At 42.9% G+C, this 70,962-nt stretch overlaps 3 protein-coding genes across 9 annotated transcripts; 1 reads left to right on the top strand and 2 right to left on the bottom strand.

Moving 5' to 3' along the window:
* Nucleotides 1-18,799: 18,799 nt before the first annotated feature.
* Nucleotides 18,800-24,946, bottom strand: LOC101166645 (glucosaminyl (N-acetyl) transferase 4). The gene is made up of 2 exons (XM_004074635.5): nucleotides 24,484-24,946; nucleotides 18,800-22,534 (listed from the first exon to the last, which is right to left on the bottom strand). The coding sequence occupies exon 2, from the start codon at nucleotides 22,531-22,533 to the stop codon at nucleotides 21,229-21,231; it is 1,305 nt and encodes a 434-aa protein (XP_004074683.1). The 5' UTR covers nucleotide 22,534; nucleotides 24,484-24,946; the 3' UTR covers nucleotides 18,800-21,228.
* A 9,661-nt stretch (nucleotides 24,947-34,607) lies between these two features.
* On the top strand, nucleotides 34,608-46,699 carry LOC101166888 (3-hydroxy-3-methylglutaryl-coenzyme A reductase). Of its 4 annotated transcripts, none has more exons than XM_023960401.2 (21): nucleotides 34,608-34,765; nucleotides 35,038-35,149; nucleotides 35,433-35,642; nucleotides 35,717-35,828; nucleotides 36,931-37,018; nucleotides 37,609-37,693; nucleotides 38,021-38,126; nucleotides 39,643-39,749; nucleotides 39,826-39,945; nucleotides 40,029-40,153; nucleotides 40,233-40,489; nucleotides 43,022-43,128; nucleotides 43,206-43,400; nucleotides 43,475-43,633; nucleotides 43,718-43,875; nucleotides 43,946-44,051; nucleotides 44,124-44,294; nucleotides 44,366-44,506; nucleotides 44,665-44,823; nucleotides 46,102-46,250; nucleotides 46,320-46,699. In XM_023960401.2, the coding sequence occupies exons 3-21, from the start codon at nucleotides 35,478-35,480 to the stop codon at nucleotides 46,369-46,371; spliced, it is 2,562 nt and encodes an 853-aa protein (XP_023816169.1). In that variant the 5' UTR covers nucleotides 34,608-34,765; nucleotides 35,038-35,149; nucleotides 35,433-35,477; the 3' UTR covers nucleotides 46,372-46,699. The 4 variants fall into 4 exon arrangements, with proteins under 4 accessions (XP_023816169.1, XP_023816171.1, XP_023816172.1 ...); XM_023960402.2 differs by having other exon boundaries at nucleotides 34,697-34,838; XM_023960403.2 differs by lacking the exon at nucleotides 35,038-35,149 and having other exon boundaries at nucleotides 34,629-34,765.
* Nucleotides 46,697-66,527, bottom strand: LOC101174116 (ceramide transfer protein). 4 transcript variants are annotated; one of them, XM_011481451.4, is made up of 18 exons: nucleotides 65,825-66,527; nucleotides 64,599-64,733; nucleotides 54,837-54,953; nucleotides 54,695-54,760; nucleotides 52,279-52,386; nucleotides 52,045-52,183; nucleotides 51,000-51,083; nucleotides 50,762-50,919; nucleotides 50,598-50,690; nucleotides 50,418-50,504; nucleotides 50,248-50,340; nucleotides 50,069-50,125; nucleotides 48,521-48,616; nucleotides 48,308-48,440; nucleotides 48,166-48,236; nucleotides 47,962-48,090; nucleotides 47,449-47,578; nucleotides 46,697-47,374 (listed from the first exon to the last, which is right to left on the bottom strand). In XM_011481451.4, exons 1-18 carry the CDS (start codon nucleotides 65,933-65,935, stop codon nucleotides 47,247-47,249), a joined length of 1,935 nt encoding a protein of 644 aa, XP_011479753.1. In that variant the 5' UTR covers nucleotides 65,936-66,527; the 3' UTR covers nucleotides 46,697-47,246. The 4 variants fall into 4 exon arrangements, with proteins under 4 accessions (XP_011479753.1, XP_011479754.1, XP_011479755.1 ...); XM_011481452.4 differs by lacking the exon at nucleotides 50,069-50,125; XM_011481453.4 differs by lacking the exon at nucleotides 54,695-54,760.
* Between the last annotated feature and the right edge of the window lie 4,435 nt (nucleotides 66,528-70,962).

Below are 70,962 nucleotides of genomic sequence, written 5' to 3'. Positions count from 1 at the left end.
CTACAGCAGTGTTCTGAAAACCAAACAAACCGAACCAGTTCCACCCGGGTCATTAACAGCTGAAAGAGATGACCAGGTTGGGGAGGGAGTCCCCGGCTACCCAACCCCCAGCTGAGGATAAAGGACTCTTAACGACCCGAAACCATGTAGGCTAAGTAGACGAGACCATCCATGAGCACATATAAACCAGCTCTTTTACCAGCTATTTCAGAATCGACAAAGCCTTTTGGAAAAGAGGTGAAACGTCTTCTGTCTTTAAAAACTAAGTTCTGATGACAACCTTTAAACCTACTACTAAAATCCTCACGCTGCAAAAGCTAAAAATTATAGGCCTCTTTCAGTGGCACAATTGGTGGCTGACCAAATACTTTTTTTTGCCCATTGAACGCCTGTAGGATGTCCAAACACGCTAAACTCTGATTGTCTCATTTTTAATAGTCAGCCTGCATGCAAGGAGCGCACACTTCACATAAACAGCCCTAACGGGCACCTTGGGCAGTGCGCATGATTCGGGAGAGTTGAAAAATGAAAAATCTGTACCACAAGTTTAAATCTCAACTAATAAACATTTATGTGTAGTATAAGTGTTCACTACAACCTGTTGCCCACAGCATGCCCGTAATAAAAATGTGCATGATGAACATTTTGGCTCTACAGATTCACTGAGCAATCTACGACCATAACATTTTCTGCGCGGCCCATTCAGATTTGCCTATTTTTGACCAGCAGACAGCCTATGGCCACCTGTAAGGGCAATTCTGACTAAGGGATTACCTGTTGTGGTGGTAGATCTGCCACCTTTTCATGACAACGAATAATAATAATAATTGATACTTTATTTATCCCACAACGGGGAACTTCTTCTTCGCATTTGACCCATCCCCCTGGGGGAGCGGTGAGCTGCAGCCCAACTGCACTCGGGAAGCAGTAGCATTAAGGGTCTTGGGTGATGTTAATTGCTCACCATTGATATGGTAATTGCCCCAGTACCTAAGTGGTAGCCTCTCACCTTTCCAACTGAGCTACCCAGCTGCATATCACAAGCTCCCTTGCTCTAAAGCCTCATAAAAACCCAGTCAGGCCTCGATTGGCCACCAGCTGAAATGTTCAACATGATCAGATAAACGGAAGTCAGGAGTCCGTCTTCCTGGCGTTGCAGTTCACTCTGAAGCCACAGTGTGACAGTACACCCCCTTCAGTGGAGCTCCACGGCTGCATCTGCCTCCTGTCAGCTCTCCTCTGGCTGACGTGTCCTCTCCAATCCATCGCCTACAGCAGCAGCAAACATTGACGACCTAAAGACGCAGAAACCGTGATAATCCTGCTCATCCTTCAGTTTACAGCATTACGCCAGCCTCTGTCTGAGATGGTTTAAACTGCTAATCCCGCTGAAAACTCTGGATCCTGGATCCTGCTGGTGTTCCTTCGACATGTACCACCCAAACACACCCCTCCCCCATGGCAACAGCGTTTTGCCAGCGAGCTCCTGGAGCTGGACAATGCGCCGCTGTTGGGAGTTTGCCTTCAGGGCCTTCTGCCAGAAAGGCTTTTGGAAAGTTAGATGAGATGTTATATGATGCAACAGCCCTGCAGTGGAGTGCAGCGCTGAAGGTAAGAGACGGCTGAGGGTCCTGCTCACAAAAGCCCTCTGTGTTGCAGGTCGTTCGGTTTGAACGTCAAAAACTATGGTAATTCAGAGAAAACGGTTAAAACAACCCTAGGTAGTGAGAAAAAAAAAGGGAAGAAAAGGTGCCTGACATAAAACTCTGAAGGGAAATACTTTGCATGTTTTACCAGCTCAACATTTTTTGGAGTCAACCTGAGCAGAACAGGAATGCTGAGGGACAGGTCAGATCCACACCCTGAAACGAAGGAGACAAATGATCCGCCACCAGCACTTGATGCCAAGGGCACACTCACAAAACCTGTTTGTTCACCAAAAAAAAGGTGTTGGGCAGCATTACAGGAGCACACAACTGGTTTTTTTTACATGCTAAAACTTTAGGATTTTTTTTAAACTGATTTTGCGTTAAAACCAGCTGGAAGTATGATTTATTTTTCAGTAGAAGTGCGTTTTTTGGGGGGGAGTTGTTTTCTGCAAAGACAATGGTGTCAGGTGAAAAAGAAAGGTGACAGGCCTGAGCTGCAGGAACATTTCTGAGAAAGAAATGTAATCTGAGTGATGAACGACAGACAGACTGAAGGCTACGCTCAGCTTACTGGCTGTTGAATGTACATACTTTATGCTCTTGTTTTTAATCTAACTGCTGTTTAAAATGTGATCTGTTTGACCTACACTGAATCTGCAGTGCGGGAGTTTTTTCTGTGTGTGCCAGTTTGAGAAAGGGAGATTGCACCAACAGATGAACAATGAGCGTCTTTAAAATACAGTTGGAGATTAAAAAACAACAGCTCAATTAAAGAACTCTACACGGACCCTCCCATTTCTGCAGTGAAAAGATTAAACGGTGTTAAAAACTACTGACCCTGCATCCTTTAGATTTCTTTGTAACCATGGAAACCCCACTTCCTGAATAAAAAGAGTCGGGCAGACATCCTCAGAGCTGCCTTGGCAGATGGACTGTTTGTCTGTATTTTCGGCTCTCCTTGCAAGAAATCGTACAGGGCTCCTGCTTCTGTTTATTGATACTGTCTTGGGTTTTCAGAAATCAACTTGACACTGTCAGACCAGAACAAGTGGTTCAGTTAAAGATTTTCCCCATACCTGTTGGTCACACCTACCCTTGTTGGTGGATGCGGGGTACAGGTGAACAATGGTCAAACCTGTTTGGGGCTCGCTGTTGACTACATGAAATATCAAGGTTGTAAACTGCTCAGTAAATCCAAGAAACATTTTTTTCTTTTGTTCACATGAGAAGGGCGCAGTCCTTGCTTGTAGCCTGACAGAAATGAGGACTTTGTTAGACAGCGTCACCTGTATGCCAAAACATACATTACCCACATAAATTCCCAACACACTACAGGCACGACAATGGTATGTTCCATTTTCATGACGTCCTTTGAGTTGGTGAGCCTCAAGGGAACTGCGAGACACACCTGAGCTTCACCTAAAATGGAGCTGCTCCTCCCCATACCCCTATATAAGCCCGTGGACAACCCAAAAACCTGCAGCAGTTCAAAATAAATGATGGTTATTTGAAGGTGCCAGTGCACAAGCAGGGTTGTTTCAGCTGTAAGAGTGTGTTAGTATAATCTATCTGCTGTTTTTATTATGGTAACAAGGTAATTTTCCCTTTGTGGGATCAATAAAGTTCTATTCTATTTATTCTATTCTATTCATGGCTCTACACAACAAGAAAAAAAGCTGGTAACCACTATTTACCCATTAATATCAACAGAGCTTAACTGACTCAGTTTTACCCTAATAAAAGCCCCCAGAAGTGATCAACAGATCGCACTTAAGGGTTTTTCTTATGGCCCCCTGCCTTTGCCCCCAAACATATGGGATTGGCTCCAGCAACGCCTGTGACTGTGCACAGAACTAAGCAGGAATAAAAAATGGATGGATGGTTTTTGTTGTCATCCCCCCACGGAGCAAACAAAGGGGGTGGTGCAGAGGAAAACGAGAAGAAAGCGTAAGACGAAGCCTCCAGCAGAACCTCCATGGGCAAACATTTGCTTTGACTGTTTGGAGGCTAAGAGGACAGGGAAAAGACAAACACACAAACACTGGAACATCTGTTATAGGACAAAAGCTAGTAACTTATTTTGAACTCTCCTTCAAAATTGGTCAGCGAAATGTAAACTTTAAATAAGTGAACTATCCCGACAAGGATCGCAAAGCACTGGACTTCCCTCACTCTTCCTCTTGTTGCTTTTCCATGCTCTTGTAATTCCTGGCCATTGACCGAAGACATCGTTTATCGCATGGTTGTGTTTACAAGACAGGAAAGTCCGCTTGACAGCTGCCTGAATACAGTTCAAGCGCAAGGTTCAGGACTCAATCTGGACCAAATTAAGCAGACTCGGTCCAGACCAACAGACTTTTCTAGTCAGAATACACCCTAAGAAAATGTAGATCTAGCTAAAAAACAATTCAGATGGTTCCTTTCCCCCCTGAAAATACCTGTTTTTTAAGTGCTAAGTTCCAATGAACATTTCAGTTGTGGCATGTATAAGAAAAAGTCTCATAACCACTTATTTTATGTCAATTCCAGACAGAGAAGTCCCCTCTGTTTCAAAAGAGAGCTTTAAGTAAATCGTTGAGAAGCTATAAATAATTCAAGCATAGCGGCAGCTCCTCCGTCCTTCACGATCAGAGCACAAACAAAACCGCTTTCATACCAGAGGACACTGTGCAGCAGTTTCTGATCCAAAAACCAAACCTTTATCTGTGGTTAAACTCACTGCCAGAGTTTCCTCCATGACCGGCACAGGACAAAGTACTGTAGTCAGGGTAGAAACTTGACACATCAGAGACATGTACTTAGAGAGAGGCCACAGAGCGCCATTCGAGGCTTTTGGTATGAACTCTCTCTCCACTCTGCTACCCATCTGTTCAAAACCTCAAAAGCCGCTTTCTCCTGGAGGAACGAGCAACCTGACATGCACCACACTTTGGAAAAAAGGTTTGATCAAAGCTTGAAGATTAAAGCCTTGTTCACTAAAAGCTGGGAAGACATAGAGAAGTGGGCTGAAACCTTTAGGAAGAGGAGAATGGGTGTGGGGATGAAGAGTTGGCCAAAACCTATTTGGGCCAAATAAAACAAATAAATGTGAAGTGAAAGTATTTGGACTTTAGAATAGGCCACTTACAGAACTCTGCAAGAGTGAATGAGGAACTTAGTCTGGAACAACTGAGATTAAGAATTGATGGTTTACACAACCCTTTTCTGTAGACAGAGGTAATAAATAATGATAGCTGCTGTTGGGGTACTGACAGAATAGGAAATTGAAAGCTTCAGCGATCACACAGAAAGAGTCTTTTCTTTGGCTGGACAATGGCTCAAAATTCCAGCAGAAATGATGATACAGAAAACACTCGTGAAAAAAGACTCGTGTGTGTCTTTTTCCCAGTTTTAGAACAAAATGTTCAACAGGAAAGCTAAAATACTGAATGTAATTTAATGGTATGAACCAGGGGTCTCCAACCTTAAACGCTTAAAGAGCCATTCGGGTCAATTTCTCACTGACCAGAACTCAGTAGAAGCCACACGATCTAAAAAACGCTCCTCTGAGCCTCCCTTAGGGTTAGTGCCGGTGCAAAACCCATGCAGGGAAAGTCAAGCAGGTCCTAGCTTTAGCTTATGTGCTGAAAGACAAATGAAAGGAGCGCGTCATAGAAACCTTACAGTGACAGACAGCAGTTCTCACAAGCAGAATTATGATGTCATTAAATGCGGTTTATTAAACATTCGATCCATTTCCTCCAAGTCCCTCTTAGTCAACGAGTTAATTACTGATAACAATCTTAGTCTTTTAGCCTTAACAGAAACTTGGCTCCATCAGGATGACTATGTTAGATTGAATGAAGCAACCCCCCCCACTTATGCTAACTATCAGAAATCCAGGATTTCAGGGAAAGGAGGTGGTTTGGCAGTAATATCACAGTCTAGCTTACTTCTCAGCCCTAAAGTTAAAAATGCTTATAATTCATTTGAAAGCATCATATTGTCTTTAAGTCACCCAAACAGGAAAACTCCAAAACCTGTTTTACTCATAATTATTTATCGCCCCCCCGGCCCATATTCAGAATTTTTAACTGAGTTTTCCGACTTCCTATCGACTATTGTCTTAGATTCTGATCAAATTATAATATTAGGGGATTTTAATATTCATGTTGATGACCCCAGTGACTGCCTAGGAAAGGCTTTTGCAGCTTTATTAGATGATGTTGGTTTCACCCAAAGTGTGAATGAACCCACTCACTGTCATAAGCACACCCTGGACCTTGTTCTAACCCATGGGATAGAGATCAGCCAGCTGAGTGTCCTTCCTCTTAACCCCATCATTTCTGATCACTTTCTGATTACCTTCCAGCTTACACTGGAACATCCTTCTGCCCCAGTGAATAAGAAACAACTTAGAAGAATCTTAACTGACCGTTCTGTGTCTGAGTTTAAACACACAGTTCAGCCAGTACTTAGTGATATTCTGAGAAAATACTCTGAGACCAGCTCCCATAGTATCAGTCCTAGTATAAATGACCACTTTGTTAATGATGCCTTACAAGCCCTCAGGAGTACACTCGATGTTGTTGCCCCCTTGAAACCTAAGTTCGTCAGACAAAACCGAGTAGCACCGTGGTTTAACGCTGAAACTCGTTCTCTTAAACGAGAAACCCGTAAGTTGGAAAGAGAATGGCGCCGCTCCGGTTCAGAGCAGTCTCTGGATATCTGGAAACATAGCCTATTAAATTATAAAAAAGCTCTGCGTAGAGCTAGAAGCCAGTACTATTCAACCATAATATCAGAGAATGGAAACAATCCAAGATTTCTTTTTAGCACTATAGCTAAATTAACTCGCAGTCAGAGCTCAGTAGAACCACATGTTCCTGTTTCTCTCAGCTCTGATGATTTTCTTACATTTTTCGATAGTAAAATCTCAAATATTAGACATAAGTTAAATCAAGTTATTCCTACTATCAGCCCAGAACAGGCTGAAGCGGTAGAAATGGAGGCATCCATAGAAACCTCATCCATAGAAACCTCTGTAACATTAGACTGCTTCACTGCTGTGGATCAAGCGGAAATAACATCAATTATTACGTCCTCCAAATCCTCAACGTGTCTGTTAGACCCAATTCCCACTAGACTTTTTAAAGAAACTTTTCCCCTAATTAATGATCCCATATTAACAATGATAAATGCCTCTCTGGAAACGGGTTACGTGCCACAGTCTTTTAAATATGCAGTTGTTAAACCTCTTCTGAAAAAGCCCAGTTTGGATCCTAGCATCTTGGCCAACTATAGACCGATATCAAACCTGCCCTTTATTTCTAAAATCCTAGAAAGAGTTGTAGTTAAGCAGCTTTACTGCCACCTACAGGACAACAGCCACTTTGAAGACTTTCAGTCGGGGTTTAGACCTCACCACAGTACGGAAACTGCACTAGTTAGAGTCTCTAATGACTTGTTATTGGCCTCAGAAAAGGGACTACTTTCTATTCTGGTCCTGTTGGACCTCAGTGCTGCCTTTGACACTATCGACCACGGTATTTTACTCCATAGATTAGAGCAGGACATAGGGATCAGAGGATCTGCTCTCCATTGGTTTAAATCCTATCTGTCTGATAGGTATCAGTTCGTTAATGTAAATGGCCATTCCTCTCAGTGCACTCGAGTCAACTATGGAGTCCCACAGGGCTCAGTCTTGGGACCGATCCTGTTTACGCTTTATATGTTACCCCTAGGAAACATAATCAGGAAACACAGCATTAATTTTCATTGTTATGCCGACGATACGCAGTTGTATTTATCCATGAAGCCTGACCAGAATGACCAGATAGAGAAACTGAACGCCTGCATCAGTGACATCAAGACCTGGATGACAATTAATTACCTCCTCTTGAACCCAGAAAAAACTGAGGTCATTATACTTGGTCCTAAAAACCTCAGAGATGCTCTGTCTGCTCAGATAGTCTCCCTGGATGGTATAAGTATAGCCCCCAATTCCACAGTTAGAAACCTTGGGGTTTTACTTGACCAGGATTTATCATTTAAGGCTCATATATCTCAGGCGTGTAGAACTGCCTTTTTTCACCTGCGGAATATTGCTAAGATCAGAAATATACTTTCTAAGAGTGATGCTGAAAAACTCATCCATGCATTTGTTACGTCGAGGCTGGATTACTGTAACTCCTTGTTAGCAGCGTGTCCTAAGAGTTCCTTAAGAAGTCTCCAGCTTGTTCAGAACGCAGCTGCTAGATTGTTAGCTGGAACCAGCAGAAGAGATCACATCACTCCTGTGTTAGTTTCGCTCCATTGGCTCCCAGTTGATTCTAGAATTAAGTTCAAGATCCTCCTGTTAACCTATAAGGCCTTACATGGAATGGCCCCGTCCTATATTAAGGACCTCATAGTCCCTTACCAACCAATCAGAACACTTCGCTCGCAAAATGCAGGACTGCTTGTGGTTCCTAGAATTGGTAAAAGTACGGTTGGAGGTAGAGCGTTTAGCCACCAAGCCCCTGTCTTATGGAATAAACTCCCAGCTCATATAAGAGAGGCCGACTCAGTTTCTACATTCAAAGCTAGACTGAAAACATTCCTCTTTGGACAGGCTTATTGTCAGACTAGTTAGTATTCAGAGATTATTTAACTTAATGTTAGTTTGTTTAAATTAAACTTAATAATAACAATTTCTTTTAAAAGGCTGCTAGAAGTTGAAGCTGGGGTAACTATGGTACACTGGGGTTCTGTCCTCTTTCCTTTTTTACTTCTACCCTTCCTCTCCTCTATTCTTGATCATAATTTATCATTTAGTTCTCCATGCCTCTGTTTGGTGCAGTGCGATTCATGTATTGTCCCTCTTTTCCTCTCCCCTCCTGGGGAGTGGGAGTGCTTCCAGACTCCAGTTGGCTCATCCGTGCTCCAGTTCCTGACCGTTTACCTCGCCTTTGCTCCTGCTCCTACACCTGGCTGTGGATCCTGCCTCTGGCTCATCTCTGGCTCGTCTCTGCTCTGTACCTGACCGAGTACCTCGTCTCTGCTCCTGCTCCTACACCTGGCTGTGGTTCCTGTCTCCGGCTCGACTCGCGCCTTTGACTGTCCCGATAACCACGGCTGGATGAAGCTCGTCTGCTGGACTTTTATATATGTAGTTGTAGATTTAGATAAGTTAATTCTTCTCTAAGATTTCTGGTAAATCGCCTGTCCGTCCTGGGGGAGGATCCCTCCTTCATGTGGGCACCCCTGAGGTTTCTTCGTTTTTTCCGGAATCCGGTTTTTTTGGGAGTTTTTCCTTACCGCGAAGGGGGGTCTAAGGGCAGGGATGCCAGTATAGCTTAGTCAGTTTGTTAGTTCATTTTAGTATTTTTCTATTGAACTCTTTGTATTCGTGATCCTTTTGATTTCATGTTTTACTTCGAAGCCCATCGAGACGACTGTTGTTGTGATTTTGGGCTATACAAATAAAATTGAATTGAATTGAATTGAATTGAATTGAATTAAAAAGAAACACCTTTTTGTATTTATGTTTTTCTCACTATTATGATAAATATAAATGAAATATCATTTTTAAAGGGCCTTGCATGCTATTCTTTAGCCTTTTGTAGCAAACATTATCCATGTAAATCACGTGTCAAACTCAAGGCCCGCGGGCCAAATGTGACCCACCATGTTATTTTATGTGGCCTGCGAGAGAATTAAAGTTTTTAATTTCTTAAAATAAAATGTTTCTTTAGTTGATTACATATCATGTTGAAATTATTCAATGTTTGCAGGTCACGCGTAATACATGTTCTTTGCAGCTCAGTTTTATGTTATTTTTCTTTATTCACCTGGATAGTTTGATCCTTTATTAATGGAGTTATGTGGGTTTTGATAAGCGGACAAAATTAAGAAGGATTTATGCTAAAGAAACCAGTAAACATATGTTTTCTATGCATCTGTAATAGTCACTTTAAAGCATTATAATAAATAAATAATGAGTTTTTTAACATTAAGGAGTAGTTACATTTTTTTTTTCATTACATTTAGTTACATCTATAAGTTATGTTTGGCCCTTTGAGGCCATCACTATGCTGATGTGGCCCTCGGTGGAGTTTGACACCCCTGATGTAAATGGTCATTTATTACCTTTGGAACACAAAAGACGTTTTTTTTTTCATTAAATATGAGTTATTTTCGCACTTCGTTTTCCTACCCCGAAGTAAGACGACTTGATCTCTGAGGCTCCGCCTTCCTCCCCTTGTGGGTGTCGCCCATTTCTTGACATCAACCTGGAGCCTGCTTCGGCAGCGTTTCTGCGTTTCGTCAACAAAAACAGACAACGTCCAAACTTTTACAAAGATGGATTTGAATATTGTGCATAACATGGGACAGAGTTTTTACCAAACACCGCTAGCTCTGTGTAGAAAGTGTGTGTGTGTTAGCCTGGGGGCGGTGCTGGCAGCGCAGACTCTTCCTGGAAGGGGCTGTTCCTCACTTTGTGATGTCATCATGTGAGGACCCACTTGTTTTCGTGGATTGGGAGGGGCTGCTGCTCAGAGCGCAGGTTTTTAGAGGAATGCTCAGAAATTCATGAATGGCTCAAGATACGGCTTTGGGCTGTCTTTTCGTGAGCAATGAAAATTATAATGCGCTTAAAAGCTAAAAAAAAAAAGGTCTCGCATGGTATAGGCCCTTTGAGGCAAAAATAAAATATAAAACATAAAGAGAAAATTTCCTTTTTTCAAAGCACAAGCTGGTTTATAACTATCAACACAGGTTCAAATGACCACCTTTCAAAATAAAATATCCTCTGTGCCACATAGGATCATCTGTAGTAGTATGTAGTGTTATGTCAGAGGGGATTTTAGAAAAAAACATGGATTATTTCACCATTTGTGGTCCATATTAGCCAGAAATTCATAAATCTCACTAACAGAGCTAATTAAGTGAGCCTTACCATATTTTTCAGACCATAAGGTGCACTAAAAACCTTGAATTACAAATTTTCCAATTGTTTTTCTGTGGTACACTAGCTCAAAAATCGGTCTAAATGTTTTAGTGCAACTCATTTTTATCCCTCTTTGCTTTCAGTATCAATTTACAGTTTTTGAACTGTTTTCAATTTTGCAATCTGGTTTTTTATTTACTTTAAACTGATCCTGATTGGACCTCATGGGAGATTTACAGGCAAACATTTCTAAAAGATCCAAATGTGTCCAAAACTCCAAAAATTACACAAGCATAACTGGCCACGTTTTTAAAAAAAAAGTCCCATTGTTGCGAAAAACTACACTTCTACCTCATTTTTTGTTTAATTTCTTCATCATTCAAAGTGTCTTGGTTTGGGGGAGGAACCCACTTCTCACTGCCTCTCCACATGTTTCACAGGACTCTAGAACCTCTTTCTTCTCCAACTAAACAAAACAAAAGAAAAAATCTGTTTATTTTCTTATAATCGCTATGCTTTTTACACGTTTCCATATGTTTGCTCATCTGTTTGAAATCTCTGCTTGAATGAAAGACATGTCTTCAAATAAATCTTACTAGTAAGTTCCAGTTATAGTTCTTTTCCAAGTTTACTTGCAACATGGCTGTGCTATTAAACTTCATCCATTGACTGTATGTGAGAACTGGACTGAGTGGCCCCTCCTCCCCTGGAATTCCGACAGGAAGTTGGAATTCCAAACCAAACTAAAAAATGTGTTTACATGCTCTCCCGCTACCTTAAAGCCCCTCTCACCCCCAACCTAACATAAGGGGTGCGACAAAAACGAAGATGTACATGGATCTACTCATCTACGAGTGGATGCATCGGAATAGAGCCGAGCAGGGAGTTCATGGCCCACCTGGCATATTTTCTGTGTCACAAATATGCTCTTTTTCAAATGGCATTATTTTGTCTGCTCCTGATTCACAACACTCTGAATAGAGAAATAGTCAGAAATGCAATTTTGTGCTTAATTTTGTTTGTTTGTCCACCATCATGAGATGTCTCTGCATCAGTCTCTGAACCAGGGGTGTCCAAATCCAGGCCTCAAGGGCTGGCAACCTGCTGGTTTTCCAGAAACCCTGCCTCATCTGCTGCTGATTACCTGGATCAGGTGTGTTTAGCCAATAAGGAGCTTCAACGGCAGGTTGACTGAAAAACATATAGGACACCGGCCCTTGAGGCCTAGAATTGGACACCCCTGCTCTAAACCATCAACTCAGCTGGTCTCTATAGTCCTGTACACCGTTCCTTTCATTCTTGGTGACACTCTTGTCACGAATCACACTTGAAATCTACCCGTTTGATCCTCCTTGCCCACACTTCTTCACCCCTTTCCTACCCTCAGTCATCCACCTTGTTCTCCTTTGCTCCTGTAACCTCACTGTTCCTCTTGAGTTTTTCTCATTTCCACACAGATACTCTGTCCTGCTGTTGCTGACCTTCATTCCTCTCCTTCCCAGATTAAACCTCCACCTCTCAAGATGATCCTCCACCTGCTCTCTGCTCTCACTGCAGATCACAGTGTCATCTGCAAACGTCATGGTCCTCAGAGATTCCTGTCTAACCTCATGTCTCAGTCTGTTCATCACCACAGCAAACAAGAAGCTGATCCTTGGTGCAGTCCACCTTCACACACCTACAGAACATCTCACCCCCCCCTTCCAGCTCTCGCTCTTTAACATCTCCAACATTGATCTCCATCACCCCAGATTTCCTCATCCGAACCAGAGCACCTCTGTCTGGATCCTGTTACATACTTTAGATCTACAAAGACACAATTCAGCCCCTCTTCCCTTCTTTGTTCTTCTGTGGTTCTCTTCCTCAGCAAGAAAGGAAACTGTTTTTCACCATTGTTCACTTCTGACCTTAGTCTAGTTTCCACTACTGTTTTCCATAACTTCATTGTGACTCATCAGCTCTATGTCTCTGTAGTTTCCATAACTACACATCTACAACCTACTAAGCAGCAAAACATCTGTCTATTCTTCAAATATTTTCTCACTTTCCAAGATCTTGTTAAACAAACGCGTCAGGAATTATGTCGATCAAACTCTTCCGTACTTTAATAGATGAGTAACTCATAACACTGGACCAGTTTTTCTTTTTTGCCTTTTGCTTCTGACAGTCGGTAGAAGTTGCAACATCTTTTCATTACTGTGACACTAACCATAATTAATATAGTTAACAAATAAACACCTACTTGTTTTTTCTGTCCTTGTCAAGTTTCTGTCCCTCATCTACTGGATGAGCACCTTTGGGACGTGACATTCACTGTTTTCAAACAGTTCTAGTTGTTCCAGTCCAGTAAGGTTCAGATTGACGGTGAGATAGCAGCAAAACCACATCTTGCTGACACTAGAAAAAAACAATAGTAGGAAGGACTTGGGTTTATCCTTAAAAAAAAGCAAAGTAGAAAAAAAAAATTCTGCCCAAGCTTGTTGAAATATTTCAGGTCTAGAGATTAAAATGTATCAAAGCAGAAACTATGTGGGTTTTCTAGTGGCTGCACAACAATTTGGCGTGGTTGTTTTTCTGTCGGCTGGCTCACTAGATCAATGTGTGGAGTAACCAAGTATGGTCTTTGAAGCAAAAAAACACAATGAATACTGCCTTTCATCTAACCACGAGGGACAGAATCTGTTTCCTTATTTTGTATTTGCATGCCACTGAATGCTGACAAGCTGTTGCAGCCAAATGCCAAGAGGTTTCACGGCATATCAGCCTCATGTAGGCGATTATGTCATCTTCTTGCACGGTTTCCTGAATTACTGACTGTCGGGACGCCATCTGGATGGAAATGTCCTGACCATATCTGCTTTGCAGTTTTTCAATGTGTAGCTACTGTGATGAAACAGTTTCTTTCATGATCATTTTAGTCCCAGTCCGATCTTCGGATCTATCTTCAAAGCGTTCCCAGCTGTCTTTTAATTAGAGTTATGTCCTAAAAAACCTTTGCTGTTTTCTGGGACATAGTCACTGCAGAGCAGCAGGAGTTCAGCAGAAATTTGCCTCTGATTTATGGAGACTGTTGGGGTGAAGCAACCCGGCCCCCTTCCCATCACCCATAACTGAGCTATCTTTTTACACTCTCCTGCAAGCTTACAGTCCTTCATAATCTTAACCTAACATTACAGTTGCAACAAAAATGGCGATCAATATCAGAGCTGTCCAGCCGTCCAGTTCTAATCCAGATTCCAACTCAGAAAAGGAAAACAAAAACGTTCATGGATCTATTTGTCTGACAGTGGATGCATCAGAATAGAGCAGAGAAGAGCAACCTGTGGCCAGCATATTTTCTACGTAGCAAATACTATCTTTTTCATCTGCTCCTGATTCACCTTGATTTGAATAAACAAATACTGCATTTTATATTTATTTATTTTATCGTAATTTTCTTTTTGTGTGTTCCTGAGTCTCCGGAGCTACGTGCAGCTCTTTTATCTCTCTGTTAAGGCTCCTTGAAGAAAATTACTAACAACCTCAATTATTTAAGTCATTTATGTTTCCCTAACGTGGCAAAAAACTTAGCAAAATGATAGTAAAAGGTTTAATTTATGGTCACTTTGGTTTATTATCAGAATAAGCTTGAACTGCATAATTGAATCTTCTGCTGCAGAATATTGTTGTTTCTGTTCAGAACCAAAGTCCTTAAAGTGCAAAATTCCATAATAATTCTAATAGCAAGTAAATCTACTGCAGCAGGAGAATTTTATGCACAGGATGCATTTTATTTAAATAATGCATGTCTATGTTAACAACAAGGACTGAGCGATTATTGACCGGAAATAAATCCCACTTAAAAAAGGTGATGTAGTAAAGAAGATGAAACCCTTTTACAAAAATGTGTCACTATTAAAATCTTAAATATTTAGTTGACTACCAGAACATGGTTTATGTAGGTAATATTTATTATTAGGTTTCAGATATTTGTTAAATGATTTAACTCTGGAGAACCCACACTGCAAAAACTGAATATTAAAAAGGACCCTTATTTTAATAAATGATCTCATCAAGAAAGATTTTCAATAGCATAATAATAATATTAGCTTAGAAAAAACATGTCTCAGTGATTAATCTTCTTCTTAAAATAAGATTTCTTGGAAATTTCTCCCCCATTTAAAGTGCATATTTCAAATTTTAAGAATTTTGAACTTATTTCTATGGTATCCTGTTTTTGTAGTGCAAGAACAATTATCTTTTGGGCTTTTAATGTTAATTTGACTTTTTTTTTTAAATTGTTCATTTTGGAAACAGGAGCAATTAACAGCAACTACAAAATTACAAATAAATAATTTTTTTTTTAATAACCATAAATTTGACCCCCTGGGTTCTCCAGGATTAGTAGAACATTGCTGCACAGTAATGGAACATTATCTTTTGACAGTAAACTGTCTAATCTTTGTTGAGATACTGATGGGAAATAGTTGGACTCGGACCCCGAAGTAAACGTCTGTTGGCCACGCAATCTTCTTTACTGCTTCCTAGTAATGAGACTTAATTCTGTGTTTCTGGAATGTACTTATCTCAAAGACATTTCCACTGAGTAAAGTTAGTAAAGTTTGGTCTTAATATTATTTTAAGCAGCGTCAAGATGAGACTTTTTCTTTTGCTGCACTAAACCATGAAAAAAAACCCAAAGAGAAGACTTTTCAAGGTTCAGTTACATGCCAGTTCCAAGACTAAGATCTGAGCCCACAGCTAAAGACCGGTCCCTCTGCTTTGACCTTTATTTTGTTCAGTCGACACGTTTTTTACTCCTTTTCTGTAAACAGAACCCGATCTGTGGGAGGCCCACTGCTGCTTACTCACCGGGAACAAATACTGAGCAACTGAAGGAAATGAACACCTGACACTACTTCAGCTGCCCAGATGCTGGCTTCTCATGCAAAGTTTAAACACACACACATTAAACACACACACACGGACAGAAGACCGGACCATCTGAGAACATTAATGATTTACTAAAGCCCTAAAAAGCTTTTTTAATCTTTATGTACATAGAAAAAAAACATATCGAAATACGTTTTAACCAAAATTACTGTCAATTTTTGGAAGGTGTGACAGAGCTTAACCCTGTCAGGGTTCAACAAAGTGGAATTGCTTTTGGAAATTCCTGTTAATTAGGAGAAATGTTTTTGGTTGGCACTCTCACCTCACAGTTTGAGGGTCCTGGCTCCAATCCTGGCTGGGTTCTTTCTGTATTCTCCTCGTGCAAGTGTGGGTTTTTCCGGGCAGTCTGTTTTCATCCCACGGTCCAAAAACATGCTTCATTGGTTAGCTGGAGATGAAATTGTCTCTAGTTTTGTGTGTGTGTGTGTGTGTGCGCGTGTGTGCATGTGTGTGTGTGTGTGTGGCTCTGCAACCGACTGGTGACCTGTTCAGGGTGTACCCCTCCTTTGCCAAACAGTAGCTGGGAAAGGCTCCGGCAACCCTGTAATCCCAAAGGGATTAAGCAGAATCAGAAGATGGATGGAAGTGAAATGCAAAACCTTCTACCTTAATTTTGTCCTTTGCCAGACTTTACCTCAAAAAAGGTACTTGCCGTATTTTCTGGAGTCACGATAATTTTCATCGTTTGGCAAGGGGTGGGACTTATACTCAGGAGCGACTTATTTGTGATTTCTTTTTTAAACATAAAAAGGCTCGTATATTTATTATCCCACCAACAAGCAGTTGCCCTTTAGTGGTTGTTTCACACTACAACCTCTAGAGGTCATTGTAGATGTGCATATCAGTATTTGCTGTTAACAGCAACACAGAAGAAGAAGTGACGTCCAAAACAAACATGGAATCTGATTATTCTTTTCTTAAGCTTTATGACATTTTTCTTATTTGCATCGAGACACTGTTATTCTTGTTTTTATTTGTTGCTTCCTTGGACTAAAGCGGGACAGCAAGTCATCAAACCTAGAAGGTAAAGTTAAAAAAAAAAGGACTGAATGATCTCATGAGTCCAGACATGGACAAGGTGTTTATGGATACTTTAGCAGAGCCCTTCAAAATAAATAAACCTAATCTCTAAACATCATCCGTGTCTTCTGTACATTGTAAATGAGATATACAGTCAACGTTCCATGCATGATGAGAGATTCTAGCATCTAGTTTGTGAACACATCTTTGGACAATCATCAAGCATCAAATTTGAAGTGCGTCAAGAGGCAGCGGATGTGACTTTAATGAATGGATGTGAATGCAGAATTACGCTGAGCTCGGCAGATTTGTTTATAAGTGTTTGACTTAGAGATGTTTTTTTCTTCCTTTTTGTGAATTTTTGGCTCCGACAACTTATACTCTGAAAAAAAAAGGTAATGTAATTCAGATTGTAACAGGTTAAGTTACTGTTGTTGATTGTCTTATCCTGCAGAGATGTGCAACAGTTGCATTGCCCCTGTGTCTGGACCATTTTAAAAGCTAAGTTGCAGTAATAACCAAATCTGTTTTCATATTTGAACATTTTTAACTGAAAAAAAATACATTTTATTTACCGGTTAGGCTTAGTTAATATTTACACCAAACATTATGTAGCAGAAACTTTTTTTAATTATTAGTATAAATATTTTCTATGTAGTATATATTCTATTTTATAATACTGCTATCAATCGGCAGTATGCAAAGATATATCAATCCATAAATATGTGTACAATTAAATGATTGGTTTTGTATCATTTAGGCTTTTTGCATTTTGAGGACAAACTCATGCTTGCATAACTCTTAGAGACATTTAAATAAAAATAGCTTTATTTTAGTTTATGGAAATGTGCACAATGTGCGCTGCAGATATTAAAGGTTTGACTGATTTATTGCATTGTGGGTTTTTTTCCAAGATCACAGATTTTTCTCCATTCATGCATTTATTCCCAAAGAACAAAACAAACTTCAATTTTACAAAATATATACATATCTGCCATAAGGTTTCACATTAAACAAGCCTACAGTTAGAGTTCTTCATAATGCTAACACCTTCACACCACCACCTAGGCAAACCCGGTATAAAGCTCCTGTGAAAATTTGTTTAGCAATGACTTTTAGTCATTAAACCCATTTTAAATTGCAGAAACTGAAAATAATTTGTGCAATATGAAGTTCAAAACTCTGTGCCTTTAAAACAAGGCCTTTTTTTTTGCTTTTTTGTGCATCATGTTTTAAATAATAAATTAATTCACCATCTTTTAGTGTTTACACAGCAAGATAAAGGTAGGTGTGCCCATTCATTCAGTGTCAAAGCTTGATCTAGATTTTTTATATATTACCTTGAGAAAAGTTAAGCGAAAATTACCTTTAAAGGCAAAGCTTTCCAACCTCAGCCTTGGAATTTATCTTCCTTCTTGTTTTTGCAAGGAACCTGTCAAACATGTTGCTGATTGTTATTTTATAATTACCTGAACACTCCCTAAACCAGGTTATTATCAGTATTTAGGATGGGTAATAATAGAAATCAGAGGACTGGGGTTGGGCAGCCAAGGCCACGTGTACAGAGACAAAATGATTCCTGAAAATTAAGCTTCAAAATGCTGAACTAGTGAAAAACAAAGATTTCCTTATTTTAGAAGACCCTCAGAGTTCTTTCGTTCAGTGATATGATACATTTTTATGCAGATCTCCAAAGGGACTAACCACAGGGAGCCTATTTCTGCAGAAAAAGTCCTCTGAATGTGCGCAGTGACTATATTATTGCCAATGCTTTCATGTTCATGTTCAAGTGAAATAATAAAGAAAAGGTAAATTAGCTGATAAGAAGTACAGAAGAATCTAAGTTGAGTTTGGTTGAACAAAGAAGGCTTTAGCCTTAGCCTTACGGTAATGGTGATTGGTATAGGTATTTGTGTGTTAGTGTCTGCCACTGCATTTCTTAATAGTTAGGTGAAGGCTAGGCCATGCTTACCCAATGATTGTATTTAAAATATGAGAACGTTTCACAGTCATAATTTTATCCATCCAGCCATCCATTTATTTCCTGTTATGTCCCTTTCAGGGTCACAGGGTTCTGATGGGAGAAGGCACGGGGTACACCCTAAACAGGTTCCCAGTCTGTTGCAGGGGCACACACTCACACTCACACCTAGAAACAATTTAGAGTCTGCAAGCAACCTAAAAAATGCAATTCTTTTTTACTTTAGAAGGTTTAAATAAATTAATGTGAACAAAAACGGGCACATTGCGGGGGAATGCCAACACACAAGTACGGGACAGAAAAAGCTTATAAATTTGACATCTTTATTTCTTTCACATTGCACTTTTAACTATAGATCATCCATAGTTAGAGAAAAGGAAGCCCAACTAGTACATAGTGCTAGTCTGTAGATCCCTGACTATCATCACAGCTTCATGTCATCGTCTTCATATGACATTTTTCAACTTTTCATCTACCATATTTTTCAGGGTATAATATATTATAAAATATAAAATATATACATATTCATATACATATATACATATTTTGCATAGTTTGATTGAGGGTGCGACTTATACTCAGGTACAAGTTATATGTGATTTTTTTTTAAAAAGAAAAGGCTTATTTTTTCGTTATATTCCTTCTAACAGCCACTGTAGGTGTGTGTATCAGTATTTGGTACTGACACAAACGCAGAAGAAGAAGCACTGGCCTTGGCGTAGATGTTCAAAACGGACACCGACGATGAAAGGTTTAAAGGATTTAGTGATTTAATGTGTTATAAAGAGTTTAGTTGACTTTGTTAACATGTTCTCTATGCCAGTGATTTTCAACCTTTTTTGAGCCACGGCACACTTCAACCTTGACAAAAATCCCGCGGCACACCGGCATTCAAAAAAAAAAAAAAAAAGGAGAAACTCGGTCTGTATTGATCTACAGTCCCTCCATGATCTCACATGCATTTTTGTGATAATTTTGGCAGAAAAAGCTGGAAGCTGTAGCTGTTTTATTTTTAAGATGTAATAAAAGTTAAGTTAAAATATTTAAAAACTGATTTGTGGTCGTTGTGGTTTCACGACGTTAAGAGGAGAGAGTCGCGCACCCAGACCCTCACGCTGTCACCCAATGCATCATGGGAGATGTAGTTGAATAATCCGCCGAGCGCAGACAGACTAGCGTCTCTGAGCTTCATTGTTTTGTTCACTTGTTCCACGGTCTGACACCGGATTCTGTGGAAAGCTACACCGCTAAAGACGAGCTTTAGCTGGTATTTTTCTTAGAACTGAGCAACGTTTTCAGCAGAATTTAGAACAAGGAAGTGAAGACTGTAACCACATCTGATTGGTCAGGCTGATGACATGTGATTAAGAATCCAAGAATGATTGGTGGAGACAGTTAAAGGGGCGGGACTTTTCCTAACAGCTGAAGCTGCGGCTAAATCGCGGTACTATTCTTATCAAAATGTATTTCATAGAATTAAATAAACACAAAGAAAAAGTATTTTATGATCTTTCATATTCCTAATTTCGTAGTGTTTTATCAGGGCCTGTTTGGATGAACAAAGAGCTGAATCCTGGAGATGGAAAATGTTGTTAAATCAGTTAATGAGGGCAATTTCCCAAGGCACACTTGACCATCTCTCACGGCACACTAGTGTGCCGCGGCGCACTGGTTGAAAAACACTGCTCTATGCTACTGTTCTCTGAATAATTGTTTGTATGTATGTATAAGTGTTATACTAGACACTTATTCAGTTGTGTTACATATGGTGTTCACACAGGTCTGTTGTTGCTAGCACTTGTACTAGCACTTGTATCTGCAGCTAGAACAGTGTGAAATGTTTAAACGGTGCAATTCTTGTGAACCTCCAGGCTTTTTCCTCCAACACTTGTCATGTAATTCCAGCCAGACACAAACCGCAAGTATTAATAATTTCTCCTTCATTATTGAGTTTCAAACGATTGGTACTTCTCCTTCATGATCAATTTAGGCACTTCGTGAATTAAAAAGGACGCCATCTACTGTATACGTCACTACCAAAGCCAATTCCCTGAGAGGTCAAAGTTCAACCGGTTAAACTTTCAGTGCACGTTTTGTACATAAAGCCCACAAATGGACTTAAAAACTTGCGTAGCAACGCGTGAACACAAGAATTTTGATCGTGGAAGCCTGAAACGCACATTTCCGTGTGTTTACACAAACTTTTGGTTGGAAGCAGTCGCTCGAAGACGCGTTTTTGAGCCTGGTGTGAGAGTAGCATTATACTCAAGTGCGACTTACATACAATTTTATTTCTTATTTACTATGCATATTTTGGTGTCTGTGAATTATACTCCTGAGCGACTTATAGTCCAAAAAATATGATAATTACCTTCTGACACATTGTCTCTGAAGGTGACTCTCTTTGGTTTGCGTCACCTAGTTTTTTAGCTCAAAGATCTGTCTGCATTTCCACTGTAGTGAACCACCATAAGAGTTAGTTAAATGCAAACCAATACCCCTTTTATTCAGGCAAACCCAATTTTGCCAATTTGATCGTCCAAAACAAAGTGGACCATCCAAAGAAACAAACTCTGGACCACACTAGACCCTCAAAATACACCCAAAAAAACATAAAAATGACATCCAGTCCTTTTGGTTTTTTCAACCAAATGTAAAAATTTAAAACTTTTGAAAAATGTGCCAAAAACAGATAGAAAAAGCAGCTGGCTTACAGTTGTTTGCGATCAGTTCCTTTAAGTTGTACTCTTATGACAAGTTAAGGAAGTCCTTGTGAATAGAGATCTCTGCTTTTCTTCTAGCCTCTCTTCAAGGCACTGAATGAGGACGGGGTCCACTTTTGGTTCAAACTTATTGGCGAACCAGTGGCCGTAGTTGAGTAACCAGCGCAATTCACCACAACCATAAATACAAACGCTGCGAACATGTTCCCCGGTACACAGTGGGTATAGACTCCCCTCCAAATAGGACCACTTCACCAGCCTGGTCTTACTCATCAGATCTGTGATATCTGGCTTTTCTCTGGCCACTTCCCCGGGAAAACCCGGCACCCGCACAAGTGTGGCCCAGAAGTGTTCGTCTGGGGAATATGTGTCCTTGGACCAGTCAAAGAAATCCATGGCAATGACAGAGGAGGTCATGTGTAGTATGAATTCTCGTGAAAGCACAAAGTAGGCATTCCCGATGAACATCTCTATGCCATGAGGTGGCGGACTTTTAGCCTGATCCGTTCTTACTGGCAGCTTTTGGTATTCAAAGCTGGCGTCCTTCAGCTCATGGTGGAAACTGAATCTATCCTTCTTGATATTGGACGGTCGGCTCGTTTCTAACATGTTGGAGCCATTGAGCTTCCTTAGCTCTGACACCAGCTCCATGTTGGACTTGAGTGGGAAATCCTGGCCGCAAAGGTTGATGACGTATTTCCACTTGACCTCTGACTCCACAAGGTCATGAAGACAGTTGAGATCAGCTTGCAGTCGACTGATGCTGGCATAAAAGACAGACTCTCGCTTGCTGGCGATGAAGACGTTGGGCAGGCAGCGGGCCAAGCCCTCCATTGCGGCGGTAAACTGAGGCGTGGACTTCTGATCATAGTGTATACAGTAGACATTGACAGGCGAGTATGTGGCCCTGAGCAGTCTTTCTACCATCCACGCATTTTTATGCACAACTAAGGAATAAGCCAGAGGAAAGTCTTTCTCTTGGTCTGAAAAACACACGTCATCATAGCCTCTAATTTTGATGAATGACGGGCAATTTTCGGTGAACTCTGCAAGACTTTCATCTGTGTCTTCTCTTTCTTTGTTCTTCCTGATGATAAGAGCTTTACCAATCTCCACTGGGTCCATGTCATAAACAGCTGAACAGTTAATGTGATACTTGTGGAACGGGAGGCTCTTCAAGACTTCTGGTTGGTCCGTGGGTTCAGGAATGTTGCTGTGCTTGATGTTGACCAACAGCAGAGCAATTATGGTCAGCAGGAGGAGGGATGGGATGAACCGGTTTCTTTTTAGGCGCTGCCATGACCGTCGTGCTTTCATTCTGCAGCAAGAGAGAAGGTGGTTTAAGAGAACTGAAACTTAGCTGTGCACAGCCAATGTCCACCAATAAATAAACCCCTTTCCTTGATCTTTACGACTCATAAAACAAACTTTTAACAAAACATCAATAAACTTGAAACCTGGTCAGATTAATGCTTACAATGTAGCGTCTGCCAAATAACTAAACAAGCTGAAGACCAAAAGGAGAAACCTGAGGATTAAGATTTAGTAATATGAGAAAAAAAGCAAAGAGCCGAATGACAAATCACAACTAATTTATTAACCTCTACTAGAAATGGATGTGCTATAGAAACGTGTCATTTTACCTGTAAAAATGCTTTATTTTTTGGTTGATTCCAATTAGAGATTTTTAAATGAATGACCGATTGTGGTATTTGTATGATTTATTGCAATTTTAGATGATCAACTTTGTCCTTTGTTTGACACACATGAATAAATACACAATGCACTTTTCATGTGCTATTTATTATACGTAGTACGTCATGTGTAGTATGAACTTTCAGGGAAACACATTTATTTTAGTCCTACGTTCTACCAGGAAAATTGTTGCACGTACCAAGAAGCACTGCTATAATTTTATAGTTCTTGTGACATTTACAGTAAGGATCTGTCTATCTCTCTATAAAACAAAAAATGATTACAGATTTTTCCTCAAAAAAAAGTTTTTATCTGATAGAAAAAAAATATTTTATGCGATCTTATCACCGATATGGCTTTCAAAATAAAAAACAAGTTGGATTAACTCTAGATGACGAATGACACCTAAAAAAGGGTTTTAACAAGAAACCCAAGAATTTAAAGGTGACAAACGTTAAAATTTAATATACGAAGGATTATGCCCCCCACCCCCCCACAGTATATAAATGTTAACAGTTTTTCTAAAGGACAAAAATATAGACGTGAAGCTTTAATTACAGGCAGGACTTTGGTTTGTTTTAAATGTTCAAATTATCTGTCATTTGGAGGTTTGCACCACAAAAACAGTCAATTTTGTCATGAACTCCTGCTATAAGGTTTGCTTAAATGCAAGCAGAGAATGCAGCCGAAACTCTGAAGGTAAAGTCATTTTATGAAAAAGTTAAAAGATAAGTGAAAATCTGACCAAGGACTCAGAGAAAAGTCTCTGTAAAAGCTGAAAACGAGATCTGGTTTAGTAGTTAGAACATGGTAAAAAACACTTCTTCCACAAAAAGATACTGTTTCAGGAAATAGACGCAGATTATTTACTAATAGAAAAAAACAAGCTCATGTAAGGAGGAAGTTTGTGCATTTCTCTCTCAGTGGGGTGAACTTTTGGAATAACACGAAGGAAAATATCAAAATGGGAAAAGATCTTTAACAATTACAAACAAAATCATGGAAGTGTATACATCAGAAAACGAGTAGCCTAACGGGACAAATGTAACATGATTTCATGACTTTGTTTTGGTACTTTGATGCTTTGTTATTTCATTCTTCTGTGTCTACATGAATAATTACGTGTTCAGCATGTAAAAGTGATTGAAGTCATTTAAGTCAGATTTTCTACCAACACAGTTTTCGAGCAATGTATCACTTTCTGGTTATTTAACTATTTTGTTTAAATATAAAAAGGAAATCAAATCAAATCAAACCTCCAGATTTCAAAATTAAACGATTTCCCCTTCCTTTTAAAGTCCTTTGTTTTGACAACACAAATGTGTGTAAAGTTAATAAGAGTATTAAGACAACTGTAACTTTATGTGGCCTAGTAGTAGTTTTATTACATTTTTACTAAAAGTTACACGTTTTAGTTCACTACTCGTTACTTACCTCCTCTGATGATCAGATTAATATATTTTACAAAAATAAATCTTCAGCTTTGTATGTTCCGCAAACTTTTGTAAAAATCACTATCGATTTTTAAATGATAAAATACTTTTTTTTTAATTGGAAAAGTTTAACGCTTACCTCTCTGCGCTCGTGCGTCTTTTCCAGACGCCTCGCGCTCCGACTCATCAAGCCACCTTGAAAGTTTTGACGCGGTAGATTTCACTTTTCCTCTCGGGCGATCATCCCTCCCCCTCTGATAAGCGAAGCCGTGTGATGATGATTAGACTGCGAGGTTCGGGAGTCACAACCGAGACCTTCATGCTCCGTGACGCTCAGCCTCAAAGGTGGAGCCGACGGCCCGGATCCAGTTCGGACGGTTCCGAAAGCCGCGCCATCTGAGCCAGAATGACCCCAGCTCCGACGGTCTGACGACAAGGACGGCGCAAAAAAGAAAAGAAAAAAAGCAACCCGGAAAGGGGGAGGGATTTCCTAGACTGGTTGAAATTTACTCAGAAAAGCTGCTCCCGGTTTTGCGCGCCGCTCCAAAGTCCTTAAATGTAAGAGGAGCAGAACCACTCCTCTAAAGGTGGAGAGAGGAGTGGTCCTGCGCTCTGAGGCGCGAAGAATCACCAAGTAAAAGCAGTCAGATCAGGAAATCTGACTTAAACAAAGAAAGAAAAAAGCTGTTACCCAGACTTTGTAGCAGACAGGATGATGAGGAAGGACGTGTGCTTTTTTTTTAAAGCTGACCCTGCAAACTGTTAAGTTTAGATCCCCTGGGATGTAACTGAAATAAACTTTAATGTCCTCTTTGTCTCTGCTGACAAAAACCCAGAGCTTGTGAGGGAGGTGACGCTGACACGCATGAAAGTTCCGACACAGAGCGGAACAAAATGACTTTATCTCACTAAATCTCCAGCCAGAGAGGACTTTTTCATCTGATAACATGTGGAACCAACCACAACTCTTGTCTTTGTCAAACCTAAAACAACAACGACCGGTTATAGTCAGAGATGTCACGATAACTCACAGCAGAGTCTCTGGGACGTCCTGATGTGGTCCTGTGGCGTTCTGGTGAGAGCTCTGGCTGAAGATGAAAGGTCGGGTCAAAGCTCCCGATAGTGATGCAGGCCTGCATGACTTCTTCTTTGATTTATACAGAACACACAGTAAAGAACAATGGACTGCACATCAATTTTCAAGGCCAGGGCGGGTTACAAAAGCAGAAAACAACAAAAGACGATTTATAGGTTGTAACTGCTTTTTGTTTGCACCAGAAGAAAGTGTATAAATAATGTCCAATTTGGGCAGTTCATTCAAAGACATATGCAGTTTTCTTGCTATGTTTTATGAATATAATATTTTGTTAATATAATCAAGTGATTCGTCAGATAGCACTGTGAAGATCATGACAAAATCCAACAGGTTGTCACTAAATTGTTCTTGCTGTACTTCAGTATCACTAATCGCTTATCAGTAGCTATTCAGTGGCAGAAAACAAAATACGTAAAAAATTGATTGAAAAGAGAGAATAGAAGAAGCAAGAAGGCAAAACAGATTTTTTTTTTTCTGGTGGGGGTTTTGGTCGTCCATCATTAAATAAACGAAAAAGTCACATTAAAGGAGCCTCTTTGGGGGAAATGTCACTAAGACATAATTGTATTTATTATTTGTCCCATGTACATAACTCAAAAACAATGAAATGACCCCACACCCACCAATCTGGGCTTTGTCATCCTGTCTCAACTCTGGTTACGCCCTCATGTCGTAAAGGTAATGCTATTGTACGATGCCCGTAAGTCAAACTCAAGATGTTGGTAAGAGTCCAGCTCCTTACCGACTGTGCGCAAACGCTTTGCACACAGGATGTGAAGGTGATACTGTGTGATTGTCTACAAGATGCACACACAAACTACCCTCTGATTGTTTCACTTCCTCATTTCTAATGCCACATACACACTGGGCATGTGCGGCACGTTCAAGAACGCGCTGAATGGAGATTCTCTGACAGGCTTTTAGCATAGGGTGTTGACACTGGACTACCTGATACTAACGCATGTTTGTTGGAAGGTTTGGTACAAACTGTCAAAGCAGTGCAGATCTTGTGAATCTTGCTGCTGGCTTTTTCTTTCCCAGCTCTATTCAGATAATATGTAAGACTTGGTGTCACGTAACTCCAGCCGGGCATAAATCACAATTATTAATTTCTCCTTCATGATCAATTTTGGCATTTCTGTGAATTCAAATAGGGCGCTACCCCAACGTTACCACCACATTTGTCAAAGTTCAACTGGTTTAACTCTCAACGCCTGTTGAATGGTCGCACATTTTGTATGTAGAGCACACAAACGTACTTGAAAACGTTCATAGCGACATGTGAACGCAAGAGGTTTGAGCACAGAAACCTGAAACGTGCGTTTATATAGACCTTTTACTGGTGGTGGTTGCTGACCCCCGGTGTGAACGTGGCATCACAGCCAGGCGGGGTGCAAGAGCTGCACGAGGAGCGTGCACCTTTCACCTCAACAGCACTAGTTAGGGTTAGAGTGGGTTGAAAAAATGATTGTGCCTGCGTCTGAGCCACTTCAACCTTACCTGCCCTCGTGTGTTGCCTACGACCTGTTGTTCGCAGCAGTTTAATTCTGGACTTAGACCTTTGTTGGAGTGGAAGGCGGTCTATCGTCAGGAAGATTTGTTCTCGAGTTGTCCCTCAAACTTCTGAATATTTGAGAAATGAGGAAGGTTTCCTGGATAAGAAACGAAATAACTGTAAAAGGAAAGTTTAATAAGCTTTACGGTTTGCAGACTATTGGACGTTGTCATTGATTGTGTTCTGTTCATGAAGATAATAAAGCTTTAGGGTTCATAGTGGTCTCTAGCTATTTCACGGTTCACCTTTTGTGGGTTATAGAACGTAAATCTTGCGATTTATGTGGGGATGCTTTAAAAAATAGCTTACTGGAGATAAATAGGTGTGTCAAGGTCTGGTTTGGACAAAGTGTCTTGGATCGTCCTAATGGTATTGAGGCGGGAAAAGGCTGCAATACTTTTATTGTGACCCTTAAAGTTGAAATCAGAGTCCATAATTACACCTGGACTTTCAAATTGTTTTCTGGGTTAAAAAAGATGAGAAAAAAAGGTAAATCAGGTTGCTGATTAATCAAATTTGCATAGCAGTTTATAAATATAAAAGGGTTTTGACAAAAGTGGCATTTAAAAGGAGACGCAGAGAAATACAATGGCTGGTTAATGACAAGAACATTCCAAGAATCAGAATAAATAATGGAGGTGGGAATCTTCCCAGAACCCTGATTAGCAACAGTTCTCTGAAAAATGAAGAGACGTAGGAGGCAAATCCAGGAGACGCCATGGATGGAAACTAAATAATGTATTGAATAAACTCAAATATGAATGAATAGCTAACTATTTTTAACATGAAAACCCAAAAAGGAATAAAAAAAAATTAAAAAAATGTTTTAAAAATTACTTAACATCAACTTTAAACTATTTCCAGATCAACTTCAAAATAACCGTCTCTAATACATTAGAGACTTTAAGGAAAGCTAAAGGAAACCTGGTGTTGTTTTAACAAGAGGAAGCTCTGAACCACACACACACACATACAAATAAACACACGCATACAAAAGAACAAACACGCAAATGCAAAAATGCATAACACTTACAAACACACACACACACACACACATACACAAACACGTACACGGACGCACATTGAGACCCAGTACAGTAAATATGAAAACTGTTGCTAAGAGGTTTTCCTGCAGATTCATCTCGTCTTCCATCTGTTGATTATAAAGACGTTTTTAGAGAGACGCCCTGCAGACGTGAAAGCTGTCTGCAAACATCACTCTGTAGACAAAGATTAAAAATAATCTAAAACACATTGAGAAATAAATATCGGTCGCACGTGAAGTTTTATGAATCTGCACAAACTTGTTCATGAATTCATGAATATGAGCATGTTTGTGTTGCACTTCCTTCATTTACTTCTGCACACTATGTAACTTATTACTTTTTTCATTGCAGCTTTTTTACAATTGTTTACGCTCTAAGATAAAAATCTCCACACAATTTTTCAAAATTCGAAATCAAGATTTGCAAAGCGTTACACACAATGTCTGCGTCACTTTTTTGGTAAAACATTGCCCACAGGGATTTGAGAAACAAGACAAACCTTTCAACATTTCAGACACTGATAAGGATTGGGAGGTTACAAAGCCCCGGAGTGCCAACGACCACACAAATGAAACTCACATCCACAAGGTGTGGAAACACACGTGTGCTAATTAGAACACGCAGCACTCAGGTAGGTGTGCTGTAAAAGGCAGCAGGTGAGTTCGGGCCAAATATCTAGCACATGCTATTTTCTAAAAAAAAAAAACATGTTTTCTTTTTACAATTGTGTGTTTTATTTATTACCACAGTGTGAAACTGTCTGCAAAAGTGTCTGATCATTGAGGACTGTGCTGGTTTAAAGAAAACTAACGGCATTTTCACAGATATCTGTATATGTTTTGACTGAAATGTGTCATTTTTCAAACAATCTGGGAATTCTGCAATTTTAGTGTTCTGTTTGGATAATCGTGATTATATATTTTTATAAATGGAACCCGGTTGTCGAAATTGCGTGTAAACAATTGAAATGAACTCTAATGCATCAGCAGTATTTCCCCTTCTTGTTAAATGCCCCACCCAGCTGACTTTAGTGATCTGAAAGCCAAACCAGACTTTGGGTTCAAATGTGCTCAACTGGTGTGTGCAGCCATGCAGACCTCCCAGATCTTTATACAGAACAGACATTCAGTTAGTGCCTGACTGCACAGTGTCAGTGTTTTTTTGTGTTTATTACTGTATTGTTTTTATGGAAACTAAATATTTTCTTTTCTTCTGAACAAATAAAAAACAGAAAAACAAACTCAATCCAATCGGAAAGTCCAAGTGACTTTTAAGAGACTGTAGGCCTTTGTCTCCCCCGGCCTTACAGGTGGATTCAGGTCATTGTTTTCTTACTGAAAGATAGATAGATTGATTGATTGATTGATTGATTGATTGATTGATTGATTGATTTGATTTATTTAAGTGTCATGCACTAATGTGCCCAGCCCACACAGGCTTATATGACACGGAAAAACAAAATACACAATACATAAAGATACATCCCCATCACAAAAAAAATCCAATAACCCCCCTAATCAGAGTCTAACAGAATACAAAGTGTCCATTCTTATTGTCCATGCCTTTGACACAAAATTTGCCAAACAAAAGATTTCATTTTCAAAAACCAACGTAAAATTTTGTCTTCAGATAACCAAAACAAATCAGGACATTTCTTTTCCATGACGTCATACATACAAAGTCTCTGTTTTTCATACAAAGGACAATAAAACAAAAAATGAAATTCACAGACCTCACAGAGTCTTTCCTCCTCAGGAATGCCTTTAAAGCCTGTTCCACCTGTAGGGGGAGCACTCCTGCTCTCAGTTGAGCACATAAGGATCTTTGTCCTCTTTTCAAGTTATATGTAACATATGGCTCAGCCGAAAATGTGTCCTTAATTTGCAAATAACTTTGTAATTTTGGTTGTTGAAGCAGTTTCATTTTCCAGTCTTTTTCATAATAACCAACTAAAGTTTCCTTAACTATTCCTTAAGATAGAACTGAAACAAACATATTATGGTGATAATAGCGTGAAAGCAAATGATAATTACATAACTCTAACACTGTGTATAATTCATTTACAGGGCCTGAAAGACGTACATGATGTTGAGAAATCAGATTTATTTATTTCAAAGGGCTTTAAAAAAAGTGTTTGTAATCACTTCTCCATGTCTGGGTTCATGAAATCAGTCAGAGACTCTCCCAGTCCAGCGAGGTTCACCCCTGCAGCAGGAGCTGCGTCTGAATTATGGACGCTTTCAGCGATACTTCTGTGTCTCTGCGACCAAGGGGCTGGCCCGCATCAATCAAAGAGGGAAAAATAAGGCTAAAATTAGATGTTTTTATCGTTGTTCCAATGCAAATAAGTAAACTATCAGGAGTTCCGAAGGAGAAGGATCGGATTCCCCTCACGTTGATTTTGGACTCCACAAGCTGATCGTGTCATTGAACACGTCACAAGCCCAAAGCGGAGTCCCTGATAGGTTGATGCAACACGTCTTCTTCACCAAAGTTCAGATTTTTGACGTCTGGACATGCTGCTCCATGAAGCTCACACTTGACGGGTTTGACAATGTGCAAAGAAAACCAAAAAAAAACCAATCAATTTATCAACTGGAAAGCTGAAAACTTAACTAAAATTCAATGCTACTTGAATTTTTACTACAGGTGGATTCAGGCTGTCTGCATGTAAAAACGCTGTCAGACCTGTCTGAGGCACACAAGTGACCTGCAGGAAAAATCAAGGTTGTAGACTGCGGGTGAACCCGAACAGAGAAAAGGATCATACACGTTTTTCTACTGGCATGCTGCAGTGGACAAGTCGTATCAACACGTAAAACATACAGATAAGTAAGTGTGAAGTAGGTGAGATGCAGATGTGTCGTACGGGTTTTACATTTTTTAACCCCCTCGATTGAGCCCGTTAGAGCTGTTCATGTGATAAATGCTCAATGCACGCCCCAGACTGACTATTGGAAATGAGGTAATTAGAGTGTAGTTTGTGTGGACATCCTGTGGGCAATTACATATCATGTACACACTTTGTACGTGCATGATTGGCATGCAATCAGTAGTGGCTGCACCTTACCAACAACTTGGAGGTGGCAACACCACCAGTACATAATAAGTGAGAGCAAGTTCCACTAGCCTTAGGCTACGTTCACATCATCCTCTGCAACGTCCTCAGGCGGCTTCTTCCAATGTGCTTTATGTTGCAACAAAGAATTGTCCATCATGACGAACGAGAGTGTACTGAAGCTTTGGAGGACGAATACAAATGTACTGAGCTTCCAGGTCCAGGTTTTTTTTTTGTGTATGATTCATTTACAGGGCATGAAAGACGTAGATGATGTTGTGATACACACATCAAAAAAAAAGAAAAGAAAAAACGCTTTATCAGCTGGAAAATTGAAAACTTAACAAAAATCCAATACTACTTTTTTTCAGTAGCACCTCAACGTTCAGCTGCAGGGACCAGTGAACAAAGCTGATAAAGATAAGCATTTTATAGAAATGACAACAGAAGAAAGTGTATTTTGCAAAATGTTAAAGATTTTGTCCCCTTACTGATAATATTTAGTCTTCAGCAGTCATAAAGGCTTTAAGGTTTGCTGTTGTCCTCCCACTACATCTGTCTGAACCCTGAAACACATACATTATGACTATTTTGTGAAAGGGTCTAATCCAGAACAAACAGCTGCTGAAAACCCGTTTTGCTGTGTTTGCTGAGTATTAGCCGCAGCTCAAGTGTAAAAACGTGCAGTTTGCAGAGAGGACGGACTGAAAATAATTTCAGGTGACAAAGGAGAGAAGCAGAAAGACGGGATGTTGTTTGATGTCAATGATGGGTGGAGCTGTACAAGTTTAGCAAACCAAAATTGCTGAGTCATGTTTTGTATGAAGAATTAATTGTGCTATCTTAGATGACCCCACCCTTACATTGACGTGTTCTCCCTACCATGACAAAGGTGGAAAGATTTCATGTAATCCATGGACACCAGTGAGGTTCACAAATTATTAAAGAAAAAAGGTTCAGAGCACTGTCTAGTGGGTCAAGATGACCCAACTCCCAATGGGAAAGTGCCTAGGATAGACCAAGGGTTACGAAATAAATTAATGGAGTTTTGTGTTTTTCCACCTTCTTCCCCTCTGCTCCCTGTGACCTCACCGTCCTTCTCGGGTTCCTTTCATTTCCACACAGATACTCTTTCCTGCTGCTGCAGCTGACTTTCAATCCTCTCCTTTCCAGATCAAACTTCTTCCTCTCTAGATGTTCCTCCACTTGCTTCCTGTTCTCACTACAGATCACAGTGTCATCTGCAAACATTGTGATCCACAGAGATTCCTGTCTAACCTCATCTGTCAGTCTGTTCATCACCACAGCAAAAAAGAAGCTGATCCGCTGTGGAGTTCCACCTCCACCTTCAACAGGACATCTCACCACTGTCCTCCAGCTTTCATCCAAGTCCAGAATATCTGGAACCTTCTTCTCTGTAATTCCAGACTTCCTCATCCAAACCACAGCTCCTGTCATTGACCTCTAGATCTACAAAGACAAGATGTAGCTCCTACTGACCTCCTTTGACCTTTTCTTCTCCACAAGCTTCCTGAAAGTTAAAGTTCCATTATTTGTCACGCACCTCAGTGTGTGAAATTTGTTCTCCGCATTGGACCTTTAGCTACAGCCACGCTCAGAAACCATTTAGTGGTTTAACCCCCCCAATCGAACCCCTGCATGCTCAATGTCAACCGGGGAGGCATTGGGTCCCATTTTTAGTCTTTGGTATGACTCACAACCTTCAGTCTCAGTCTACACTCTACCACAAAGCCCCTGAGGTAATATTTATATATAGCATCTGTGGTTCTGTTTCTTTGCATGAAACCAAACTGTTGCTCAGAAAAGCTAATTTCTAAACGCAGTGTAACTTTCTTGACTATATTATGACTTCATTGTGGATCTCATCAGCTTTATTCCTCTGTGGTTTCCACAACTCTTCACGTCTATCTTTTTAACCCTTGTGCTATCCCCTGGGGTCAAGATGACCATTGACGTGTTCTCCCTACCATGACAAAGGTGGATTAAGGTGGAGAGGATGTCATGTAATCCATGGACACCAGTGAGGTTCACAAACCATTGAAGAAAAAAGGTTCAGCGCACTGTCTAGTGGGGTCTAGATGACCCAACTCCCAGGTGCCTAGGATAGCACAAGGGTTAAAATGGAATCAGAACGTTTCTCCTCCATTGCTCAGACATCCGTCATTCTCTAAGATCTTGTTTATCAGTCAGAAATTCATCTGCTGAACTCTTCCTAACCTGTGTTGCTTGTTGTCAGGACCAACTGCCTATCCACTCTTTCAACCTCTTCACTGACTTCCTCGCTTCATTCTTACTGATCTTTGCTACGTCCTGCTCCGAAACATCTACCTTTTCTCCTCTGTCCTGTCTAACATGTTCCTCATTCATCAGCTCTTTAAAGTTATACTTCCATCTTTTCATCACACTTGTGGAACCTGTCAAAACATTTCCATTCCTGTCCTTGATCACCCTAACCGGCTGCACTGGTCTTCCGCTTCCCCTGTACAAATCCACCTCTCCCTCTTTTGTGGCCAACCTGTCAAACAAGTCCTCATGCGTCCTCAGTTTGACCTCCACCTTCACCTTGTGGTGCCTCTCCCAGCATACTGATGTATTCAGTCCTCTCAAGCTATAGACACCCCGGGCATATGACGCATCTTCAAAAACACGTTAAACACTCGTTCTCTTGAATTCGCTTTTAGCACACGGTGTTCACCATAGACAAGCAGGGAGGGGCTTCATCTTTTTAATGGTTTACTAGCTCATAATTATGTTACATAATTATCAATGTTGCAGAGTTTAGGAGGGGGAGAATCCCAGAGATTGGGAACCAAGTGGGTGAATGCTCGGCTCCCCATGGTAACAAGCCAAGCCGGGGGACACAAAGCAAAACAGAGCAAGAGGACCGGAGGGAGCGAGAGAGGGTAATAATATGGAGAAGGCTATGAGGTTATGAAGGGCCTTTAAAGTAAACAGGAGGAGGTGGAGTTTGATTCTGGAGTTTATGGGAAGCCAGTGCAGCTGCTGGAGAATGGGGGGGATATGACCAAAGGATGGAGTTCTGGAGATGATGCGGGCAGCATCATGTCCACCATCTATGGTTAGAAGAGACTTGTGTCATTCCAGATGTCACATCATGCACCTTCCTCCCAGCTTCCCAGATTACTATAGCTGCAAAAACAAACAAACAAACAAACAAAAAAAACAACTCCTGATTCACCGAAGCCTGTTTAAACTTTGTGCTTTGAAGCCACACAGCATCCTCTTTCAGCTCCCAAAACTTGGCCTTCTGTTCTGCCCTGATCTTCTTCATCTTCATCACTGCCACAGTCTTTCATGGAATTTTACATATTTAGAGATAAAAACAATACGCTTTCTTGTCTTTGTTATTATTATTTATTACGATTTATAAATAAATTTGTGGAAGAAAAAGCCCCCCCCCCAAGGCTTTTACAGTTTCATAAAGGCACAGAAAACGGGAAAAAGAGGGCGTGCTCTGGGTGACTTCATTGCTGTAGCAGCGCGTGCCCAATACGCAGCCGCCGTGACGGAACACTGACGTCATCAGCCTTCCCCGTATTTCCGCTCGTTGCATCAGGGGTTATGAGTAGTGCCAACACCGGCATGGAGAGAACTGTCTGTTCCCGGTGAAAGTCACCGTTTAAAGTACGTAAATTTTACAAAGAGACCAAACAATAACTTTAGGAATATAATGAGGCCGCAAGACAAATATTTCTCTGTAAGTTACTGCGTATGGTGTTTCGGCTAATGCTAAGTAGGTAATGCTAACGCTAGCTAGTAGCTACAAAATAAAAATCGTACCCTTTCGAGCGCATATATTAAAGGGTTTTGTGTTTTCTACACACTTATTTTTCTGTTTGAATATTTTTGAATATAAATATTTTTTTATTGTGGTGCCAAACTTTAAATATTACCAGGAGATTGGTGGAGTGGGAAGGCTAATGTGGCTAAAGCTGAGGGAGTGGACTGTTACAGAAGAGAAAACCACCACTACAGTATTTTATGGAAGACTGCACAGCTTTAATTGAGGTGAATAGTCATTTAGTATTTTTAATTACTACTCATAGTTCTTAATGATGCAGAGGGGTGGTTTCTAGAAAAGCCCTTTGAGGCTAGCATGGCTAATGCTAGCACAAAAATGATGCTAATGTCAACAATCTATGTTTTACCCTATAGACCTTTTTATTTGTATAAGGTCATTGTACATATACAATTTTTTATTATCATTATATCCTTTCATTTAAATGTTAATTAGATCAGTAAGATGCCGTTTTGTCTTAAGAAGTTTTGCCAATCTTCTGTTCTGTTTTAGTTTAGACTTTTGTAACCTTAAGAAGGGCTAACGACCCCTGGGAACATGCTGGCCCGCCTGTTCAGGCTCCATGGCCTGCTGGTGGCTTCCCACCCATGGGAGGTGATAGTGGGGACCCTGGCTGTGACCGTGTGCCTCTTCTCCATGAACAGCAGCTTCACAGCCAGCAGCCAAGTGTGCAGCTGGAGCGAGTGCCCCAAAGCGCAGGAGGTGATTGCCCCTCACCACCATTGGAAATCTGTGTTTATAGATGTTTACAACAGGAGCTGTGCATTTTCTTTCAGAACGTCCACAGCAATGACTTTATCATCCTGACCATCACTCGCTGCATGGCCATTGTTTACATCTATTTCCAGTTCAAGAATCTGTTGCAGCTGGGATCCAAATATATTCTGGGTCAGTATGTTGGATGCTTTTGAGCTGGGATGCTTCACCCCAGCATTGCTTTAAATAGGTCTTAGATCAGGCATGTCCAAAGTCCGGCCCGCGTGCCAAAATGGGGCCTGCAAGGTCATGTCATTAATTCAATAATCTGTGGCGCCCAGCACCTTCTAAGAACTTTGTGCACGAATGCTTGATAACGATTGGTTTCTAAGAATTGTTTATACGATTGTTTGATCGTGGAAACGAGGGCGGCTGCTTCGAGGACAAATGGAAATTGGCTTTTTAAAATTTTGTTTTTAAATTAAAGCACAACTGTGCGCGCTTAAAATGCCAAACCGTCTGTTTTTAAGGGGTTTATTATCATGAGGCATTGCCAGACGATATCCTAACTTTGACAAACTGGGATGGAACGGTGCGAATAATTAAAGCAACTGGACATTGGTGTAACGGCACAGCAGCGTTTAAACGCCACAAAAGTGAAATACGAGGGAGCGACACTGATTGCCAAGCACGGCAAATATTTCAGCGATGGGGAATTTATTCAAGACTGCGTTGTGAAAGTGGTGGAGGACATTTGAGAAGAAGCCGGAGTTTGATCATGTTTACTTGGCTTTGAACACTGTGGTCCGGAGAATCGAAGACATTTCGTCTGATATTAAGAGACTGGTGGAGCCCAAAGAAGCAGAGTTTGTTTCATAAACCTGCGATGAAAGCACTGACGCGTCCGACACCGCTCATCTTTCTGGGTCAAAATGTATTTAGACGAAATGAAAATAATGCTGCTATAAAAAGGTTAATTTGCATTTAATTTTAGTTCAAAAATGCAGGCCCAATGGTTGGCCCTCACACGGTTACCTCACCAAATCTGGCCCTTAGATCAAATGCAATATGTCCTTGGATTTCCTGTGTGCTTGGATTACATGGATTACTTTTGTGCTGTTTTTTGAGTGCAGATTAAAACGAGATGACTATGCCTCCCCCTAATGAAATTATGTTTTATTATACAGTACAAATTTATCATAGAGTGGCAATAGTACTTAAATTAACCAAAACTATGTAAGAGATTTCTGAAAGTCTTAACAATGACTCAAATGCTTCTGCTTTCTCTCTGCAGGTATTGCAGGGTTATTCACAGTATTTTCCAGCTTTGTTTTCAGCACAGTGGTCATCCATTTCTTTGGAAAAGAGCTCACAGGCCTCAAGTAAGTTTTTTATTTTGTAGATTTAAGCTGATACCTTTGGAGGTCTAGGAGACCTTTGGATTGAAAAATACTTATCAGTTCAGACTTTGTGTTTTATTTAGATTTTATATAGATTTTTGACTTTCTTTGATTAAATTAAAGCTTCTTCAGTTTGGATTTGAGCAGCTGCGTTTCCATCACACATTTCCACAAAACTTGATCAAAATTCTAGAAATGTGGCAAAAAATTCACAATTGCTCAAGTACACCGTTTCCATTAAATCATAACTATGCAAATAAACACAAACCAACTGACACGATAAGTCATTCAAACACACTGCGACGGATGTGATCAATAAATTGTTTTACAGCAGATGCTTTCAAATTTCTGCAATGGCACTAGAGCTCATCATCATCTATCAAAGGAGACATTTTGCTACAGATGAAGCCATATTGCGAAACGGTGGTTGGTGATTTTACTGAAGAGCTGTGGATCAAACATGACACGCTCAACTTTTGATGGCCTGTGTGATGCTGCGGCACGTCTGGTGGCGCCCGCTGTGTAATACCGTCAGTTTTCACGTTCCCTCTGACCTCCTCCTTTTCCTGCAGTGAAGCTTTGCCGTTCTTTCTCCTGCTCATCGACCTGTCCAAAGCCTGCACGCTTGCCAAGTTCGCCCTCAGTTCCAGCTCTCAGGTGGGACAGCAGTCATGTTTTTGCCGCTCGGTCTGTTGACATGCATTCCAGAGATCTGATGGTTAGCTGATGACTTGATTCGGCAAAGATTTCTGGCGATTTTGGCTGCTGCCGTTGTCGGGGTTTCCTGCTGTGAGGCGTTTCACTGAAGCAGACCCCCTTCATGTTCACTGTAATCTGTTGTCCGGGCTCAAACCCACGGCAGGGGTCGACTGTAAAAACAGCCTGAGACGCGTGATGCGGCGTCTTCAACGGTCAGGTTTCTGACGGGCCTGTAAACCTGTCAGATCTGCTATCAGACCGGCTCACTGCTGCGTTTGTGTGCAGGAGGAGGTGAGGGAGAACATCTCGCAGGGAATGGCCATCCTGGGCCCCACCTTCACCCTGGACGCTCTGGTGGAGTGTCTGGTGATCGGAATCGGCACCATGTCAGGTGAGCGTTCCACCGACGATGCCGACGGACGTTGGAAACGTTCCGCTGACGGATCTGAAGTTCTAATCATCGGTTCTGAAGACAAGAGAGAGATGATTTTACCACATCTTCATAATTTTAAACCTTCTCAATGTGTGAGAAACCTGGGCGTACTTTTTGACTCTGAGCTGAATTTTATCCCACACATTAAAAATGTCGTCAAGACAGGATTTTATCATCTTAAAAACATTGCCAGAGTCCGCCCGTTCCTCTCTCTTGCCAGCACAGAAGTGCTAATGCATGCTTTTATTTTCAGTCGTTTAGATTACTGTAATGCCCTGCTCTCTGGTTTACCCAAAAAGTCTATTTCAAATCTACAGCTATTGCAGAACTCAGCGGCACGAGTTCTGACGAGGACCAGGGGGCGGAAACACATTACACCGATTTTAAAGTCGCTGCATTGGCTCCCTGTGCGTTTCAGGATTGATTTTAAAGTTCTTTTAATGGTTTATAAGTGTTTTTATGGTCTTGGGCCTTCTTATTTAAATGATATTCTTTTAAAATATGAGCCCTCGCGGACCCTGAGGTCCTCCGGTGCTGGCCTCTTAGTTGTTCCTAAAGTGAGGACCAAAACTTATGGTGAGGCTTCGTTCTGCCATTACGGTCCTCGCCTGTGGAACGGCCTGCCAGAGGGCCTCAGGGCCATAGAGACTGTAGAGGTTTTTAAGAAGAGGCTCAAGACCCACCTTTTTAATTTAGCTTTTAGTTGATTTTAACTGCTAATTTATTCTATTAGTTTTATTATAGGCTATATTCTATACTATATTTCATTTCATTTTATGCATCTTATTCTCAGTTTTTTTTATATTTATTTATTTATTTTTTATTTATTTATTTATTTTATTTTTTTTATTTTATTTATTTATTATTATTTATATATATATATTTTTAATAAATCTTATAATTTTAGTATCTTATTGTGATTTTAGCCCCAGTGTTTCTTGTGGGAGTCTTTTCTGCCAGGGTTGCCGGCTTGCCCGGTGGCTGTTGTTGCAGTTCTTGCCCTTGCTGGGGCGGCTGGGGTTTAATTTTGCAGCCTCACGGCTGTGAAGTGGACCCTGGTGTTGTCCCGGTCTGGGTTGCCGCTCTGGCGATGCTCCCGTGGCCGGGCTGGCTCCTGGTATGAAGAGATTCCCAAATGCCGTTTCCTCGCAGCAGAGCCGAGCCTTGTTTGTTTGTTTGTTTGTTTGTTTGCTTGCTTGCTTGCTTGTTTGCTTGCTTGCTTTTTTATTTATTTATTCATTTATTTATTTATTTATTTTAACTTGCATTGGTAGTCAACATTCATTGTCGTGGGTCATGTGCTTTAATGGAGGGGAGTGGGAAGGGTGTAGGGTGGGTTGGGTTTTTACTGTAATGTTGTGTGTTTTTTGTTTCTAATGTTAAAGCGCTTCGAGCTGCATGAAATGCATGATAAGCGCTATTTTATAAATAAAGTTTGATTTGATTTGATTTGATTTGATCTGTTGTTTTGCAGGCGTTCCTCAGCTGGAGATCATGTGCTGCTTCGGCTGCATGTCTGTTCTGGCCAATTACTTTGTGTTCGTGACGTTCTTCCCGGCGTGCGTCTCTCTGGTGCTGGAGGTAATGGCGATGCGTGACCTCTGCGGGCGAGGGTGGGGGCGGTGTGAATCTGACTGTTGTGTGTTTGCGTGCACAGCTGTCAAGGGAGAGCAGAGAGGGCCGTCCCATATGGCAGATGAGCCACCTGGCTCACGTCCTGGCAGAAGAGGAGGACAACAAACCCAACCCCGTCACCCAGAGGGTCAAAATCATCATGGTGGGCGCCCCGATTGCCAGTTCGACTGACCAGGTTTTGTGTTTAAACTTGATTTATCCTAATGAAACCATGTCCCCGTCCAGTCTCTGGGCCTGGCCTTGGTTCACGCCCACACCCGCCTCACAGCCGAGTCTCTGGGGAAAAACCGCACAGCTGCCGTGGAAAGACCCGACGCGACTGGATCCCTGTGGCCTCAGAAGCTCTCCAGGTGAAGAGACACACACACACACACGGAGGCGCACACACATGGAGATTGGCAGTAACACTGTCTTGTCTCCGCCCCTCAGCGTGGAGCTAGAACACGTGATAACGCTCGGCCTCGCCCTGCTTCTCGCCGTCAAGTACGTCCTCTTCGAGCAGGCGGAGACAGAGTCCTCTCTGTCTCTCAGGAGTCCCATTAGCAGCTCCCCCCCAGCCCTGAAGCCCCCGGTGGCCGAGGACTGCTGCAGGAGGGACCTCCCAGCTCCGCCGACCCGGAGGAGCTCCAGCGGTGTCCTAGCAACCAGCTCCTCTTCCTCGGAGCTGAGCGCGTCCCCAGGCGAAGGTGAGATTCATAACTGTGTCCTGCAGGTTTAATGAGACTTCAAGGTCCAGTCAGTTTCTGTGCAGTTCTGTTTAATTCTTACGGAGTCCGTGTGCTGACATTAAAAAACTAAAATATGTCTCGTTTTTAATGTCAGGACACAGTCTACAGAAGAAATTCTGCAGATTTATTCAAATAAATTAAGAAAAACATCAAAACGTTTCAGTTCATGTAAAACTTTTGTCACTGCTACTTTAGATAGACTTTATTTAGATATTACAGCCTATCAAACTACACAATGCCATCACAAATTAAACCACAACTGTTCAGTGTCAAGGCTGCAGGGATGGTGGGAAAAGCCTTCATGAAAAAGTTTCCCCAAACAAATCTGAAGATTATACAGTATCTTGCCCCCCCCCCCCTATCAGGTGGAAAAAAAGTTGTTCTGTCGTGAAAACGAGATAGCGTAACGTTTATCCCTTTGCTGCACTGAGATGGCGAGACGTCATCCGTCTTAGTTTTCTTGATTTTGTGTTTGCTGTAACCAACGCGGCACAGCTTACACGACAACTCTCAACAACAGCAAAGGAACAGCTCCCCAAAAAGTCTGTCTTAGTCAGTTCTAGTCTCTGCCTGGTGTGTGGCCGGTGTCTAAAGTAACGAGCATCAGACTAACCAGCAAATCTAATTGAGTGTATTTATGACTCTGCTGTCTTCTGAAGATAAAAACGTTGATGGTTTACCAAAAAAACACATATAAACACAGTTTTTTGGCCAAAATTCTTCACTGGTGCGAATCAACCCTCCTCCCGTTCCCCTCCTCATGCTAAAAGCTCTCTGTTTACGCGCTCTTCTGCTTGCTTACAGCCCCTCACACCCCCCCAGCCTAACACTAGCGGTGCGACAAAAATGGCGAGCGACATCAGAGATGTCCAGCCGCACATTTCTGAGACAGATTCTCCGCTCAGATCAGGGAGACTTTGATCCGGCTGATGCCTTTTCCACGTCTGCTCACTCTGAACCCCGATCTCCGAGCACCAGCCCCTCCCAATCCACGACAACATCACATTGTGATGTCACAAATTGAGGAACCGCCCCTTCAGTCTACGCTGCCAGCACAGACACACCCACTTTCTCCGTTGTGCTAGCGGTGATCGGATAAAAAAACCTCAGGAAAATAACAAAAATGTCATAAAAGATTCATTCTTTAGTGTGCCAAAGGTTAATATTTGATCACATACATGGATATTGTTTAGTATTAAAAGCTTAAGGTTCTCTAAAGGGGAAGCAGAAACAGGTAACAAACAAAAAGCAGAAACGCTCCACGGCTCGCCGTTCTTGTCCTGACGTCCATAACTTTATTTATAAAGCGCTGCTCCTGTTGCAGAACACCTCAAAGTGCTTCACCAGAGACGGTTTGATCCGTTTGAGATGTGGACGACCTCGAGAACTTCATGTCTCCTTTATTCCTTTGCTGTTTATGTTCCTCCAATCGCTGCCGTAATCAGAAGAAAACGTTTCCTGGAAGTTTTGTCCAGGTTAGAGACAAAGAGTGTGGATGACAGAAACAGCTCTGAGGAGAGGTGCTGAGTGGTTTACTGAAGAACCGGGTCCAGTTCTGGTTCTGTTCATGTTTGAGTTAAAAAAAAACATCGCAGCGGCGAAACCAGGAAAAAAATGAATGAGGCCAAAATCTCTTATGCGGCTTAAAGGAAATTGTTCAAAATCCACTAAAGAAATCAAAAGACGCATACAGGGACATCCCAAGGAAGTTTTTGAATTATTATGGGATGGACAAAAATGTGAAATTTGGCTATTTTTCACATTTTCATGCAATACGGGAAAAGAAAACCTTTGATCTAGCGATCTTTACGAAACGTCCCTCCCATGTTTCCAGGTTAAGTCTACAACCTGAACCGAAGTTCCATTGACCTTTGACCTGGGGAAGAGGCAGCCATCTTGAATATAAAAAAAAAACACACCTTCAGTACCTTTTTTACAAATTAAAATTCCTCATAAGAACTTTGATTTATTGCCTTCTAACTCCTTGAACATCACTTGGAAAAAAAAAAATGTTGGAAATAAAGTTTGTAGATTTGAAAGGTAGCGAGCTCCCAAAATGGGGAATCTGTTGCTCGCACGTTTTTTACCGGAACATTCTGGAAATGTAGTACGTGAACTGTTGGCTAAAGCTGAATGAAACCGTATGATATATAATATGAATATGTTAGGAATGTGGGTGGGGTCAACAAAAGACATCTCAGTTGCAGAAATCCAAAAGTTCACTTTCTTCTACAAATCACACAGACCTGTTCATCAGGTGACCAAAAAACAAAATGGTTGCTATGGAGATAAAACCAACAGAAGGTTTTTTTTTGATGAATTTGTCCTGTGCAGCTCTTACAGAGCCTCAGCCTGTAATGGGGGGGTCAAACGGGGACAGGTATGAGCTGCATGCAACACCGCGTTTGGCTTTCACTTCTGTTTTAAGGTGGCACGAACGTGAAGTGAAACATGAAATGACGTTTGAGAACCTCCCGTTTCTTGCTGCAGACTCCATGGAGCCAGAGCAGAGGGAGCCGGCGTCTCCCGAACCTCCGGGCTGCAGGTCGGAGCTGCGACCGCTGGACGAGTGCGCGGCCGTCCTCGCCGATCCTCAGGTGAGTCCACCACCTCGGAAGGCGTCACTCCCCTCTGGGCTTCTCGTTTTAGCGAGCTGCTCGCCTGTGTTTCTCAGAGAGGGCCTCGGATGGTGACCGACGTGGAGGTAATGCAGCTCGTCACCGCGGGTAAAATCCAGAGCTACAAGCTGGAGACGGTCCTGCAGTCTCCGGAGAGGGGCGTGGCCATCAGGAGGGAGCTGCTGTCGCCTAAGCTGCCTGCAGCGTCTGCGCTGGAACAGCTGCCCTTCAAGGATTACGACTACTCCAAGGTACAGGAGGTTCGGTCAGACGCCGCCTCCTCCTCCTCACCAGACTGGTCGGTAACACTCTACCTGGTCTGCAGGTGATGGGCGCCTGCTGTGAAAACGTCATCGGGTACATGCCGGTGCCTGTGGGGGTGGCTGGGCCCCTCCTCTTAGATGGCCGCCAGTTTTACGTTCCCCTGGCAACCACAGAGGGCTGTCTGGTGGCCAGCACCAACAGAGGATGCAGAGCGCTGTCGGTGAGTGCCGCCGGTGTGTGGTTACAGCTTCTGCCGGCGGCTTCTGTCCCGCTAACCCCGCCTCCTCCTGTGCTCCCTGCTCAGCTGAGCGGGGGCTGCAGCAGCAGGATCCTGGCCGACCGCATGACCCGCGGCCCCGTGGTCAGGCTGCCGTCGGCCTGCCGGGCCGCAGAGGTCAAAGTCTGGCTGGAGACCGCGGACGGCTTCAGTCTGATCAAAGAGGCGTTCGACGAGACCAGCAGGTCAGCGGGGAAGCAGGTGGGCGGCGTTGTGGTGACGGACGCGTCGTGAACCGGCGTTTGTGCTCGGCAGGTTCGCTCGTCTGGAGAAGCTGCTGGTCTGCATCGCTGGGAGGAGCCTCTACATCCGCTTCCAGTCCCAGACGGGAGACGCCATGGGCATGAACATGCTGTCTAAGGTCAGAGCTGATCTTCGGCGGGAGTCTTCCTCACCTGTTGCAACTGTGTTGACCGTGCGCCGCGCTCTGCAGGGCACGGAGCAGGCGCTGCACCGACTCCAGCAGCACTTTCCGGACGTGGAGCTGCTGGCGCTCAGCGGCAACTACTGCACCGACAAGAAGCCCGCCGCCATCAACTGGATCCTGGGCAGGGGCAAGTCCGCCGTCTGCGAGGCCACCATTCCCGGCCAGGTGGTCCGAGAGGTGAGGAAGACGTGGCCGGCGCGGCCCGCTCTGGGTCTGCGGTTCGCTGACTTCCTGTGGTTGATGCTCAGGTGCTGAAGAGCAGCGCGGGCGCTCTGGTGGAACTGAACATCAGCAAGAACCTGGTGGGCTCCGCCATGGCTGGAAGTGTGGGAGGCTTCAACGCTCATGCTGCCAACATTGTGGCCGCCATCTTCATCGCCTGTGGACAGGTACCGGATCTCAATCTGCCTTTACATCTTTAAAAAAAAAAAAAAAAAACTAACCAAAGAAAAACGTGGAAATCCCAGAAAAGCATTTTTGTTCCTCAAAGAGCGTTGAGCTTCCTCCAGCTCCTCATCCTCACTGCCAGCCTCCGTTCTGCCTTCAGGACCCGGCACAGGCGGTCAGCAGCAGCAGCTGCATCACCCAGATGGAGCCGTCCGGTCCGGACGGACAGGACCTGTACATCAGCTGCACCATGCCCTCCATAGAGCTGGGCACGGTGGGCGGGGGCACCAACCTGCCGCCACAGCAGGCCTGTCTGCAGGTAACGTTTTTTTTTTTAGAGATTTCTTTCCTGATTGGCTGATGAGCATTGTCAATCAATCCCCTCCATGTCGTGTCTTCTGTTCTCACGTTTCATTCTATAGTTCTGGACTTCTTTTCTTTAAACTTTGAGAGATAAAGTCTCCAAATGTTTGTGTCCGTCTGAGAAAAGTGCAGTGAGGCGTTTACGGCCTGGAAACATCTGTAATCCTATTTCAGCTTGAAATCGTATTTTTAAGCTGTCATGGGTTTGGTTTTTGACAAAATGTTAATATTTAATGACATTTTTATTCTAAAATGAATTTTCTTTGTTTATTTTCTCATGTCATGGGATAGAAACTCAAAAGTTTAAGTTTGTTTCATTAAATCAGTAAATAGTTGAGGTTTACACCAGAACACCTGAGCTGTGGGTCAGAGGTATCGGTCTGTGGGCGGGTCGGTACCGGACTACAGGATTTAAAAAAACAACACGACCCGCATGTCTGTTTTATTTCTAGTCTAATTCTGAAGGAAGTTTTGTTTTGGAAACTCCTGGATTCTCTCCACCACGTGACGCACGCCGTGCCGCCCGGTCATGTGACTAAAGTGGCTGCTGGTGTTGAAACCCCCAAGCGAGCTAAATTAAACAAAAAACAAACGTATTAGGAAGGTTTGTGTTTTTACAGAAAAGAGGAAAAGGAAAGCCTTTGATTTCAAAATAAAATCTGCATTTAACAAACAAAATATGAATTTATTCTGACAGTTGATCCCACAGACCATAATAATGATGCAGAATATTCACCGACCGGCTACGAGTATGCTGCTATTAATAGATTCTGAAAAATACCAGTTTTTTTTATTTATATCTCACCTAAAAAGTCAGTTGAGGCTGAAGTTGGCGTCAGATTTTGTTTTTTCACGTTTTAAGTTTCCTGCAGGAAATCTAGCAAACAAAGTTTAAAGCAGCTGCAGATGTTTTACATGAAGATAAACTTTTCCCTTATACGTTAAGGGAAGCTGGAGGCTAAAATAAACAAATCAGAAACCAACTTCAGCCTGAAACAGGCAGGTTTAAAGTTTTTCTAGATCAGATCTTGTTTATAAAGAGGTCTCACTCTGACGAATTTCTCTGGAAAGAATTCCTGCACTTTGGCGTCACGTGCAAATAATGAAATAGACTCCTCGTTGTTTGGATTGAAGAGCCGTTGACGGTCACCAGTGAGCTCGCCGTCAGCGTCACGCGCTTGAGGTGTTTCTGGCAGCTCGTCTGGCGTTTTCTGATTCCGAATCTGGTTTGCAGATGCTCGGGGTCAGCGGCCCCAACGAGCCGGGCGAGAACGCCCGCCAGCTGGCCCGGGTGGTCTGCGGTGCCGTCCTGGCGGGGGAGCTCTCCCTGATGGCGGCTTTGGCCGCCGGTCACCTCGTCAAAAGTCACATGACCCACAACAGGTTTGTTGTTTCCCATTTTTTTCTTCTCCTAAGATTTCAGTCCTTTCTGATCACGTCTTCGTCTGGCAGATCCAAAACAAACCTGGCAGCGGCCTTTGGGAAGTCGGATCAGACGCCGTGACGTAGGGGCCACCGTGGAAATGCGTCATTTCCTCTTTTTTTACTTGAACTGAATCGCCATGGAAACGAGCCGAACCGAAGCTCCTTTCATCTCCTGAGGAAAACATTTCTCTGCACGGATCAACACTTTTGACCTTAATTTATTTAGAAAAAGCCGGCTCCAGTGTTTGTGGCGTTGGCCCCTCCCCCTCTGAGGGCGCCGCTGTATACTGTGTATACTGACTTAGAGGTTAAGTTATGATGAAGACGGCGTTTTGTGGACGTTGTCTTAAGTGTCCTTAAAGCATGACTAAGCACAAAACCCTGCCAATAAAAGGATCTTCAGCTGATGGAGGCAAATGTTTTATTCTGACCAGAAGCTGAACACATTTACATTCAAGCCCCGCCCCCCTCATCGCCGCCAACGTTCAAGTTCAAGAACTCAAATCCGACGTTCAAGTTTCCCCCGTAGAGAGCAGCGATGACAGAGAACATTAAAAAAATACAGAGAAGCGTCGAGACCCGGATCATCCGTTCACATTTGAAGACGAGGAACCGCCCCTGAGGCACTTCGCTGACCCCGCCCCCATGGTTCCTGTAGAAATGAAGGCGCTTGGATCCGAATAGTCCGTCAGGCTATTTACAAACGGAGCGAACAGAAGTGATGGCGGCGTCTCTCCTTCAGCGCCAGCGGCTTCATCAGAGAGACGCACCGATCATTTCTGACGACTCGCGTTAAAGAATTCTGCAAAAGTAGTGAAATGTTTGAGTCTAAAAGGTCGTTTACGTCGTCTTAAGCAGCACAGCAGCAGCATCTGTTCAGTTTTCGTGGCTTTCAGTGGACGTTCACACAGGTTGAGGGTTCAAGTCCTGCACAGGTGGGAGGTCCGGGTCTCCTCAGAATAAGATGGGTTTGCTGGCGGTTTTTTCCTGCACGTAGGACGTAAAGCGTTTGAGGAATTTGGGGTACTCCCTCTTGGCCACGGCCCGCAGCACGGAGGCGGGCGCCCAGCCGCCTGGGTTCACTGCAAGCAGAGAACAATTCATGAGGGAGGGGGGAGGAAAACCCTCATCAGAGGCGGGAGCAAAGATGACGCACCGTTGGCGACGTAGGTGATTTTACACAGGAGGTTGTCCCTGCTGATCTCTTTGTCGCCCTCTGGTGGACTGACCAGGGTCTGGCAGATCATGGCGATGTTGATTTTGGCGCGGACGCACCTGCTGCTCACCTGTGAGGACGAGACTTCTTTGTTATTTTGGCTGTTGTAAAAGGTTTGAAACCATTGACTGCACATGAGAACTGGACCGAGTGACCCCGCCCCCTGGCATTCCAAACAGGAAGTACCCGCACAATTTAATTCCATAGACTTCTATAGAGAAATAAACAGCTGTTACTGTAATTCTAGTTACAAACTGACCAATCAGAATTGGCGAGAATGGTTGCCATAGAAACTCAGACCGACTCTGCTTACTGATGGCGTTTGGCTTGAACGTGGCAGCGCCCATATGGTGAAAAACTGGCGACTTCTTTTGCTTGTAAACCGTTTTCTACGGATGACGTCGCACTGACCCGGTTCTCATGGACGGTCAACGTTAGGAACCGACTTCTCACCTGAGCGTCGTCGTGATCCACCGAGAAGTTGCAGACCAGCCAGGTGTCGGGATCGTTCTCGTTGTTGGTCACCATCTTCCTCATGGCAGACAGGTAAAGGACGTCCCTCTGAGAGGCGGGCCACACCCTCTGCAACACATCATCATCGTCGTCATCATGGGTTCAGACTCTGCGGTCGGCGCCGCAGCGGCGGATCCGGCTCACCTTGTGCGTCTGGTAGACGATCATGGCGTTGTCGGACAGCGTCTCCACAATGCTGAAGTTCTCGATCGTGGCTGCAGAGAAAGTTTGAAAGTCAGCGTCCGGCTCTGAGGTTCTGACGGGGAAACCTTGTGGGGGGACTCACTCTCCCAGTCGTTGCGGTACGCCGTGTCCCAGAAGAAGTGGCACACCTCGTGACCCGTCACCCCTTTCACCGAGTGCGTGGCCTTCAGCGGGTCCAGCACGATCCCGTTCTCCTCCACCTCCCTCCTGTACACCTGCAGGCAGGTGGAGGCGACGGACGTCAGGTCGGCTAAGACCCGACAGGAGAACGTCTGCGGAAACCGCCGGCACTCACCTTCATCTCTCCCTCCTCCACCACCAGCTGCCAGTTGGCGTCTCCTCCGACGTCCTGCAGGGAGTAGGTCATGTGGTTCTGCACCATCTCCTCCACCTGCAGCGACACCATCGGTTATCAGGGAACAGAACTAGTTCCTCTAGAACGGCACACGTGTCTGTCAAATATTTGTCACATTTCTATCCAACATGCATGTTTTATTTATTTAATAAAAATTGTTTTTTTTATAATTATTTTAACTTTTAATTCAACTAAAATAAATGTGTCCAGTTAAATAGCTGGAAATGTAATTTTTCTATATTTTTACAATAAATCTCCTTTAAATAAAACTGACTCGATTGTTTCACATAAAGATTTAAACTGATTCCAGGATCCCGAGACTGAACAGCTGAAGCAGAAAAGACCGTCAGTGGTTAAATGGCTCCCCCTTGTGGCTCAACCAGCGAGCTGCAGGACAGAAGCTCAACAGTAACGACTGGTTTTAGTTATTGTACATGAGATTTAATATTCTGGTAGCCAATGGGCTCGAAGCCCCGCCCCTAGAGTAAGATCAACTCCAAAAATGAAAAGTTGCGATTGAGAAACAAAAGAATTAAAGCTACAAAACAGCAGCTGTTACTAACAAACATTTTTATTTTAGGTTCTTAGTTGTTTTTTCATATTATCTACATGTAAATAAATGTGTAGTCTTTTTGTCTACGCATGAAGCGGAATTTTGATTCATCGTATGTCGAGCACATATGCAGAACCGACAATACAGTCGACTTTGACTTGTTTTACAATTTTTAAATGTTTTTTTTAATGGTTGTTTTCTCACTTTAAAAACCCACTCAGACAAAAATGGCTTTTTTAACATGTTCTTGTAGCATTTTGTATCATAATGGAGAACGTTTAATTTAAATTTAATGTAACATTAAAATGACATTTCTGAGTATTTCTTTGTTCAAACGATGATGGATCAGATGAAAAAAAGCCGTCAGTTGTGACACGGTAACTGCGGTGGGCGGGGCCAAAGATTGGCTTCAATCCGTTTCTCCGATTCATCCCCTTGCAGACCAACAGATCCATGAACGTCTTTGTTTTCCTGGTCTGAGCTGGAATCTGGATCTAAACTGTACGGTTGGATTTTTCCCATAATGCTCGCTGCTTTTTTGCTACACATGTTAGCTTGAGCTCGTGAGGCGATATTAGGCTAGCAAGATTTTGTACACCAAATCCCACAAAGGTCACCGGAAAAGGAAAGGCATAAAAGATCGATCTGTACTTTTATGAATTGATCATCAAGCTTGGATGGATTCAGATCTATTGATCATAATTAAATAACCACTAGAAAGGCTTTGGAGTGGGACTTTAGTCCGACCCCGTAGTTCTGGTCCTCTCTCACGACTGCAGTGTGAAAGTGAACCCAAAGCAGCTTCAGTTTCAGAAAAATGGTGAAAATGACGGTGTGGGAAGGGGGGAGGGGTTTAATGCGCCTGATGAACATGTCAGGTGTTTGTAGGGGTGGAGGGACACAGCGCCCCCTCCTGGCTCCGCCTGGACAGTTACCTCGGAGCTGAATCTGTGGACCTCGTGAGGAACGGCCCTGACTATGACAGCCTGAGGCTGCAGGAGAGAAGAGCAGATGAGGAGATGAAGGGCAGAGGATGGAGAGAAAGAGGATGATGAATGACGGACAGGTGGTGGTGGTTGGGGGGGGAAAAAGAGGATCAGGAAGCTATAGCCACCTTGTCTGCGAAGCGGTGGGACCCTGAGCTGGAGTACACGTCTCCGGGGGGAACGGGGCTGGACCTCTGGACCCTGGTCTTCTCCGTCTGACACTGTGGACACACGGGAAGACGGTCAGAAGCACGGATGTGGTTTTCTTCCCCTCCGGTTCAGACTCGGCGGTCCTCACCTGCTCCTCCATCTTGTCCTGGCGGTCCAGAGCCGCTTCCACGGCGTCAAAGAACTCGTCCTCGTTGATGAGGCTGTTGGGGCCTTCCTGCAGGAGCAGAACCGAGAAGGTCTTATTTCTGAAACGGGTCCGTCCTCTTCATGTTTTAGCAAATGTGCACTGAGCATGCTCAGTACGCACCTCATAGTCTGGACCTCCAAAGTGAGACTTCTTCTTCAGATCCGTCAGAGCAGACTTGTAGCTCTCCTCGATTCTTCGCCTCTTTTCCATCTCCTGAAATCACGGAGGCACAAACTTCAGACCCGATCGACAGACCGAACGTCTGCAGGAGGAGCGGTGGAGACCTTCTCCAGCCTCTTCTGCCAGCTGTCCTCCCTCTTCACCATAAGGTCGATGCAGTGCGTCAGCGTGGCGAGGATCCCGGCGGTGGTGGCCTTGAACGTGATGGCCTCCCCTTTGAAGTCGATACCGTTGATGCCCTTCAGGCTGAGGGTCTGGAACACTGAGGAAGAGGAGGAGCCACAGACACGTCAGACAGAGGCTCTCCTCGTCTTCGGCGTTCAGACGATCCCGTCGGCTCACGTTTCTCCCGGCTGCCGTTGTTGTTGTGCAGAAACTCTCCGTCTGTTCGCGTGCTGGGAAAGTCGTCTTCGTCATCCTCCATGACTGAAACCACAGCAGAGACTCAGAGAACACAGGTGACGCCCCCGAACGCGCACGCACACGCACACACACACACGCACACACACACGCACACACGCACACACACACACACACACACACACAATGACAATGCTCTGGTTTCTTCTTCAGGACGAACAGAAGAACAAAAGATTCATTTGCAACAGAAACGGACGGAGAGGGAGGAGCTAACAGAGACACTGCTGTCACACATACGCACACACAGGCACACAAGAGCACAGACAAAAGAAAATTGACACATTTACACACACAAACATGCAAACACACATTTACACACACAAAGGTGCACAGACTTGAGTGTAAAGCCTCATTCTCTACTCTTGTTTTCACAGAAACGCTCCGACTCATTTCAGGTTTTTGGTTTTTGAACACCTGAGGTCATGTGACCTGCAGACTTCCTGCACATCAGTTACTGATTACAGTTACTCTGATCAACATTTGAACTTTGGTTGATCACATCCAGGTTTTCTTTGTGCTTCTGGCTGAAGCCGCAGAAGAAAAAACACAAAAAAATGAAAAGGAAAAAAAAAACCTAAAGTGAAACTAAAACATCCTAAAAACTGTGTTTTTTTCACAGATAAAGAACTGCAAACACACAAGAATATTACAAAAACAATGAAATGCGTTTTTGTAAAAAATCATCTTAAATGAAAAATCTCCAAAACTGTAAAACTGAGGAAAAAGGATGATATTTTCCCGCATCAACATTTAGAGTAAACATTTGCTCCTTCATTTGTTTGACTTCCTTCTTCTACCACTAGGAGGCGCTGCGGTCGTAGATCAGTTTAGTGCAGATCTGATAAGTTTTCTTGGAGAAACTCAAACGGTTTCAGATGTGGTGCATCTCCTGCTCTGCTTGTCGCGTTTCTGCGAGAACCTTCAGGAAAATCCTGCAGCTGGAAAATCGCGGAAAAGGTTTTCTTACTTTTGTCTCTCTGGAACTCGTCTCTGGACTCGGCGTCGGCGCAGCTGTCAAAGTACTTCTGCAGCGTGTCCACCTGCCGGCACAGGATGTCCCTGAACGTCTCCATCTCTGCCAGCTTCTCTCGGAGGCTGTGGCCCTTCTGAGGAGGCAAACAGACACCTGGGTTGCTGGTTCAGCGGCCCGCGGGGATCGACCTACTTCATTCACACCAGCAGAACTGGAGGAAACACGGACCTTGAAGGAGGACGTGGAGGTGGCCGAATATCCGCTGGTGGCGGAGATGAGCGACAGCATGGAGCCGTGTCTGCGCAGGCTGGACTCGGAGCCATACCCAGAATCCACCTGGAGAAAAACGAAGCACGGGGGTGAAAACCTCAGAGCTCGTTTTCCTTTACGGGTTTCAGATTCACACGTTTGCTTCACTGAAACAAACTGTGAAGCTGCTGGTTCCTCTTCCTCTTGCACAACAGCCTCCTCTTCCTCACAACGGTCAGGGAACAATCAAGCGCTGTAACATACTTCCCATGTCTGCCAGTAGGGGGCGTGGCCTCCCCATGTACGCGACAGGTCTTTGGAAAGAGCCTGAGGTTACTATCGGTCGTTGACCGGGAGTGACTCCTGGGTTGAGATGGGATGAGCTCTCATGCACACAAATGCACGTGCACACTTGTGCACAAACACACACACACACTGTTGTTGATTTAAAGCGGCGGTGAAACAAACGCAGAGCTCTGTCTGTGGTGGAAATCTAAACTCTTGTACACGTGCGCGGGCTTGAAACGTGCACCAGAGCCCCCCACACACACACACGTGCACATGCAGCGCCGGAGACAGATATTTCGCCGTGTTTTCGTTGCCACGGACCCCACGTGGACTCTAACAGTGAGGCTTTTTTTGTTTCACTGGGGGCTGCTGGGAGACGGCTGGGTTCTGGGTGGTTTGCGTTTCCATGGCGACACAAGCCGCTGTGAGCCACATGGTTTCAGGAAGGGGAAGCACAGCAGTGACTCAGAGGGCGGGCACGGCGGGGGCTCCGGGGCTGAGGATGACTCACTGATGAAGGGGGGAGTATGGGGGGGGGGGGGGGGGGGGCAAACCTAACAGACTTTAGCTTTAAGACCCAGAAACCTTCACCTGCGGCTGATCCAGTTCAGAATATTTCTGTTGCACCTAAACTAGGAAGGAAAATATCTTTGCACTGGATCTGCAGACCCCTTTCCCCAGACAAAATAAGAACTACATGGTTACTTACTTTACTGCCATTATTTTGGAAAACTACCTTCGTCTCTGGTTCACTTTTGACGGGGGTCGAGCAGCTTCGTCTTAAATCTGAGAGAGACTTTCTTGAAGCGGCTGCCATGACCGCTAAATTCAGAGCCCAAAGCTAGCAAAGATAACACCAAACAAACGGATTTAGAAAGCTGGTTTTCACAGAAAAGAGCCGGGGAGGAAACAGAAGACGAGACTGACTTCAAAATAAAAGAACTCAGGACTAGACTCAGAACTGGAAATACTTTTAGTGACAGATGTTCCCACACGGCGACTCTCTAACGAAGACGGCTAATAAAGACGCACTTGTTGTGAATGTTTGCCTATTGTTATTGTAAGTAGAAAATACTATTTTTATGGCGTTATCACTTTATTTTCTCGTATTTATCCGCCACACTGCAGGTCTAAACTTCATTTACCAAACCTGACCCCTTTGGGGGTCAACTTGCTGACAACCTGTACAATATTTCTATTCAAAAATGCTATGTTTATGTACTAATAACTCAAAAACTACACAGTCAAAGTACACAAATCTTTGTGACATGACAGGGCAGGATGTGTAGAACGACATACTAGTCGTAGCCTGAAATTATGCACCAAAGTCACTTAATTGAACATCAAAAGTGACAACTTTTAATATATATTTAGTAAAAAAAATCCCAAGTTTATGTACTACTAACTACGCAGGAACTTGTCAAAAAGACATTTCAGAATTTTCCTAAAAGATACTTTACTCCAATGTGTTGAAGAGAAAAGCACAATGAATCCAGATGTAAGAAAAACTAAATGGGATTAATCCTCGGCTTAAAAGATAATCAGAGCCTGGGTTGAGATCTCCTTCATAAATTTGAAACATCTACAAGTTAATCATTTGAATGAATCTTATCCTCTGTGAAATATCTACAGACGGTTTCAAAATATATTCCTTATAGGAGCATTTTAATTTAAAAAAGAAAAGCTGAAGAAAATAAACTTCAGCCTTGTCGGTGATCACTGTGCTAGATGGTTCCAGACGCTCAGAGGAACCACACAAACCAGACGCTCCGTCCAGCTGAACTCGCATCGTCACAGAACCGGCTGACTCGGCTCAAGGTCCCTGCTCTCCGGTTCTCTCATGATCCCCGGACTGTTTTTCAAGCAGCTTCCAGAAAGAATGAGTCATGGGATTAAAGTCGGATGTGGAAAAGGATCACGAGCCCTGAGCCGCCTCCAACCTCGACGCGGCGTTCTGCTGAAATCCCTGACACCAGCTGAAACTGCCTGGAAGATTAGAGCCTCTACGCGGCGGCTTAGTCGCTTCAGCAGAACCAGACGCTCCGGTAAATTATGCTGCAAACATAAAGCGAGGCTCCAGAAAGCTGGGAGACGACAGCAAACGCACCGAAACTGGAGGGATGAGCACTGATCCCAGGACTCCTGACCTCTCTGTCCTCCCTGCCCTGAGGTTCTGACAGAAACACACATGAGGTTCTGAGTCCGGGTGGTTCTGATGCTGGGCGGCAGCTCGTTTCGTAGGCTCTTACTCTGTGCAGCTCGATGGAGTCGATCCACTGGTTCCTGTGGTACGGGTCGTGGGCTCTCAGGTACCACACGCTGTCGTTCACGCTGATGTCCAGCCGGCACTCGTCAAACTCGTGAGGCTGAAACACAAACAGGAGCTTTGGTTAAATCACGGCAGAAGCTTCACTCCAGATTTCCTGGTGAGAAAAAACTGCAAAATCTGTCTGCAAAGACAACGAAGCAGCCGCTTAAACTTAGCAGACGAAGCAGCTGCTTAAACGAAGCAGACGAAGCAGCTGCTTAAACTTAGCAGACGAAGCAGCTGCTTAAATGAAGCAGACGAAGCAGCTGCTTAAACATAGCAGACGAAGCAGCTTCTTAAACATAGCAGACGAAGCAGCTGCTTAAACAAAGCAGACGAAGCAGCTGCTTAAACGAAGCAGACGAAGCAGCTGCTTAAATGAAGCAGACGAAGCAGCTGCTTAAACATAGCAGACAAAGCAGCTTCTTAAAACGAAGCAGACGAAGCAGCTGCTTAAACGAAGCAGATGAAGCAGCTTCTTAAACGAAGCAGCCACTTAAACGAGGCCGATGAAGCAGCTTCTTTAACGAAGCAGACGAAGCAGCTTCCTTAACGAAGCAGACGAAGCAGCTTCTTCAACGAAGCAGACGAAGCTGCTTCTTAAACGATGCAGACAAAGCAGCTTCTTTAACGAAGCAGACGAAGCATCTGCTTAAACGAAGCAGACGAAGCAGCTTCGTTTCCAGTAAGAAGCAGACTGCAGACACTTTGTCACCTTTCCGGTAGCCGTGAATCCTGAAACCCATGAAGATTGCGGGGCAGGAGGCTCCGCCTTTGTTTATACAGACACGTAACGTTAGGCTAGAAAAAATAGTTCCCAACACAAAATCCTCTGGTGGTCGGCCGTGTCGCGCACTTAAGAACGCACGCACCTTGTAACAGAAATGAATACAATGGAAATAAATAATTAGAAAGCAGTAAATCTGTCGTATTTCCTCGTCAGACAGAAACTTCTGTTGTAGAATGAGGATGTGTGCTTCTGAAAGCGCGGCGCCTGTTTGTGTAACTGTAAAGGGAGCCGCGTGTCACGTGCAGCGCAGAGGCAGACAGTGAGAGCGCACGGCTACGAGAGAGAGTGACAGGCGCGGTGGGAGAAAAGGAGACAACAGTCTGAAAGAAAGAAGGAAAGTCTGAACACAGGACTAACAGAAAAAGGAAATTATCAGCAAAGACGAATGCGTTTAATGTGTTTATTATAGTTCCAATCACGCACCTTATGAAAACGTAAAAAAAAAAAAAAAAAGAGCGTAAAAAAAGTGCGGTGATGAGGTCATCACCGCGGTGATGCGGTTATCGTCAGAGCTCTAAGTCGCTTAAATGAAGTAGACAAGGCAGCTTCTTAAACAAAGCAGACGATGATGCTGCTGATCTGCTGTGTGCAGCATGAAGGAGGAAAATCTGCTCTTCTCTGGGTTTAACACCTTTAACATCAGCAGTCGGAATGACCTGAAGCAGACCCGAAATCAAACCAGCTAGAGGCTTCAAGCATGATGTTAGGGTTATGTAATTATCACCATGATATGTTTGTCTCAGTTCTATCTTTCAGTAAGAAAACAATGACCTGAGAAGTTCTGATTATACAAGAATATGATGTTCCTGTACTGCTTGATTGAATGACCCACTTTTCTGTTATCAACCCCGGCCACCAATAAAACCAGACTGGATACACCAAGAAGGCAGAACTCCTCTGTGACAGTTTGTGCTGTCCCAGACCGATTGTCCTTCTGCAGAAGTTCTCATCTCCTGTGTGGTTCTTCTCTTTATTAAACAAAAAGTCAGAACCCTGACAGTGATCTGCAATTTCTGACTGGAGCTAACAGGAAGCTGATGACACATCAACACCGGACCTTTGATCTGGACCAGCCACTGAATGTTCACAGTAGCTATGCAAGTTAGGCAAATCAAGACCCTAATGTAAGCACAGTGCATTATGGGTAACATCCATGTGTGAAAGACAGCAGCTCAGCAAACATCTTCACTGATCAAAACGTTATCAGGTTTTTAGTTTATTACACAAACAAAGATGCATCACTTCCACACAAAAAAAGACAGCAAGAAACCTGAACCAGAACCAGGAGAACTCCTGTTGTTACTCCTGTTCTTAACCCTTGTGCTATCGAAGATGACCCCCCCCCCCCTTCCATTGACGTGTTCTCCCTACCATGACAAAGGTGGATAAAGGTGGAAAGATTTCATGTAATCCATGGACACCAGTGAAGATCACAAATCATTGAAGAAAAAAGGTTCAGCGCACTGTCTAGTGGGTCTAGATGACCCAACTCCCAACGTTAAAGTGCCTAGGATAGCACAAGTCCTCACACTGACTCACACCAGATCAATCCAGAACTACAGGTACAAATACTTTTATTGTTTCCCAGACTCGCTTATGGATCACAAAACCCGCAGAGCTCTGGTAGAACCGAGTCAGAACCAAACAGAGAGAAGCTGCTCTAATGGCCAGATGGAAACCACTTTCTGATGATCTCAGATTTCTGCCTTTAGGTCTAAACTCCAAACGCTGCTCTTTTCTGCTACCTTTGATTACATTTTCATGTTCTTGCTTTCATTTTTCTGAACGCTCAGGACCTTTGGGTTTCTGCTGCTCCTTCATTACTGTATGGAGCCAGAGATCATTAAAACATTTACCATGATCCACAGCTCTCAAATGCCTGTGTATGTGGGGGGTGGGGTGTGGGGGGTGGAGCAGAAGTAGGAGGCGTCATCCATGATTTTTACCAGTTATTCCCCTAATTAGGGCGTCACAGTATGAGGAAAACTCGCGCTATTAGTGATCAATATTGCGATGATGATATGACCTGTGGTACAAGAACAAATAGCAAAACCACCAAAAACATAATTTCTATTTCACTGCAACAGTTTCAAAATTATACTCCAAAGGACCATCGTCTGCATAGAGGCAAACATCTAACATAACAGGGTCCATCTGATGCATATAAGGATTTATTTGATTTGTTAAATGCTCTTGGGCCATAAGATGTTTAAGGGAACCATTTATTGCCATCTTTTGCAATATGTGCATTGCACACATTGATGTCCCGATAACGATAAATAGGCGATTTATCGAGCAGGCCTACCCCTACTGAAGGGGGCCTTCACCATCCTGTGCAGCAAATCCACAACACAGAACCAGAACCAGCAGATGAATGCCCACGGCCCGTTCCGACAGGACCGAGGACGAGCCGAAAAAGCTGAACACACTGAAAACACGTCAAAAACGTCAGACTTAAGAACGCCGTCCGGGGTTTCTTAAGCATCTCCAGAGCGTTTGCAGGACTCTCCGTCTTCTGCTGTTTATGTTAAATATGCTTTAGATAAACTCTGATGACTCATTTTCTATCAAACCCCCCAAATTCCCTCGCCAAGTTTCACTTCAAGTTTGTTTCGGAGGTTTTAAGCCAGACTGTAAGAGACATACCAACTGGCAGTCGTGTCAGATGAAACCCACTCTGCGTAGCAAACGTCTGATCTCCATGGAGACCGTCCCATATACATCAAAACTGACGGCATTAACCAAACACACTAGATGGTCTTCCAGGTTTCTCTGCTCTGTGACTCGGCTTTGGTTCCTGGAGAGGGGGCGGGCCGAGGCCGACAGCAGAAGCTCGGTATGAAGACAGCGTTCCCAGCAGCCCTTGCATCAACTAAATAACCCTTTGTTTCAAGAGTCGGCAAAGAAAAGGAAGTGTGACCGAGGAAGGAAATTAGAATCTGCTTTCTCAATCCTCAAAAAGGGAGCCACTCTCTTCAGCGAAGAACTGAAGGACTTTCCGCCAAAGATTACACGGAACTTCCATCCTCACTGAACCAGGAACCAGAATCCTGGAAAAACCTGGAATCACGTGGAAGTCGAGCAGATCAAGCAATTATGGGATGTTTGGTCTGCTTCAGTTGTGAAAGAATACATAAGCCGACTTGATTAAGAGCACAAAGCTACGACCCGTTTCACAACGTCAAACTGTTTTCACAAGCTGACGGGAAACAGGAAAACAAATCTGAATTCTATTTTAACCAGGCTGTGGATATTTACTTAGGTGGAGATCTGATTTGATTCACGCATCAAACTCAACAATCCACAGATGGAACCACGATTCTAGCTTTCTAATATAAGCCGTTTGTCCAGTTGCCATGTCCTTTTACTGTTTTTGTGTTTTGTTTGTCAACTTAAAAATTGAACATTATTCTGCATTTTAGAGCAATAAATACATTAAGCTTGAATTGAATTTTTATTAGACTATTATATTTATAAAGACCTCGAATCAGCGATCTTGGACGTCGCAAATATTTTAACTCAAATTCTCGGAAGCAGATTACAAGTTTTCAAGTACTCGGATACTCGTTACAGCCCCAATATTAACACATTTGACACTGAATGTAAAGCAGAAACCGTGTCTGATTCCATCCACATGAAGCAAAGCAACAAAAAACCCTGCCGTCACCGTTCAGCTCCAAACTGTGTGGGAAAACTGGACTGAGTGGCCCCTCCCCCCTGGCGTTCCAAACAGGAAGTACCTGCTGGCTCCAAGAAGCCAAAATGCCACAGACTTCTATGGAGAAAGTAGCAGCTGTCACTCGGTTATTCTGTTGGTCAGAGTAACCATTCTTACTCCGATTTCTGTTTGAATATGTTCTTGATGATCCTCTTTTGTTCTGTAGTTCAAGTCATAATCTGGCCAATCAGAAGCATCAATAAAAAAAAGGTGGAGCCTGCTGGCCCCCTCAACATTCAAGCTTTCAGGTGGCTGTGGACTTTCGACAAGCTCACTCCTGATTGGCCGGAGAAACGACTCGACCAACTTGAACCAGCCACTGCTTACTGACGCCGTCTGGCTCCAACATGGCAACATTATCCCAACAAACTGCAACCGAATTGACCTAATTTGATTGGAGCTGGAAGTAAACCATTTTTTATGGCTCCAACACAAACTCCCATCATCCCCCAAAACTGTCTGCTGCCACATAATCAGCTGTTCCAATAATCACTTAAATTGAATGATTTATGGATTGGAAGGTTAGTATTTCAAGGTTTTATTTCACATGTAGAAACTTGAAAACGCTTCAGAAAAAAGCAGTAAGACCCCCCCACTTCCATAGAAATCTGCCTCTGCGGGATAAATGATTTACTGATACTTGGGTGTAAAAGCTGGAAATATAAATTGTAATTTGCGTTTGGTGAGATCTTGGAAAGTGAAAAGGACAAAGCAGCTCTTTGCTGCAGAGAGTCTGTGGAATAAACACGTGAAGCCGGTTTCCTGACACCGCGCTCTGAGGAAGTCACATGCTGCGAGGAAGAGTCACATTTCCTGACGGAGGCCTCCAGCTCTGCGTCCATTTGGCCTGCGACGGTTCAGTTCAACCGTCCATTTGGCCTGCGACGGTTCAGTTCAACCGTCCATTTGGCCTGCGACGGTTCAGTTCAACCGTCGGGGCGCGTTTGGACAGACGACTTCTTTCTGTTGGACAAACGCCAACAACTTCCCTGTTTGCACTCCTCCATGATTCCTGGAAGAGGGGGAATCTCAAGTAGGCCAGAGAGCTGCTGCTGTGGCGCTAAAAATGGCAGCGAGGGATGTCAAGGATGTCAGTCTCTTTTTGGCACAGCTGCAAAAGCCACATCTAAACACAATCACTGGGAGAGAAAAAAAAACACAACATGGGGGCCACAGGAGTCGCTGCTTCCAACTCCAAACTGGACGGGCGAGGAGGAGGAACAAATGACTGATTCTGCGGCAGTGAAAGTGAAAGTTTATCCCCAGCTTTCATTTCTGACCACTGACCTCCTTCAAGCCCTCGGCAACAACCAGAAAGCCTGTGACCTCCTTCAAACGTTTCAGAGGTTCTGGGGGACAGACAGCAAACGGCGTGTGAAATGGTTCCTTCATTTCTCGCCAACCAGAAGATTTCAGACGCCGTCCTCTCCTTAATGCAACAAACGATTGTGGTCGGACGCTCCACACCAGCATGAGTCTCCTCTGGAAAATTGAGAAACGGGGAGAAGCCTCCCATCTTGATCTGGGTCTTTGAAGTCCCTAAACCCAGACGGCATGAACCGTCCACGAGGGGTATCATCCCACTTATATCATGGCCACAAACACAATTAATAATCATTCATTGTTAGTACTTTAATCTTCTTTTCTACTGGTTACATCTTAATTTATCAGACGTTGATATTTACTGCAAACCAATCCAGCTGAACAAACACAGGAGGCAGCAGAAAACCCTCAACCTCCTGTTTGTGTTTGAGCTGCTGTCAGGGAGAGCTCAGCTGAAGCACCACGACGATGAAGAAGCAAACGCAAACCTGGACTGTCATCCAAATGCGTCTCTGAACTTCCTGGAAAACGGGAACGGTTTTGTGCCTCGGTGGCTCTACAGATCTGCTGCATGCAGACGTTATCGGAGTACTGGAGCGGTTCCATGTGAGGAACGAGCGGCGCCTGAAGCCGCACAGACAGTCGTGAGGCTGCAGATTCAAGCCGATAACGAGAACCACGTGGTGGACGTCTGATGGTCCCTCGCTTTGAATCCTCAGCTTTTATTCTCTACGGTTTAGGTGACTGGTTTATTTACTACTAAAGTAGTATTTAAACCATAAATATATCCCATGTAACTTTTATCTGAACACGCACGCTGAACCAGTTTCTGTTGACGGATTGACGGATGGCGGATGGTTGGCGGATGGGATTTCCTAGTAATTAGGGTTGTGCCGATGGACGATATCATCGTCCATCGTGATGGGTGACTGACATCCCGATGGAGAGACCACCATCGTGATGCCACGCCCCCGCCACGTTGCGCGTCGACACCATAAGCCGCGGTTACATGTACAAAATATCTTGATGGGATCAATGGTCGGATTAGAATCCAACCGTGTAGATGGAACCAGAAAAATGTTTTCAGAATATAAAAACGTTCACTAAGGTCACACTTTCCGTCGGAATAAATCATTCGCACATGCGCAGTAGGGTTTGAAAACGGAAGGATATAAATTCCGCCAAGCGGCTTTTTTTTCCAAACTTTATTGAATGTAACAATTCAATACAAAACAATGTTAAATAGCGCCGAGCGGCTATATACATTGACATGTCAGCTCGGTAAAATACGAGACGATCTTCTAAACGTGCTTTTAATAATGTTACGGTTATTATGAAACACCTGTTCGCTCATCATTTGAATTTTAATCCGTGTGGTCAGTGCTTTTTCTGAACGAAGCCAGGATTAGTATGCTAACACGGGCTAACAACATTAGCTTTGGGTGGTGCTGCTTGCTGGCTGCACGTAAACATGTAAGAATAACATCAGCCTTTATTTAGTCGGGACACGACTGGAAACACAAATCCGCGTGATTGTTTGAATGTTTTCTAAGGACTGAGCGACATTTCTGCTTTGAAGCTCAAACCGCTGTGTGTGCTGACGATCCGAGCTGTGCTCTGACACACACTTTTAGACCCGGTTCTGAGTTCGGTTGCTTGTACCCCTAGAGCTGCGGGACGGATCGCAGTCTTAAATCTCCCTCACATAGCGCTCATGTAACAAAGCACCCCCCCCTTCCCCTCAAACACAAAGCTGTAAGTCCGCGCTCCGCCGGTCCACTTCACTACTTAAGTGCGGGAGCGGACTACTTCTTTTCTATTTTGTTTGTTACTTTTTTTGTTAAAGTCACTACCCTCAGTTTATACTGGATCATCGCGGATTAGTCATTAGTTGGGAAATAAAATGAAAAAAGCAAAAAAACGAATAGCAGTTATATAAGAACGAAAAATGTAAAAATACCCCCCCCCCAACGATGTCATCGTCCATCCCGATGGTTGACAGCAAACATCGTCCACGGCCAATTTAAGGGACATCGCCCAACCCTACTAGTAATCAACACTTTCCACAGACCTGATAACAGAAGAGGCGTCATGTTGGAGATGATTTTATGGTTGAAGATGACAACCAATCGAACTCGGGACGTTTTTATTTTTACACTTGGAGAAGAAAACAAACGTGGATGTCGCCTACCGTGTACGTCTGCTGCAGGTGGGAGAAATGCTCTCGAGTTTAGACAGAACTGTTTGTCAGGATAAATGTTTATTAGAAATGTTCCTCTCGAAAACACTTCTGCTCTCAGTAACCAATCCTGAAAGAACACTTGCATCGCTGAACTGTAATTAGTTGGGTTGTCGTTATGTGATGCCTGAAAAACATCAATTACCGATTATTATTGACCAATATTGAATAATTATTACTAGAGATGTCCCGATCTGATCACGTGATCAGAATTCGGAGCCGAATCACCTAGTTTCAGACTACGGGAATATGCATTCTGCCTCTCAATTATGAGATTGGATGTCTGTTTAATTATCATTTTGATCAGTGCTGTTTACGTCTCGCTTATGACAGACACCCTACTGGAAGTCTGATCATCATGAACGGCTCATGACATTTTAGTGCGCAGTAGAATACAGCAACAGTTTGAGCAGGAGGCGCACAGTTTGGTAAATTTAGCAAAAACATTTGTAGAGTCTGACTTTCTGGTTCAATAACTCTTAATAAATGTTTTAACTGACAGCTAGTGTCTTTTTTGGTTTACCTTAACCCAAAAATGAAAAACGTTTTACTAATGAGAACGAAAAAAAACAAAAAAAAAAACCTGGTCGGGACATTTCTAGTAGCCGTTCAGGATACCCGATAATATCGGTTATTGATATTTATCAACCGACTATAAATAATTATCACTCCATCCCTATAATCTCAAAAAATAGACCATTCTGCAGCACAGAGCTTAGAAACCATGAAACCATCACGTGTCCAGACAAAATAAAAGGCGGAAGTTATTCCCACATATTTACGTGCAGCCAAGATGCACATTGCGGCATTGACTGCACAGATTTGAACTACATCTAAAGCTAATGTTGTTGTTGGGACGTAGAAGCCTTATGCTAACGCTTCTTCCAACAATAAAGCGCTGGCTGCACATACTTGGAAAATTATAAGCGAATGGGCCCTCAATAATAATCAGAACAATAATAAAAGCACGTTTAGAGGTGCGTCTCGTTCTGCGCTGCAGCTTTCCGGTATTTTTGATAGTTCTGCGCATGTCACAATGAGTTATTCTGACCCAAAGTGTAAACGTTTGATAGAATCGGATGAAGGTTTTCGGGGCCCAAGCAAACAATTCAATTCTAAACCGATCTTTGATCCGATCATAGATATTTTTCATGTAACCACAGCTATTGATTCACTCACTTCCAGCTGCTGCTAATAGAGCCCCTTTATTAAAAACATGAAATAAATAAAAGCACAAAAAAAGAGCAGTGTTTGTGAAAGATAGACACTTTCTGAAATGTCACAGCTGGAAGCTAATCTGCCAGCTCTTTTGAGCCTCTGTTACTTCGCGTTCAACTAATTTATGCCCAAGCAGAAGTTGGGTCTAAATCCTCCACTCATTTTGTAACAGGAACAAGACGGCATTTTCTTTCACTCGCGCTAACCAGGAATTCCTCAAAATCAAACCAGGACAATGAGCCATTTGTAGTTTATTTTTCTTAGATTCATCAATGAGTCACGTTCTCAGCTAAAGTTCAACCGCCTTGCACAAACATCGACTGCCTCCTTGCGAGACTTTCTGTGGAGACCAGCCTTAAGCTGGGCAGACGAGCGGAGAAGCGGGCGTGAAAAACGCCCTGGCCAGCGTACTCACAGTGATGACAGCCTTGCTCAGACAGAGGGAACCCCGGCAGCCGTACTCCGTCTCATCCTGGGACTTGTAGTAGCTCAGCGTGTTGTTTTTCAGCACAACCCAGCGGTCCTGCCAGCCGTGGATGTAGTTTGTCCACTGAAAAACAAACATTTTTAGATGCTTACAATGGAGCGTAGTCGCAGGGAAAGGCCACATTTGAATGTTAATCACTAAAAAGAGAAGCATTTTATTGTTCATAAATAATATATAAAGTGGATGAATGAAAGAAGCGGAGCAGGGCGACTTTGGTCCACACATTTCAGTTTTATGTCACAAAAAGGTTTTTATCTGCTCCTGATCCATCAGGATTTGAATAAATAAATACTCACAAATACAGTTTTAAATGTTAAAATGTTTTTATGTATGTTCTCCCTCATAAAAAGGCTAGAAGAACGTGTTAAAAACACATTTTTCCCTCCAGTGGGTCTTCAACACAGCACACCAATCATTTTTTTCACTAACAAACATTCCCACCTAATCCCATTTGATTGCATTTCTGGGAAAATCTTGAATAGAATTTGACATTCTCTAGAGCTTCATGCTTGTAATACTGATGACGCATGCGCACCGTGGCATGAACGAACAGGTGAGCCCGTGTGGCTCGGACTAATCTCCCAATTATGCTTGGTTAGCAGGTCAGCCTGCAATCTGTCAGATTGTTGACAAGACTACCAATCTGACATTGTGGCGAGGCTGCCGCCCAAAAAAAAAAAAAGAAGCAGCAGCGAGACCCAAGTCCACTGAAGCATATGGCGAACTGGGTTACAGCGTCTGGTGGTTTGGAACGGGCCCCCCCTCCCCACCCCCACAGCTCACCCACTTCCGGAACCAACAGTTGGAGCCTTTTGAATGGAGCATGTCTTCATTTAAAATAGTCATTTCCACGATGTCACAATGCCAACATGTTTGCACAAACATAAGGAAGCCTAAGTACAAAAAAAAGATGATTGGGTGGGCGTGTCCACGTTGCCATTACACCCACTAGTTTTTCTTTCTCTAGGTTTTCTTAAATTGCTTTTTTTATATATTTACTCATTTTTATTTTTACGGCTCAAACTTTTTTTTATTTCTTTCTGGGAACCTTAATCGAATTTTGTTTGTTTTACCGCCTTAATACATTTTGAAGCGCGAGGCCGCTAACGGATGACGTCACGGCCCGTTAGCTCTCACTTGGAACCGGGACTTACTTTGCTCAGGACTCCGCTGAACTCCGCGACCCCAGCCGCCTGTCCGTACTCCTCCTTGGGCTCCAGGTCCTCCTCAGACCCGGAGGAGTTCCAGCTCTGGTTATCGGACATCTTTTAACGTTTTGACTAATATTTGATTAAAAATAATAATAATAACACACACTTTCAGGAGTATCGCGAGGTCAGACGGACCGTTCTCGTCGGAAATGCAACAGTTCACGGACTTATGCTGCTCCGAGCGACCGGATTAAAGCCTCCGAACCTCGACAGACCCGGCGACAGCGGCTAGCTCGTAGCTTTAGCGTACTGGACTCGTTTAGCGCCCAATCGGTGCAGGTGAACTGAACGGCAGTTGTCAACTTTTTAGCGTTCGCCAAATACCTGAAGCAGCCCTCCGTAAAAAAAAATTTTTTTTTTAAATCGAAAATTTCGGGGTGGAAATGGTTGAGTCGATTATTTACAGTCCAAGAGTCCTTGTCTGCCCTTTCAATTACAGAAACACCGCGGCCCTAACGTCTGTTTCACCCTGAAAAACGGGGGAGAGCTTCGCTGAGTAGCGCAACGCCATCTTCTACAGCCAAACACGGAGCTCCCTGTGATCATGAGGCGCGTGCTCAGACCTGCTGCGCAGGGGCGCTGGCCTGCGTGACGTCACCGGTCCCACTCCTAATATGGAGCCTGACTCCTCCCACTGTTTATACTCCTAAAAAAAGACAGCGGAGGACAAGAATACACCGAGCTTTACTAGAAAAGTCGAAAATACTCCAAGGATTACGATACAACCGCTTTAGGAGATGTAACAGTAGAGTTTTCCAGTTCTTTTGTGGTTTAATTAAAAGGGTTAAAATTATTAAAGTTATTTTTATTTTAGATAGTAACAGAAAATAAAACAAATTGGAAATAAGTATATAAATAAAATAAACGTTCAGTCAGAGGGAACACATTTAAGCACCCATTTTAATTTCTTACCCGCTCCATTTGTAGCTGCCAAATCCCTCTGTTTACTTTAAGTCCCACTCTGATCATATTTTAATTATTTCCAGTGGTCTTTTGAATATTATTATGTCATTTTGAGGTAAAATAAACCAAAAAAAAGGGTCTTTTTCTAGGACATAGTTTCTGCGGAGCGGCAGGCGGGCCCCTTTCCGCTTAAGCATCCCCACCCCCCCTTTTCTCCATCCTGTTACTGAGAGTTCTTGGTTTCTGTGCTCTTCCGCAAACACAAAAAACAGACCCCCAACTACGACGTTTCTTCGACGTTTTAGGGCCACGGTGGGGGGAAAAAATGTATAGATAGATAGATAGATAGATAGATAGATAGATAGATAGATAGATAGATAGATAGATAGATAGATAGATAGATAGATAGATAGATAGATAGATAGATAGATAGATAGATCGTAAAAACACAGAAATTCTGAACCTTTTGGCGACTCAAAAACCAGATTATTGTCAGTGTATCCGGGGTTCGTTGTCGTTAAAGCGTAGTTTCATATGTAAAATAAGGAGCATTTATTAAAAGGACACGTTTGCGTGTAGAGGACCAATACTTTATTCTTTCTTTTCATTCACATACCCAGAAGTCCATTTGTCATCTTACGTCATAAAACTGTCATTTGCAGAACACCAATGTGGAAAACAACACAGACTTGGAAGATCTTCCAAGTCTGTGTTGTTTTCCTCATTGGTGTTCTGCACATGACTAAGAAATACGAAGATGGAGGTCTATAGAATTTAACAGCCTTAATGGCACCTTAAAAATAAACTAGTTAAAATAATAAAAATCAAAATAGTATTTGGTTTATTGTTCCTAATAAAATATTTTCCAGCCTAGGAGGGATCCAATTTTTACTCAGTTGTGATTTTGACAGTAAGAAACTTCCCATCCAACTCTCATCTTCTCATCAGCAAGTTCTTCTATAATGGAAACTCATTTATAAACATAATTACAGTCCACACAAGACTCCCCTATGGAACTGCCGATACATCACTATTACAAACAAATCCCTCTTTGTTCCAAAATGGTTCGACAATGGAATTTGGTCATTAATGCATCTACTTAATGACAATGCTACTCTCGTGTCTTTTGATGATTTCACAGCTAAATAAATAGAAAAGAAACAAATAGAAAAGATTTAGAAAAAATGATTAACGTCATTCCTCAAAATGTTGTAAAATCAGTTTCTGATCTGTTTCATGATGTCATTTACAGACATCCTACTGTCCCCGAGCTTCTGATTAATGGACACAATACAGCAACTGCCAAACTCCCCAACCATCAAGTCAGAGAATATTTTAATGAAGCGTCCTTTCCCTACATCTCAAATCCAAATTGTATAACCCAATATTTTAATAATTCAGAAAAGAAACAAATACAAACTAAATATTTAAAAAATCCCCATTCCTCCTAAAGCCAAGGAAGTCCACTTTAAAACCTTTTCAGTTATTTACCCTTCCAAGGAATTACTAAGAAAACGGTTTGGAATTCCTGAAAAATTGTTGTTCTTTTTGTCATGTGGATGTTCAAACAACTGAACATCTTTTCTTTGAATGTTTTTATTCTAATATCTTTTGGAATCATTTACATTATTGGCTTTTCCCCTAGATTCCACGTTTAGCAGATTTTTCTATTAAGGACATCATTTTTGGGTTTATTTTAGAAAATTATTTAATTTTAATATCTGTTATTTAAGTTTCAATTTTTTCTGTGTTATTGTTTTAATATTTATTTTATCTTGCATTTCTTGTTTGTACATGTCGTTTACATTTTTCTATTTTTCTATACTTGTCATAATTGTAAACAACTGTCAAAAACTGTAAACCTCAAGTTTTTTTTCCAATTAAAAAATAAAATAAAAAAAATCTTCCAAGTCTGTGTGACGCTTCTGTCTGAGGAGGAGGAGCACTTTTTTAGCATTTTCAACGTTCTTCTGCTAATACAACAGACTATTTTCATTCCTCTTTGTTGTTTTATGTTCAAACGGGGCGTCTCATCTGGAGGAGGGGGCGTATGTAACTGTTTACACATTGGTGTTCTGCGCATGACAGGTTCATGACTGAACCTGGACTTCTGGGTATGTGGAGGAAAAGGAGAATAAAGCATTGGTCCTCTACACCTAAACGTGTCTCTGAGCTCCTTATTTTGCAGATGAAACTCTGCTTTGCTGAAAGCTGGATGCACTAACAATAGTCGCCAAAAAGTTCAGGATTTTTTTGTTTTTCAAACTTATCCGAAAATAAAGCCTCCCAGAACGCTTCACATCTTTCGTCTTCAAGCTAGGCTCTGATAAACAGACAACTTTGCTGTTTTTTCCTCGTTAATCTATGACTTTTTCTCGTAAATTTACGAGATGTTAAGTCGTCAAATTTAAGAGAAAAAACTCGTAAATGAACTAGATTTTTCTCATAAATTTATGACTAAAGATCTCGTAGTTTAACAGTTATGACTTTTTTCATAAACTTACGGCTTAAAAGTGGCAATAAAAAAAAAAACTTGTTTGTAAACCTGCCCTAAAACTCTGTCGTACCTGCAAGCAGCCAATCAATGTAAAAACAAAAACATTAATACATCGTAAATAATTCTCGTAATTTTTTTTTTTCTTTTTGGTGGCCCTTAAACTCTGTCGTACCACTGTCGTAACATTACAAATGCAAAAAAAAAAAATAAAAATGGCGGGCAATATAGGAGCTATCCAGCCGTGCAGTTTTGAGTCTCCAAGAGGAGGCATCAGAATGAAGCGGAGCAGGAACCTAGTGACGTATTTTTTACGTCAAAAATGAGCTCTCTTGCAAACCGCATTTTTGTGTCTGCTCGTGATTCACAATGATTTGAACAAAGAAATACCCAGGAAATGCACTTTTTAAGCTTAACGTATGTCCTCCATCATGCCACAAGAACATGGAGCGGGTCTCTAAATGTGCATCATACTCCTGCAAAAAAACAGAGAAAGACAAGCACAATAAATCTAAACAAAAACCCATCTGACATTTGCTGGACTTTAAACATGTAGTTGTAGAGTTAGATAAACTAATTCTCTCTATGAGTTCTGGTACATCGCCTGTCCGTCCTGGGGGAGGATCCCTCCTTCATGTGAGGTTTCTTCGTTTTTTCCGGATTCCTTTTTTTTAGGAGTTTCTCCTTACCGCGAAGGGGGGTCTAAGGGTCTATTTAGCATTATCCTATTGAATTCTATACATTTATGATCCTTTTTGATTGTATGTTTACCTTACAATTACCGGTACGAAGCCCGCTGAGACGACTGTTGTTGTGAATTTGGGCTATATAAATAAAATTGAATTGAATTCTAACACTAAGTGACGAAACCCCACCGTCGATGAAGAAGGCCTCCTTTCTGCGCCGCTCTGTGTCATGTGATGACGGTGCAGTCCTGCAGGCGAAGCCACGCTTCACCTCGTCCTGTGAAATTCATTGAGCTGGCGCAGAGCAGAGGGTGGATGAACTGCCGTCATGGGGTTTCTGGGTCTCATTCTTCCATGAAACCATGAGACCTGAAAAAAAAAAGCCCCACAAGACTTCCATTAGCAGCACAAGTTAACCCTTTGTTTTCCAGTAAAAGGAAAAGTCCAGGAAGCTGCAGGATGACAACCACGACTGCTCCACTGGATAGAAAGCAGATGGCGTTTGTGGTTGAGCTTTCTGGTTTTCTATACGTCCGCAGAGGAAACCATCGTCTGTCTCTGTGTGTCTTTGTTCTCCAGCAGAGCTCTTCTTATCAGTCCCACATTACAGATGAAATCCGATCTGCTCTCCCTGCTGTCCCTGCTGTGTCCCACAGCAGCTCTGAAACCCCAGTGAAGGCCTCCAGGAGGTCCTGGGTTTCAGGCAGGTTGATGTCACTGCGGCGACAGATAAATAGTTTCTGACTGGCAGCATCTGTGATTCATTCAGAGGCCAGGAGTCAGAGCGAAAGACTCGGGCGGGGCCGGTGAGAGCGCGGTAGTGATTCAATCACATCCTCTCTCCTCGTGGATCAGCAGATCCAAGCGGGTCAAAGGGGACCCGGCAGCTGCTTTGGATTATTTTAGTCAGGTTTTGATCAGTCATCCACTGCCTGACAGGCGGGAACTCTGCAACAGACACAGAGGAGCTCCGGGGAAAATGAAGGATGTTTAGAAAA

The sequence above is a fragment of the Oryzias latipes genome, chromosome 12 (genome assembly GCF_053564925.1).
Source record: "Oryzias latipes strain Hd-rR chromosome 12, Olatipes_Hd-rR_3.1".
NCBI classification, from domain to species: domain Eukaryota; kingdom Metazoa; phylum Chordata; class Actinopteri; order Beloniformes; family Adrianichthyidae; genus Oryzias; species Oryzias latipes.
The sequence above is the reverse complement of the archived record's forward strand: the minus strand, read 5'-3'. Positions and strand labels throughout refer to the sequence as shown.

Excerpts from the sequence above, each read along its gene's own strand:
- LOC101174116 (XM_011481451.4), bottom strand. The coding sequence starts at position 65,935 with ATGTCCGATAACCAGAGCTGGAACTCCTCCGGGTCTGAGGAGGACCTG. Across the intron at positions 54,761-54,836 it reads ACTCCATCGAGCTGCACAGA|AACCTCAGGGCAGGGAGGAC; the intron begins GTAAGAGCCTAC and ends TGTTTCTGTCAG. Across the intron at positions 50,691-50,761 it reads GGCAGAAGAGGCTGGAGAAG|GAGATGGAAAAGAGGCGAAG; the intron begins GTCTCCACCGCT and ends CCGTGATTTCAG.
- LOC101166645 (XM_004074635.5), bottom strand. The coding sequence starts at position 22,533 with ATGAAAGCACGACGGTCATGGCAGCGCCTAAAAAGAAACCGGTTCATC.
- LOC101166888 (XM_023960401.2), top strand. The coding sequence starts at position 35,478 with ATGCTGGCCCGCCTGTTCAGGCTCCATGGCCTGCTGGTGGCTTCCCAC. Across the intron at positions 40,154-40,232 it reads TGGCCTCAGAAGCTCTCCAG|CGTGGAGCTAGAACACGTGA; the intron begins GTGAAGAGACAC and ends TCCGCCCCTCAG. Across the intron at positions 40,490-43,021 it reads GAGCGCGTCCCCAGGCGAAG|ACTCCATGGAGCCAGAGCAG; the intron begins GTGAGATTCATA and ends TTCTTGCTGCAG.